Raw genomic sequence first — 72,089 nt, forward strand, 5'->3', positions numbered from 1 at the left:
GAGGAATCAGAGGTTTTTGCCCTTGTTATGGGAGTGACAGATTTTTGTGGCCCTGTTTTCCTTGCATCCCTTTGAGAGCTTGATTGTTCTTTTTCTGCCTTAGAGATTAGTTCCTAGATAAATGTTTTCCTTCCCAAATCTACATTCTTCCTTTCATTTTTACGACTTGTTTTTCCTGTGACTAATTATAGTGGGGGTAGTTTTGGTATATCTATAGTTCCTATAGTTGCACACATGGAACCTATGTGTATTAATTCACACCCTAAGTGTCTCAGTCTTCGATAGTGTTGAGCCCGCCCATGTATGTTAGAGCGATGCGCAGGTTCTTACCTCTCGTCTTACCGCCCAACAACTGAAGAGCTGAAAATACGCTAAACAAAACACCAAAATGTCATTCCCTAAGTTACCTAGTGATCACAACAGTGAGCTCACCCAGGTATGTTAGAGCGATGCACAAGTTCTTACCTCTCGTCTTACCGCCCAACGATTGTGGACTAGGAGCACTCTATCATCAAACAAACAACTTGGTTGACTGTGTTGTCAACTGCCATCCCCAGCAACAACGGTAAAATGTAGTGCTGTTTTAATCAATCCTAATTGACTGAGACTGCAACATTTAATTGTCAACCCAGGGTAGGTCTTGTTGTTTCAATGGAGTTCGCACTATTTGTGTCGATACACTACAACCAAGAATGAAAAAAATGGAAAGAACAATAAAAGATGTCGCTGAATCAAATTATTGAAATCAAATAATTCATGTAGAAATTAAAAAACACTCCAAAGAATTGAAATCACACTTCACAACTACCAAAGTAAGGGTACGCCACATAGTGACTAATATCTACTCCAGCTGGTTACTACCATTCTGTTTGATTAACCAGTGTAACAACATAATATAAATTGGGACAACAATGAATGTAATTCACAATTTGTACAACAACAACGAGAAACCATATGAAAAATAAATGAACAAGAATGTACACTACCTCTACCACTGCAATCCTTGCCAAAGAGGAGGGCCCTTCCTCCTTAGTAGGGGCACAGGAATAACATGAAATTAATTAACGAATCAACTGAAGAGCAGTAACAACATCACCGTAGTGATTAATATTAAAAATAATTCAGAGTTACAGAAGCAGAGTAACAATACTCTTCTATATGTCACCCTTGTACATAGGAAATCGAGCTTCTTTTATAGTTATTACATGCCCGAAATTAGAAATAGATCAGTCATGAGAATCTCATGATTCTCATGCTGATAAAAAATAAAAGTAGTTACAACCTATTTCTAAATACAAATATACATTAGTTAGGATTGCAACCGCTTGGTTATGTTGCTTCCAAAATAAAAAATTCCAAATGCCAACAACTGTTATGTGGAATAGTACCCACACTTTCCAGCTCCGGTGCAACTACATCCTGTGAGTGAATAGCGATTCGGGATGTAACGACAATCACTGGCGACAACACCCTTGGTGTAATGGCAGTCCTTTGTATCAACGCGTAGTGTAACAACATCCTGTAACATCATTCAATGTGTAACAACAACCTGTAACAACATATAAGGTGTAACAACAAACTGCTCTACCCTACTCTGTAATTGATCAGCGCTACCTATTTACTCCATAGCCTTGTTCCTGCGAGCAACACCTAAAAAGGAGAATAGATTCCAAAATAATCCTCCAATGCTCACCCCAATTAGCCACAAAAAGGAATAAAGTATCGTATTATTCAATAAAATACCGAAAAATAACATGACAGCTGAATAGGTTATATAAATGAGAAAAAGGGTGATTAATCATGTAAAATTCATAGGCCTGGAGGATAAGAGGATCAAAACTGGGGAAAGAAGGTGTAGAAAATAGGTAAAAAGTCACACCCAACAGAATGTCTTGACATACTTGTTTCAAAACAACAATGACCACATGAAGCTGGCACTGAAAGACAATCTCAGGAAAATCAAGATGGAGAAGGGAAACACAATACCACAGTACTTGACGAGGTTCACCCAATGTCGAGATGAGATTGGGAGTGTTGGTGTTACAGTTGTCGAAGATGATATGGTCGACCTAGCACTTGTAGGCCTTCCCAAGAGCTGGCACATCAGCGACAAACCATTTGGTTTGTTTCAAGTTTAGTCTCAACAGGTTTTAAATTCAAACTTGATAAGAAGTTGTTCATGGTGGATGTTGATTGTTGGATAATTTTTTTTTAATAAAAAAATATTAAAAATAAAAATTAACTATAAAAAAAATATGAAAAAAAACTCAACCTTGTAATTCTAAATCAAAAAATTTAATTTAAATATAATTAATTTAATATCTATATATGATTTTATGTAATTAAAAATAATTTATTACATAGATCAATTTAATATTAATTTATAAATTAACAAAAATGTTGTTATTATTATGGATATATATTATAATATGTTTTTAATGTCAAAATGTGTTTAGTTTTTGTTTCTTGGTCATATTCAACTATGAGGCATTTTGTAGTCACAATGATCTAAAAATGGGGCTAAGAAAGGCTTCTTGTGAACTTACAAGAACCTCTCCCACTTCCAAAGCTTAAATGTTCCCAAGATCTAGTGATTAACCAATGCAAAATTAATAATGTGCTTGAAAATAGGCGTATGCTGGGATTTATTTTTTATTGTTTATGTGTTGAACGCAATAATTGATTCTTAAGCATTACCATTATAGCCCACTTCTCCCCCATACTACGAGTGAAAGGGAAAATGTAAAAACTACCAATAAAGCAGCCCAAGTTATACCGATTATATCCATATGGATCATGTTCTCTAAAAAATAATGATTTCATCATCGAGATGATAAGGGAACTATTAACCATAGTGCAAAGTTGAAGTTGAAATGAATGGTCCACCTTTGCATTCTGAACATTACTGACGTTCGAGCTGATATGAGAGATCAATAAATCCATTTGTTCATTGACTAAAATTTTGTTGTTTATGCTGATATAACATACATATAATAGTAAACAACGCAGCAATAAAACAAACACATGGACAACAATATTAATTTGGAGTTCACCCAAAACTCTTGGGCTACATCTCCTTGAGCTCTAGTCAACTCGACTAGGCTCTCTGGGATTATGGTATCAGTCCTTTTACAAGCTCTTGGCTCAACTCCACTGGTTTACACAGAACACAATGGGTTTAGACACCATCTTATCCCTGGCTTTGAAGCTCTCAGGCTTTCTGGCTCTCGGCTCTGGCTCTGGCTCTTGCTCTGGCTCTTGGCTTTGGCTTGTGGCTCTGGCTCTGGCTCTTGGCTCTCGGCTCTGGCTTCTCTGAGCTCTCTCTCTCGGCCTCTGCATGCCTCTGTGATTCGCTTGACCCCCAAGAGATTCCCGGCAACCTTCCAGCAACCCTTTTTCTCAGTCCTCTTTCCCCTCCTGCAATTGTGCGCTTTGTGCTCTTTTGAGGCATTCTATTGGCTTTCCATCTTCGCCGGCCATTTCTCTGCATATCATCATCTCTCTGTGCCTCTACGGCTTCCCTGCTCCTTGTCAGTTCGACTAGCCATCTAGCTCTATGGCTCTGTGGCTTCAAAATGCATCATTGCCCATAAAAACGCTCGCTTGCAGCATGGCATGAGGATCTGGAGCGGTTACAGAGGTTTCGGGGCCTTCTCTTAGGTAAAAAACCTGAAAACGGAGAAAATATCTTTAGACAGTGATTTCTGGAAAATACACTATCAGACGTTAAACCCAGATGTGAAATTCCATTAAATCACCCCTAAAATCCCTATCGGGTCTGCCATTAGGCAGTGTCGCATCACATAAGCGTTTTGGGTAAAATTCCAAATACACGGGAAATACGTGAAAAACTCGTCAAAGCGCTTTTTATCGGACTTCAAAATTTTATCGCATCCACCTTATAATCACATCGGGTCCGCCTTTGGCCGCTATCGCAAGCCCCACCATCAATCTATGGGATCCTAGATCCAACGGTCAATATGCGATTTCGGGTGGCTTAAGGGTACAGAGGTTACTTGCCCGAAAAGGCGGTTTTCCTCTCTCCTCTGCCAGCCACACGTCGTTCATTGTATGGGATCGGGCGGAGCCGGTCCAATACCATTTACCGCTTGAGGCCCGCCTGAAATCCCACTTACAGAACTCAAATTTTATAAATCGCGCCTATAATTCCCCTTCGGGTCCGGCTTTATTGCTTCGGGCATCTTTCCTTTGTATTTCGGTTTTTACAATGAAACGCGCTTATACACAGGAAAGTCCCTTTTACCGGAACTTAAATTTTATCAGGCCGGGTTTATAAAACCCATCGACTCTCATTTTCGCTAATTGCTAGTTGCATGTATATCACCCCTTTTACATCGCTACGATGTATCACAATCACTTGTCGCATAGGCCCAAGGGTCCTTCCCTTTACTCGTGGCATCGCTGATGCCGATCCACCGATATCAGCAATCGCAATTGCATTGCCTGGGGTCCCGCCATCAAACACAGGCCTATCTCCGACCCGATATATTGGAGATTAGAGATCAGGGGTCTCTTCCCTTTCCGCTTAAGTCCGCCTCTTGGACCATTCTCCGATGTGATTTCCCTTTATAAGGGTTTTTGCCTCTTTTTCCAAAGAACAAAGGGCATCTTCTTTTTGCGATAACTTCTGCATCCTAAGTCCATTTTTGCTCATTCAAGTTGCAGTAGATTCAGAACGAAAAGATCTCTACCATGGGGCTATTTCCAAGAACTTCCTTGGACTTTCATTTTCCTCTGTGAGGAACACTTAGACTTAGAAGTCTATCCAAAATCCATTTTGGATCACAGAATGGGGTATCATTAGAGTATTATAGATATTATTCTTCATTAGCTTCTATGATATTATTCTTCATTAGCTTCTATGGATGTTTGGGTTTTACCATTTAAATTATTTGCTTGCTTCGTCTCTTTATGTTTATTAAAAGTATTATATTTATTTAATATTTTTCTTAGGAGTTCAAATATGATAAATTTATCGTTATATATTTATGCATATGCTCATGTATGCATATGTTTATGGTTTTTCATGGTATCAACACCCTTTTTCTAGATCTAAGGTTGTTATGTAGATTTAATTCCTTGGATAAAATTCATTGTATTTAATTTTTTGGCATTAAGTATATTTAATGTATCTTTTAGATATAGTATTCTAGCACCTTAGATTTAATTTTGAAGCCTTGTTTTTTACACATATGTAAAATGTTTTTGGATTAAATTCTTTATTTCTTCATTTTCTAAGCATTATTTTCATCAAATATGACATTGTGATTGTATCTAGAGCATACAAATTAGTTATGATTAACTACTTGTCAAAATTTGTTTTCATTTGTTATAGGTCTAATTAAAAGCCAATCAAAGATTAAGATAACTTCTCTACAAATATATAATCTAAAGTTTTTGGGCACAATTTTATTTTTTATGAGTTTAATGGTTGAGAAAATGTATCTTCTCCTAAGAGTTCATAGGTTCAAACCTAGAGGAGGATAGGGTATGTACACCTTTCTAGAATTAACAGTTAAATTATTGCATGGTGGGGTGCCCTTGTACCACAAACAAGGGTGTCTCGTACACCAATTTTGTGTCTCACTTCCTTGTGACCTTAAAATTAGATTATTTTTATTATTATAAAAAAATGTGAAAATCAATATTTCAAATAAAAGAGAAAATAAGCAATGCATATAATTTTTTTTATCTCCCTGCCCCTCCCATCTTAGTAGGAAGTTGTATATCGTAAGAATCCATATGAAACTATATGGATTCTCCTTCCTTAATTAGCATGATCTAACCTTTCCTTCATAAAATAATTGTATGATCCACCATTCTAGAGTCACCATGAACACCCTTATTCTCACAATCGTAAGGTGCAAAAATTGGTTGTAAAAAATTATGTTTCTAATTTTCCCTCCTCTATAAGTGTTATGCATGGATCTTTTGCAAAGCAACCTATTGATAGGTGGAAAACCCCCCCCTACAACAAGGGATCATTTCCCAATCAAGATCCTGATTAGGCCTATACTTGTTTGGTGTAGTGATGTCCATTGGTATGTGGACCCAATTGTCACCTAAAGAGATTACTCTTAAAACGAGACTTTTGTTTAATATTTCATAAATATTAACTACAATTTTATTGACTATAAATAAAACTAACTAGTATCCTATCTCAGTTGAAAGCGATGACTTTAAATGTTAATACCAATTACGAATAGTGAATTATTAAGTGAAGAAGAAATTCGTCCATTAAATAATTATTAAAGCGGATGTATGTTGAAACTTATAAAACATTGTTTCATGCACTTAGCATCTATGTGTAATGAATTGAAAAGAGATATGACAAAGAATTTAATTAACAAAAGAGATTTCAATTACAAAAAAAATATGATTAAATCATAAATGTTGAATTTTGCAACAAGAAATATTGAAAATTGCAACAACAAGAGGCTTCTAATTTAATTTTCCCTTAATTAAATTAGAAGGAAATTGTAATTCCACATCACATGACAACTTGTATGAGTTAAATAAGTCATGAAGACTTAGTTAGCTCAACCAATTCGAGTTGAGGGTCAAAGTAGAGGCACGTAGAGTCATCCCTAAGTTTTAGGGGGTCTAGTTGTGCTTTATTTTGAGTTGTAATTATTTGACTTAACTATTTGAGTTACAATTAGTTTAACTAGTTCTAACTGATGGAGGAACTAGTGAGAGGTCCAGTGAATTAAATATGATTTTATTCACATGCAGTGATCAATCAAATAACTGATAATTCACTATAAATGGCTCATGAATGTCATTTCTGAGGAAGACCCAGTTGAGATTGGAGTTAAAGGAAAGTGTACTATCAGTTGTTTAATTAGAAAATTCTATAGGTGGTGCATGGAGTCAGCAGAGGGTCTTAGATGTATTGCACAATCATTATTGGGTAATTTCCTAATTAATAGGGGCTCAATTTCCCTAGGGATCGCGCAAGAAAGGAAGGGCATCCAGAGGAAATAATTTTTTTAAGTATTGAACCAAGCTAACCTAGGATGGGGTGAGACAGACAGAGATAGTGCAAAGAGCTCCCAATCCTGAGAGAAACATTGTATTGTTTCATATTCTTTGACTTATGCAATATACAGATAGCAGGGTTTTTAGTTGAGGCTTTTCCCAGATAAATATTTGTGTTTTGAGATTGAAATTATTTCACTTCCTTGTTCATGTGATTGTGCGATCATAATTGGTTTCCGCAATTTGTAGAGTAGATTCAAGTATTTTGTTTTAGCATATTACAAGATCAGTTGATTATACATGGTATCAGAGCAGGAATCACTATAGAAGAGAATAAAACGAGTTTTTTTTTAGTAAGTGAATCGAATTCACAAATCTACTCTTTAAGACCAGTAGCAGGATCAAGATGTCTTTCTGTGGATTCAGACTCGAATATTACCTTTAGGGTAGTTCAAAATACATAGCTTGGAAGGACAGGATGGAAGTAGTGTTGGAAGACAATGGGCTAAAGGAGTTCATAGGCAATGATATTCCTAGGCCTGCAGCAACAGATGCTCAAAATCTGGATGCATGGAAGAATAATGTTGCAAAAACAAGAAGGATTATTTAAGGAGTTCGAGATCTTAGCTTTCTCATCCTTGAGATATGGTACATAACTTAATAACCATGGGAACTTGGTGACATATTCATCATCTGATAATTGCCCCATCTTGAGTTCATAGAACTTCTTTTATTTTCCATTGTAATAATGTTCAGACACATATTTCTCTATGAAGAGCTTTTCAAATTCCGTCCAAGTCAATTACCTCACAACAATCCCCATAACATTATTCAAATATTCCCACCATATATTTGCTTTTACCTTCGAGCTGTAAGTGACAACTCTAGCTTTCATATTTTCAAAATAGTTATGTATTCTGAAAAACTTCTTCATGCCCAACATCCAATCTTTTTCATCCTCTTCTTTCTTCATATGGCCATCAAATGTGGGTGGCTTGTATTTCATTCCTCAGGCATATAATATTTTTTATTTCTTTGTCGATGATGATGATGATGATGATGATGATTATGGGAGCAATGATAGTGCCTCCTAGTAGCAGAATGGGATGGTATGCCAGAATGATGCACATTAATGTTGGTTCCTTTGTCTTGGTGTGATCAATGGAGCATATCCCTTCACAGTGTCCTCACTTTTATGCCTATGCCTCTTCCAAGACCTTCCACCATATGTCCCATTAGTATACTCAGTTTATCCCCGAGGACTCCTTCTGTCTCTATCACTGGTTGTCATCTCTAGCTGCCTCTGCCTTTGAAAATTTGAAAGACTTTGCAAAATTCTTGCATTTATCTCAACATACCTCTCTTGGGCTCTTACTAGCCTCTCATTATCTACCTTGAAGCTCCTAACCTCAACCCTTAGGATTCTATGGGTATCCTTCTAATCTAGAGAGTGACTCCCTCCCCCTTGGTCGACTAATCTTTTCTCTTCATTGGCCCTGATTTCTTCACTTTCATGCTGTGATTGATTTGAATTGTACTTCACCTTGCCAATCCTCATTTATGCTTTGGCTTTATTTTATGATGATTGTAACGTGTTTTTAATCATGCAGGCTATTAGATAACACAAATAGATGAATAAATAGACACAATTATGGCCATGAATTTCATGCCCATGGAGTTGCTATGGTGATCCCTGTTGTGTTAAGACAACCAAATTAACATACTAATAATGTTTTGTATCACATACACATTGATTACAATTCAAATAATCTAAGTTTTTAGTGCATAATCATTAAAATAAACAACCAACTAGTCACAGGGTTCTAACCTTGTAGAGTTGCCATAACAATCTCCCTGCAACAAAATAACCATACTAGCATATAACTGTAGCAATTTACCATCTGAGGTTTGTAGGCCTATGCAAATTCATAATTCATTATAGTTGGAAATTTGTTTAGTCAACCCGACTATTGAACTTCCTGTTGTTCCAACAGGTCACAAAGTGAATCAATATCTAGTTGGAGCTGTTATTAATTTATTTAGACCAAATTTTAACACCTAAACATTTTACTTAGGAATTTTCTAAAATGAATCAATTGCCCATGATAAATCCCATCCAGACAGAGTTTTGAACCTAGATGTTGATCTAATATCACCTATAGCGATCCCCATCCCACCACTTCTTTGTGGGACGGGGTGTCATTGAGGATACAACTCCTCTGGTACCGTTAGAAGAATGGGATACTAAATAAAACACACACACACACATATCGATATATCCATTATTGGTGTTACGGTATTTATTTTCCCTCGTGTAAGTGACAATTTTAACATTTTGTTTTACATTTTCTTATACTTTATTATGCCTAATGAGCTTTATTATTATTTATGTTTATATACTTAATTCATAATAATTTATTTATTAATCTTAATTATATTAACCTGCCACCTAAACCTAGTGATGCTTACATCCACATCATCACCAATCGTTAGTTACACATTCGTCGATCCGATAACTCTCCTCTCTTGGCACCCCGATCTATGGTTTTCACTGTTGTGAATTGCATGTCCAATAATCCAGGTTGGGACCGACGTAGTTAGGGTTATGACTCATGGTTTCGACCCCACATTGAGCTGTCCACATCTCCTCTGCCAGAGCTTATGATCTAGGAGAACTTCAACACCCTGCCACCTTTTCAAATGACATCATGGGGAATGAGCATCTCAATGTAATTTTGGTGGGCCTTCCTCTACCCTCTCCACCTTTGATTGGTCCATGAAGGATAGTTCAAAATACTAACCAAGTAGTGAAGGTACTGATGACGAAAATGCCACACACTTCGGGCTTCGTTACCCACTAAAATAATGAAATAAAATAAAAATTTTGTTGAGGTCCCTCTCATTTATGTAAAAAACTAGAAACCTCATCAATTCCAATATTATTGGGTAGAGCAGTAACATAACAATACCAATGTCAGAGCACCCCCACAATATGCAAAGAACCTCGTTCTCCCACACATACTCCATCTTCGGCACAGTAAAATATCCACACAAGGAAACATAACAATGCTAGCGTTAGATCACCCCCGCAATATGCAAAGGGCCCTCATTTTCCATCACATACTCTTCTGCATAGTAAAAACTTCGCACAAGGAAAAATAATAATATTAATTGGAAATTTGTTCAGGTCCCATTCCCATGTTCCCCTCCCCTCCTTTGCCTATGAAAAGGACCTGCAACCACGAACCATAATAATATTAATTGGATATTTTTTCAACCCCCTTCTTCCCGGCGAGCTATGCAAAGTAAGTTCAACTGCATCATTTCTAACATCATTGGGTAGAGCACTAACATCATAGTGTTTGTATTAGAATACTCACCAATGGAATGACCACCCAGAAAATTAGTTTTATTTTTATTTTAAAATGAATTGTCAAGTACGGACAAAATAAAACACCATCCACTAAGGAATTATGTCCCATTATAGCTCTCTTTGCAAATTGAAATTTGAAATAAAGTTGGTTGAAAATTAGAAAACTATTTTTGAATTTATGAAAAACTAAAAAATATTAAACATTTTCCATAAACTTTCATTAAAATTGCAAAAGCACAGTTAAATAAAAAAAAAGTCAATGCACTTGGACATCAAAACAAATGCTATAGTCCTAACAAAAATAGAGAATAATAAAATAGTTCATTGCCCGATGCTTCGATGTTTGGTGTTGGGGGAGTTTTTAACGCTATATTCAGAGAAAAAAATCGTTTTTGAAAAAGAAAACACAAAATGAAACTAAATTGTAACTTGGAAGTTGGGTGGCATGTAACAATCGGTGGCAAAGCCGTATTCAGTGAAATCAAATCAAAAGAAAAAGGTAAGTCTTTTCAAGAAAAGTCGAAAGAAAAGGGATGATTTTTTTTAAGAAGCAAAGTGGACGCATGAAATAGAAAAACACGTGATGTGGGGCTGTGTCATTGGAATGCAGGTACCAATGAAGAAAATTCCATACACTTTTGGCTTCATTACCCACTAGAACTATGGACTATATTTAATTAAATTTTATCTAATAATTATATAAACAATAATAGACAAATTGGTAGATGTTTTGGTCACTAAATAAGTATCTAATAATTAAATAAACAATAATAGACAAATGAGTAGATGTTTTGGTCATTAAATAAGTAATAATGCCGATGAATTTGATAATGTATTGCATTTTTGTTTACTCGTTTGGAAAGTATTGAGAGATATTGTATTGTAGTTTTGTTTACTCGTTCGACGAGTGTTGAGGGATATTGCATTGCAGTTTTGTTTACCGGTTTGGCAAGTATTGAGAGATAGAGATAAAGCTATAGAGTGTCAATAGCTTGAGAAGCAACTGGTGCATTGAGGTGATTGAGTGCGCATTTCCCATATTTTATGTTCTGCATCCAATGGCATCTTCCTCCAAAGTGACATCCATCTCTACCTCATGGGGGCTTCATGGGGAAGCAATACCATACCACGTGGGTTCATATTGGAGCATATATATTCAAGAAAAAATGACACAATATATAGAGCATATAATCGGGGGTAAAGGGTTTTAATATTGGAAAGTATAAACAATGGAGCTCAAAGTTAATGAAAAAATATAAAGGGGTATAAAAAATGCTAATGAAAAATTGTAAACCTACAATATCTAGTGAAAGTAGGGATTTTTAAATTGGGAAAGTGTATTGGATTCGTATTGGTAGGGGGTTAAATAATGTGATTTTTAGAGATATTTACCAATATGTAGTCATATTAAGGGTTTTTTTAGTATGTCACGAACGCATGTGCTATGTTATAGGTTCATTGATTGAAGCCCCTGTGCTCCGCCTTACCTCTACAGTGGATGGCAGCAACTGTGACCAATACAATGTCTTCCTCAATCACAGTGGCTCTGATGCTAAAACTTTTGCCAGCTATCTTTACGATCTCCTCACGGGTCATTGATCGCAAGTCTTCCTAGACAGGGAAGAAATGAAGAACAGAGAATAATTAACTAATCAGATAAGCAGTGCTATTAGAGTTGCCTCCATTTATATAGCTATTTTTTCTCCCAATTATTGCCAATCACACTAGTGTCTAGATGAGTTGCGGCTCATGTTGGAGTGCAAACTGAAGAAGGGTTCAACTATTCTTCCCATATTATTCCATGTCAAGCCTTAAGTAGTTTGATGGATAAAGGGAGAAAAGGGGGTGTATGCTCAAGCCCTGAGCTCGCTCAAAAGGAAGAGAACATTCAATTCTTAACCACGATATGATCCTGAAATCAGTGGAAAATGGGACGGATTCCATTAGGATGTTGACTCAGTTGAAAAATTTAGCACTTAGGTATATGGACCTTAAATGGTTAAGGATAAGAGAATGGATCTCTGGATTGCCAACAACACTTGAAACATTAGAGATTAGGTGGTGCAGAGAAATGGAGGTGTTATCAGGTATCGAAATATTGAAATCATTGGAGGATTTGTAGATCTCTTCATGTCGTGGGTTGAAGCACATACAAGAGTTGGCACAATTGACAAAGCTTCAAAAACTGGACGTTTCCATGTGCTCTGAGTTAGTATGGTTTCTCAACATTGAGGGTTCCTAGTATTTGAAGGAGGTTAATGCCCTTGATTGTCCCAAACTGAAGCGGGAATATAAGAGTTCACATAGAAATTGTAAATATTAAGTTCACATAGAAATAAAATCTAATGTGTTAGGGTTATTAACAAAAGTTGTATTAGGTTCTTTCCCGTGTCATTCTTTGCACTAGAAAAATAAAGTTGTTTTCCTATCACTTTTGATGATGTTTTAATCAATTTAGTGTTTTGAGCATATATTTTTCCTCATTATTTCTAATGGAATCATACCTGGGTGCTTTATCTCTCCTTGAATCCACACCTATCCTCCTAACAAACCTCTTATATCTATTTTCACTATGAGAAAAATTTTGAATTGTGATAACATATTAGCTACAAGCCATTTCATTTGTGTCATGTTTAGTCTCAAAATCAAATTAGCAAGACAATCAATTGAATGAAACTTGCAGTCCTTAGGTGAGGAGCCCCTGAAGCTGCCACAACACTCCTTTCATTGAATAAAAAATGAAATAATACATGTCTTAAATAAATGAGTTTAGTTAGGGAGATGAAACAACCTCCTAAGAAATAGAATCTAATTCCTAATTACAACCAAAATCCAAACAACCTAACTATTCATTTCTCCATTATTTTCAAGTCTCCACCTTAATGGAGAAATGATTGATTTCAACACCTAACATATCCCTAAAAAATTCAAATTCTATCTTCCCAAGGAGCTTTGTGAAAATATCAACAACATTTTCACAAGTATTACAATATTCAAGAAAAAATTCCTTAGACTGTATCTTATCTCTAATAAAATGAAAATGAGAATTAACATGCTTTGTTCTTCCATGATACATAGGATTATTTTCCGGCTTGATTGAGCCTTGGTTGTCACATTTGATCACTATGGCCTTCTTTTTTCTTCTCCAACATCTTAAAGAACTCTCCTAAACCAAACCGCTTCACAGTTTGTTGCACACAAATATTTATACTCCGCCTCTGTGGATGACAAAGATACAATAGATTGCTTCATATTGTTCCATGAAACTATCCCAAATCCAATGCCAAAATCATAACTTGTAGTAGATTTTCTATCGTCCGGATTACTAGCCAAATCTGAATCTGAGTAACTTGTCAGCTCAACATCAAATGAATCAATATACTTAAGACCAAAATCAATTGTTTCTTTAAGATACCTGAGTACCTCTTTCACTTCTCTTCAATTAATTTCTATAGGTCTAGCCAAAAACGGACTTAACACACTAACAAAGTATGCTATGTGTTGTCGTTTCCAGAGATAGCCTTGGATTGCTTATAATCCCAGTGCCTAAGCACGTCTAGATTTTGTGTTACTCAAATTATTTTTAGGAAACAAGAGACATCACATATGTTCTATATATATTTACAAAGGAATGGCTTGGTTCATTCATCCAATGGTATAAGTTATGTATTTCTGGTACTTCTTCACATAAATATGTGCATAAAATAATGGAGGTCGAGTAATTCAAGGCCTTACTGTTTAATAAGATTTTATAGAGCAATGAGATAGGATAAGGAGAAAGAGAAACTCATCACATAGAGTCTAAAGCTTCAAGAATTCTAGATATAACACATAGAGCTTGAAACAATAATAATTTCTACACTTATTTGAGTTACAGGTTGATATAATGGACAAAAGAGAGACTGGGTGCTATGATTCATGCAACACAGTTTTAAAGATATAATTTTAGCATTTGATATAGGCACATGCATTAATAAGTCAATACAAATGAATCTGTAAAGAAGTATTAAATATTTCTAGCAGCTATGATTGCATGAATTCAGAGAAGAAACATGAACATAATGGATTTTAACAAAGGGATAACATACTGTAATACTCGAAAGGCGAATCACCACCATTTACTTCATATTCTGAAAGGTCTGTATTATAAAGTCATACAGTTTGAAAATCACATGTAGCTTTTTCTTTAGATTTTTTATCCCTTTGTAAAGTGTCGCTTCCCCCTTTTTCTCTACAGAGTAGAACATTTGAACATTCATTACACAAAATATCTTCTACTGAGTCTCAGCTGTCATATCGACTAGCTGTCTCAGCCAGGGATGGCTTTGTGGCCCAAAAACATTGCAACATATTAAATGCCTCATTAAGGGTAGTACATTACAGGAGAACAAATCAACAAAAAATCAGATGAACATGTTAAGAAAATATATTTGCGCCCATCTCTGTGATCGCCACTTCCTCAGGTTGAATTGTTCTCATGGTCTGGCCTCCTATGTTACTCATTTCACTTCCATCACTTCAGCCTTTACTGCTTGAATCATCCCTCCTTTAAAGTTGGGAGTGGGCGCTATTAGCTTCATGTCGCAGTAGTGAAGAAGAGGACCCCTGGGCAGTACCTTGTCTCCCTTTGTATGGAAGTGCCATGCTGGATAATCAAGTCCTCCTGAGCTTCTAAGTCCTTTTTTAATTCTGTCAGCATCGACCCTGGTTCCGTGTCACAAAGGGCCTTTCTCGATTACCCCATGCCAAGTTGAATGCTCCATCTCTTTTATTAAATGCCACAACTGTCAACCCATCTTGTCTTTAAGGCTCTATACTACCTAGTCGTAGAGTTCTCATGTCGGGATATCTCATTGAAAAGCCTTTATAGTACGAGACCCTTAGATCCACTCTAGCCCCCTTTTCTTCATGTGACCGAGGGCCATGATCTAGTGGTTAGTTTTCAGGCACTAGGGCCTTTGGACTTCTCTCCAAGGGTATTTTCCCTTTTTTACAGAGAATCCTACACACCAGTGACTTATAATGCTCACCTTTGATATCTCCCCTTGAACCTTGCGATTGCTAATCTACGAGATTGGGCCCACCCGTGGTATCATAATTGCAACATAGAAGAGGGCTTTCCTATCATATTCCCTAGAGCTAGTCGATTGTCCAGATACGACGGTCTATTGAATGCATCACACAAAGTATCGCATATGGGGGGGGGGAGGCGGTTCTCGTATATCGCAATCGCAAGTTGGAAGGTACATCGATAGAGGAGGGACCTTGCCTTGTGCAATCGCCAATCACCGATTTGTGATGGGTGATATCATCACTGCCATGTGTCACCTTGTGAGCGGTGACACATGTCACCTAGAGATGCCCCCTTAGGACCCTGAAAATTCCAAATCAGCGTGCCACGTGTCCTCCGTACCGCCACATCATCCTGACGTCAACTTCCATGTGGATTTATACAGACCAATGGTATTCCGCCACGTGGCCCCTTGGAGGAGAGAGAAACCCAACCTTTGTTTTTCACTGCAATCCTTTGTTAAATGGTTTTCGGCCCCTCTTGGTGATTTACACTATATCGGGGCCTTTCCATTTCGCATTATTTTTTAAACTTAGTCCTGTCTAGAATTGTTGATTTCCGATATAGCAAGACCTCCCTTCATCGATAAATCGTAACACTGTGCCTGGGACTGCCGCCACCAATAAGCTGCTAGACTAGACCCGTCAATATGCAATTTACAATATCACCGATCGACCGATCAAAAATTCCGGTGTCTTTCTCTGTCACTACTTTAGTAAACCCCAATTTGTGATTTGCGATGAGCTCGACCCTTAGCCATTTCTCCTTTTCTTTGTGGTCTTGAAAGGGTATCTTTAATATGCTCTAATGTCTGATCCAAGAGTCTGTTTTTTGACTTCCACCTATCGTTGGAAAGCTTATTTCGAATACTATTTGATGGAGAGGGTTTGATTTATCTTTGAGAGCTTCTATGGCTTAGAATATGGTTGCAAACTTCTATGTTATTTGGTACTCTTTGTACAACTAGAACTTTGTTTTAAGAAGGTGACAACATTGGCTCCACCTGGGGACAGTGCCTTGCTATCAAGGCGTTGAGAACCTGCAAACTGTGAACTTCTCCTTTGGGCACGGAGTCTCTTCTAAACAAACAATAATTTTGTGAAAGTGGAAATTTCAACATAAACTGGAAAATTCATATAACAATTACAATACACACACTAGTATTTACAATGAGTGCAAGACAAGTACCTCTAATTTGAAAATAAATTTTGAGGAACTGACTATTTACCGGCAGTTCCAACGATTCACCATCCAGGTTTTCAAACAAGTACATGTTATTTCCTCTCTCTTCCGTAATCTTGAAGGGGCCTAACCATAGCAGATCAAATTTTCCATGTTTGCCTTTATCTTCCCATTGAACGTCCCATCAGAGAACTAAATCTCCTGGATGAAGAGGTAGATCCTTGGCCTTCTTGTCAAATAGGCATTTCATCTTTTATTGGTAATTTGATAATTTGGCCCCCAACTGTTCTCTGTTTTGATGAAGCTCGACCAACTCATTTATCCTTCGTGGCAAGGCACTTGGCTCTTCCTCGGCTTCTTGTAGTAACTTCACCATTGGCACCACTAATTGGATCGGGAAGATCGTAGACTTACCATACACTAGCTCAAAAGATGATTTTCTTGTGGATCATTTAGGAGTTACTCGATTGGCCCATAGGGAAAACTTCAGTTGGCAATCTGAGTTCCTCTGATTCTCGGTGATGGTATTCTTCATCATCCTCACCAAAGTTTTTTTTTGAGGACTCTGCCAAGTCATTACCTTTAGGATAGTAGGTAGTGGAGTGCCTGGTGATGATATTGAATTTTTAGCAGAAACTGGTGAATTCTGTAGATTTGAAAACCTGAGCATTGTTAGTGATAACTTTTATTAGACAACCAAAGAAATATAATATATTCCCCACCATAAAATTAATTACCATTGAGTCTATAGCGTTTCTGGCTAGGATGGCCTCTACCCACTTGGTGAAATAGTCAGTTGCCATTAATATACACTTATGTTGGCCACTGGATGGTGGGTTTAGTTCTCCTATGAAGTCTAGTCCCCACTATCTAAAAGGTTCTTCCACATGCACTGGAATCAAGGGGCATGGGGAAAGATTTTGTCTCTCAGCAAACACTTGGTAATTCTGGCACAACTTGACCTGGGAATAAGCATTTCCAAATAGTGTAGGCCAATAGAATCCCACCTTAAGGATTTTGTGTGATGTGATATTCGAGCTGTAATGCCCTCCACAGACTCCTCCATGAAATTCCTTAATGACTTTATGGGTTTCACCCTCTACCAAACATAGCAGCAAAACTCCCACCTAGTCCTTCCAGTAGAGTTGACTGTTGGATATGATATATTTTTGCGCTTGCAATCTCAGAGTTCGGTATTTGGATTTATCCAGCCCCAGTGGGCACCTCAGGAATAAGAGATAATGAACAATATTCTTATACCATGGTGATCCCTCATATTTAGCATAGATCTTCTGCTTGGATGTTTTAATCCCATTATGTTGAACCTTTGGTCTGCTTTCCTCTGTTATCAAGTTTATTACTAAATCTTGGCAATTAGAGTCAGATAAAATCTTGGCCTTTTATGAGCTTAGTAGGCTTTATGTATAGCTCATATTCTTGTATCTTTGCTATCTACCTACCCCTTTTTCCTTTGCTGTCTCCTTGCACTAGGATGTCCTTGACCGTTGTCATTGGGACAAATGCTGTGATTTCTGATTGTAGCACATACATATGAAATGCCTTCAAAGCCTTGACTAGTGCATAGGCTTGTTTCTCCAAGATGTTATATTTCAGCTCAACATCCCTCAGGACTTGGCTGAAGAAGGCGATGGGATGTTCATAACCATCTTTATTATTCTGTAGTAGAACTGTGGCAATAATATGCGGAGAAGCAAAAGAAAAGATATAGAAAGACATTAAATAGTCGGGGTTGACTAGTACCAGGGCTTCAGCCAATTCTTCTTTAATTCTGATGAAAGAATCTTGGGGGGCAGGGCTCCACTTGACTTCATTCTCCTTCTTAAGCATGTCTGTAATACCCTTGACTATTTCTGCATTGTTGGGTATGAACCTCCTCAAGAAATTTATTCTCCCCAAAAATGCTTAGACCTCTTTCTTATTTCTAGGTAGGGGAATATGACTGATGGCTTTGACTCATTCAGGATCGATCTTCACTCCCTCCTGCACTACTATGTGTCCTAGTCGCTTCCCCTCACTCAGGGCAAACTAAGATTTCTTAGGATTCAAAGAAAGACCATACCTCCTGCATTTATCAAGGGTGACTTGCAAATGGAGGATGTGCTCTTCATCACTCTTAGAAAACACTGTGATGTCATCTAAATAAAACAACATGAATTTGTCTTTCTCCCCTATGAAATACATATCCATAGCTCTCTGAAATGTGGCCCCTACATTAATAATCCTGAAAGGCATGCAGGTATACATGAATGTTCCCCACGGGGTGGTGAAAGCAGTCCTTTTCTGATCATCGGGGTGGACTGCCACTTGGTTGTATCCAGAGAACCCATCCATCATGGACATTTTGACTGAGCCAATCACCTTCTGCAATATATTATCCATCTTAGGAAGTGGGCAGATGTCTTTCAATGATGCCCTATTTAGATTCTAAAAATCTACGCATAGCCTTATTTCTCTGTTCTTTTTCTGGACATGGACTAAGTTGGCCACCCACTCAAAGTACCTTAAAGGCACTACGATCTTTGCTTGTAGCAGCTTCGTTACTTCTTTTTCAATGGACGAGAGTAAGAGTGGATTTATCTACCTGAGTTTCTACTTGCATGGTTTTATTCTGCTCTTCAAAGGAATCTTATGTTGTATGATGTTAATATCAAATGATTTCAAATCCTCATAAGACTAAGAAAAAACATCCTTGTAGATTTTAAATAGATTTAAGTACCTTTGTTTGTATTGCAAGGGGATTCCTTTCGACAACCTGACCATCTGGGGTTCCTCCTCCAAGCCAATATTGCAATCTTCTATTTGATCGTCCATTTACAGAGCCATTGGTTTGGAGGTTGTGTCATCCTTATTAAAAATTATTTCTAGTGGGACTAGTCTGCGAGGGATGGTATTCCCTTTCAGTTGCAGAATTTTGCACCTAGCCACTGTGTCTTCCCATGAAGTGGTTTCTTGATCTGCCTCTTTTTCTTCCTCTTGATCGATGGTGGACTTAGCAAACTCCCCAACGAATTCTATGAATCGTTTCACTTTCTCATCATCCTCGAATACCTACCAATGCTTGACATTATCAGGTATATAGGGTCTGTATCTGACTTTCACCTCATACATGAGGAGCGGATTTTGAGGGGGCCTGAAACTGCTTGCTGCTATAGCAAGGGAGTCAGCCATTCTATTTCCTTCTCTAGGCATAAATTGGATATTAAAAGCCAGGAAGAAGTTCTTAATTAAATCCCACACTTCATTCTGGTAAGTCCTCAGTCTGGGGTGTTTGGCCTGGCACTGATTTCTGATATTCCTTAAGACCAACTCAGAGTCTCCATTGTCTGTTAGGCATTCAATATTCATATTATTTTCTGTCTGTAACCCAAGGAGAAATGCTTCATACTCCATCACGTTGTTGGTTTCCTCAAACTCCAACTTGAATGAGAGGGGTACTAGGCTTCCCTCAAGAGATACAAACAACACTCCTGCTCCATTTCCCTCTTTGGAATTTTCTCCATCAAAATATAATTTCCATACCTTCTTTTCATTTGCGTGCTGGTGTTCTAACTGCCTTGTTAGGTGAACTGATGTTTCTTCTAAGATAGTCTCATCCTCTTCTAGGAACGGGCAGGAGAGGTCACTTTATTTTCCATGCACTGGGGAGTTTTTTGTGCCTTTAGCTGGGGTCACAGTTTTTACAAACCTAGACTCTCTGTACAACCTCCTTTGTTCACCTCCAAACGTGGGAATAGTGGCATAAGTTAGATCTAACTTGATAGAGCCCCCGACCTTGGAACCCCAAGATCTAGATAGAAGTATGTTGAACCTAGGGGGAATATTTGCCACTACTATGTCCATTACCAAGCTCTTCACAGGGATTTGAGCTAGGTTTACCACCAGATCCTTTATCATTCCTAAACATTTGACCCTCTTAGAGTCAAATGAGTATAGGACCCGATGATATGCAAGCGAAGATGTTCCATCACTGCTAATTTCATGAGGTTGTGTGAGCCTCCAGAGTCCAACATGCAATTATGCAATAAAAGGTCATGGATTACTAGAGTCACATAGAAAGGTGCAGTAGAAGGATCAAGTTCTTCCACATGCAGCCCAAAAACAACCATTGACCTCTCTTCTTGAAGGTTTAACAATCATGGGTGGGTGCAGAGGTGGATGGATACATGAATTGAGAGCAGGAATATTTACCTTTTCAAGCTCCTTCTAAAGATTGAATGTAGGTTGGACTTTTTGTATACCTGCTAGCTCTGATTCTCCTTCCTTATCGCTGGCAATTTTTAGCAAAACTAGTGCCTCCTGTTAGGTTCCTATACCAATAGGTGTCATATTTCATGTTGACTGTTAAAATGCCAAATATGTCATCGTTTCCATGCTGCAAAGGTTCCATATTTTCAAAGAAAATCAAAAAATGAAAAAATGAAAAGAGGGTATGCCCTAAAAGAAAAATCAAAGGGCAAGGAGAATGAATTGGTCAAGGAAAAAGAAAAATGAACCCCAAAGAAAAGACCATGAAAGTGTGCCAGTTCAAATGCCACTACTGTTCCATTTTTGAAGAATTTCATTGTGTACAAACAGTTGACTTTTTGTCACCATTGATGAATGGCCAAACAGCTCAACCTTGGCCAAGTTCATAGTTAAATTTACTTGTTTTAGAATAGAGAATGAAACCTGTCCAAACTGTTTAATCTTGGCAGGAAATTAGCTAGGTAGAGAAGCAAGGGTGCTCAACAGTGAAATCTGAGCCCCTGAAAGAGATAAGGGTAGACTTAGATAGGAGGGCAACTAAAAGAAAAGAAGGGAATCAGGGTTTGCTAGCTCAAATGCACCCAATCAAGAAGAAGAAAAAATGTCAGGTATATTAGGTTGGGTAGGTAGTTTGAGGTTGCAGAAGCAGGTTTGTGAATAATTTTGTCTTCAAAAGATGATCTATCTCATGGATATCACAGGTGCCATGGCAAAGTGGCTGCAAAAAGAGTTGGAGCGTGACTAATTTCCCCTTTCATTTCCCCAAGAACACTTACTAACATCCCCTCAAAGACATTGGGATCTGCTCAATGGTCCTAGTTCATTTCATTTTATGAGAAATACTAAGTGAAACTCTCTGTTTACTTAGTCAAAACAAGCCACATTTCTTGTGTAAAAATAATCATTCCATTTTCCTTTCATTTCCCTAAAAACCTAAGTTATTACCTTATAAACTTAGCGTTGTCTATCCATAAAACCATATTAACACTCTAACTCTATTATATAGCTCCTATCTAAAGTTTTCCCTGCCCCTATTATACATAAAATATCATAAAAATCCCTAAAAATCTAAATATCCCAACCCCCGACTTAATATAGCCATACACCATAATGTTCGGGAATTATAGGTTCACTTGGAACCTTATAATAACCCTCCCCGCATACATATACCATGGGATTTAATTAACACTTGGTTGATTAAATAACCAACCCACGAAACCCAAAATCGCATTACACTGCAATACTTCGCAAAAACATTAAAAAACACTGAAATATTATAGCGGGCCCCGTACATTATTCCTCCGCCAGTTTACCATGCCGCTAGCCGTCAGATCCGATCCCTCAGATCGGACGGCCCACATGCATATCAGAAGCCCCCTGATCACCAAATGATAGCGTCTGAGGGATGGGCGGTATTGTGTCGTACCCTGGGTCGCGTGTCACCTTCCCAGTGTGATCAGAGAGCCCCCCCTCCAATACCACCTCGGCCCCAAAGGCGGTGCGGGGGAATACCACTTACGACCTCCGTACCCCTGTGATGTCACGACTACATCATGCTGACGTCTCGCCACATCACCCGCCACCGCACCTTCGCGTCATCCGCCATGTCCGCAACGTCACTACGAAGTCATCTTCCATACCCCTGCTACACGACAAAGATGACGTCATGCTGACGTCATCCGACCAAAGCGTGCCAAAAACCCGCCAAAATCAAAGTTTTTGTTAAAAAGCCGTTAAACGTCATTTTTTGTCCATTTCACTTTGTTTATTCTGCGCAAGCTCCGCATGGTTTTTAACGACCAAAACTCCATTTTCGCTGCAAAGTCCGCCACCTAGTGAAATTCACTCCACAGCACGGCCTCAGCTCGGTCTTCTACCTACATTTCGCACCAGGCACCAATTAAAACAGGTATTTACCTACAGTCGTGCCCAAACACTGCGTTTTTCAGTTTCCTCTTCTAAAATTCTTGAGAACGCTGAAATTTAAGTTAAAGCCCATCAAAACTCCTGAAAAAGGTGCACCATAACCGCAATTTTTCCAATTTTTCACCAAGAAATCCTGTAAAAACAGTCTCCCTTTGCAAAATTTCTCCCGTGGACTCAAACTCGAGTTCACTCCGTTCTGTGAACGCCGAAGGAAAAAGCCCGGAGCTGTCCATATCCATTTTCCGCTAAAGAGAACTCTGCAGACTATCTTTTTCACTATCATTTTCACCCCATGAGTTCATTCAACCGAATTTAATCTATAATTTCCACAGAAAGAGGCCCAAAGCTGCAGTTCTACTTATTTTTCCCACACAGGCCTCAGTTTCCAAATTCACACTCATTGAATTGAGCTATGGAGGCTCCAGTAGCCTTGAATGTTACTCCTCTTAATGCACCCGACAGGGAATTGGAATCGATGCCTTTAACCGACCAGGATTTTCAAGTCCAAGACTTGGTTGGGTATAAAAATCATCTACAGGCATTTTGTGAGCTCAGGAACAGTTATCTAAACAAAAATGATTTCTATGGGATATGGGAATCAAATTTACCCATGTACTACCTCCCCTCTGTTAATGTCTTCCCTGACATAATTCACTTTTGTTGTAACAACTATGAGCCAACCCAAAGGGCAGTCAAAACTCCATCTGGAACTATCCTCTTCCACATAACCCGTGAATCCATAAATCAAATGCTAAACTTCAAACCAACTCAGCCTCTCGCTCCTCTTTCTATGAAATTATTTCTTGATGAAGGTCCTAAATTGCCCAGTTCAGAGATAGCCCGCATTGCTCAAACATTTATGAAACCAAATTGCCAGCCCACTGAGCCACCTCCTTTTCACCATGCATGGTTCAATGAAGTGGGTAGATTACTTGTTGATATGATATCTTATGTTCTGGGGTTCAAGACAAGTGAATTTGTTGATGAGGCTATGTTAGTTTTATTGTCCATATTCACTCCAGGGCAGCCCCCTGCTGTCAAATACAACTATGTTAGATTTATTGCTAGCAAGATCCATGACCAGCTCTTAAATCTAGACAGGGAGGGAGTTTTCAAGTACTCATCCTATATCTACCATCTGCTCCTGTATTACCAACCAGATAGTTTTCAAATTCCCCTCAAAAAACTGGATCTCAAGGGAGAGCAAAGGTCTGTAATTTTCTGGACCTCAGTATTCCATGAAGTCCATAACTCCCCTTATACATATTGTGAGTTCATTGACCTGTTCATATACCCAGCCTCTTGCCTACTGATGAGGGCTCCTCCTCCGAGATTATCTAATGATATGCAGAAAATCTACAGCTCTCCAAAAGCTACAAAATAGGTGACTAGTACTTGTACCAGAATCACACTAAGATCCAGATATATGGCTGTGATCTATGCCCCTACAAGCTGCCAAAATATGTGCCAATGAGACTCTTTGCCTTGGAATATTACAGGCAATTTATCAATTCAGATTTGACTCATTTTCATAGTACCAAGAAAAAATCTCAACTGAAATTGAGAGACCAGCTAGGCCCCTACGTCATGAACAAAAAGAGGGATGGGAATATGCTGATCAAATATTGGGTGAAAAACTTAGATTAAAAATAAGCTTTTGGTGGGTACCCTATGACCCGCAAGGATTTATCAATGATAGAAAGACAAAATATAGGCTATCTGGCTATGAACATTGTAGAATCCCTGATATAGAACAATATGCTAACCAAGATGAATGGCTAGAAGGCACATTGGTAGAAAAGATTACTGAGGAAGAGAAAATGGAGCAGGCAATGAAAGAACTTGAAAAAATGCTTGACCTGGACTCTTTTGGACAGGTACCATTCAGGCTACCTTAGCACATAGGAGAGGGTACATCATCAGCTACAACTTCACAGCAACCAGCCATGGAAAGCACTACACCAACTGCAAGGTCATCAAAGGGTAAAGAGGTACTAGATTCAGAGCAACACACAATGGCAGAACAGCCAACATCATCAAAACAGCAAGGTCAAGGACCAAATCCCCCTATTCAAACCAAGGTACCTGAAATCCCTGTATTACAAACTCCTATAACTGAGGAAAGAGGCAAGAAAAGAGACAGGCAGGAAGAAACACCTATAAGTGGATCAACAGAATAGCAAGGGGAAAAGAGGCAAAGGTTAAATCCTTACTCTGAAGAGGAACTCTTGGAAGAAACAACAGACAACCCGAGAGGTGATAGAAGAACTGAGTAGCAGACTCCTCCAATTTCGGAAACATCAGCTAGCTCATACCAGCAAGAGCTAGAGAGGCAGCATGTTGTGGAGGTTACATCCACCAGGTCACAGAGCAAACAACAGAGCAAGCAAGGCTCGAATATCAAGAAAGAATTTACTGAAATAAAGGCTAGAAATGAGCCAATAAGGATCCAACTTTATAATCAACTGCTGAGAATGGTCCCCACAAATCAACAAAGGCTAATGGCAGCCTATGATATTCAAGAAGGGAAAATGACCCTTAGTCACTTCAGGCCCACAATGCAGCAGCCATAGTCAGTTGTTGATTATATCAGGACCAATCTAGAAGTTCTCTCTAAAGACATGCACCCAATGGACCAGATTGAATTACACAAGCAAACCGGAGAAATGGTGTACTCCACCTTGGCCGACAAAGCATTATTATCTCACAAATTGCAAAATTCATTACATAACACCTCTGCCCAATTAGATTTGGAAAAGGCTTCATCGTTAGCCAAGGATAACAGAATCAAGACCTTGGAAGAAATTATTATAGAGCTGGGACATGATCCCAAGAATGCCCAAGGAATAAAGGCTTTGATGAAGAAAAAGGAGGATGACATAGCTGCACTCAAGAAACAGCTCAAGCTGCCTATTACCATGCATCCACAAACCACAGAGGTTGTGAAAGAAAAAGAAGAGGAGGACTTGGTGGATTTAGTGATAAAAATGAATGAGAGATTGGCAGAAATAGAGAAGGCATTGGAGGAAGCACTACAAGGAAAACAGGGTGAGTTGGCCTCTCAGCCATCACAAACAGCTCCAGCTGTTACTACTGCTCCTCCTACAGTTGCAGCGGCTATCCCTCCTACTGCCCCAGCATCGACAACAGGTACATCAACTACAAATACTTAAGCAGCAGCAACAACAGTAACAGATATAAGCATGAGCATGGAAGAGCTGATGAAGTCAGTAAAAGAGCTAGAACTCCAAATGACAGAGCTTAAGGAAGCCAAAGAAAAACTGGCCAAGTTAGAGGTAAGCTATGATAAATCTAAAATAGCTGTAGCAGAAAAAACTAGAGAGGTAAAGGCCTTGGAAAACAAGATAAAATCCTTGGAGAAAGACCTCACTTTTCATAAACCTCTATCAGAAATCAGGACAATTTTATGGACTCACATTGGCAAATCCATCATTGACCAATGGCAATCAATTCAAACAATCCATGAGCAAATTGATTTGATAGAAAGAGCTCAAGTTGAGATTCAAAAGGCCAGAGCACTATTGAGAGACATGCCCGAACAAGCCAATAGACTGATTCACTTTTTGAATACTCATACCAAAGAACAACTAGCAGCTCTAAATATCAAGGATAGAACAAGCACCATTTTGATAGTTAAAAGGGTGCTGACCATGAGGAATTTTGTACAAAATATGGAGAGAAGGTGTCAAGAAATGCAGATGGAAATAAATGCTTTTTCAGAGAACTTTATAGTATTGCAACAAAAGGGTCTACCCAGTTTGTTAACCAGTAATCAGGGGCTGTTGACACATGAACAATATGCTCACAGGGTGAACACATTTGCTGCAAATCAAATCACAGCATCATCAAGCACTTCACAAGACACAACACCCCCCTCCGGGCAGAGCTTATATGACAAATTGGAAAATCTGTTCTATATTGAACATGAAATAAGGCATCTTTCTGCAGTTGAACCCAACTTCTACAGGTATACTAAAGCTGATGAAACATTAATAAAACTGCAAAGACACTAGTTGCCAACAAACCAATGGTGGAAGAGTATGCTAGAGGTTTTACCAAGGTAGTTTTAGTTCTCTTTTTTGATCATCTGCATTTAATTAAATTTAATGCGCGTGCCACATATTATAAAGATGAAAACAACATAGGAAAGAAATCAAGCTAGAACTGTAGCATATTAAAGCGGAATCAGGCACAGGTGAAAGGGTCGGGACAGCAACACAGAATAAAGAAACAGCTACCAGCCGACTTGTTGAATCAAAAAGTCAAATATATCCGACCACCTAAGGCAGCCAGTACAACGGAGGTTACTCCTGCATTCATTGCGCTCTGTTTTCAATGTCATTTACTTCTTTGAAGAAGTAGATGGATAAAGTTATTTCCTGATATTTTCACTATGAGATATTTTGTAACTCTTTTTTGTATAAATACCTCCCTGAGAGATGTATTGTTGTTGGTTGGTGAATATCATTCTGGACCTGCGCTGTAAATTTTGAGAACTCTTCTGAATAAAGATTGTTGGAATGATTTGCTGATGAGCTTTCTGGTTATGGAATTGATGGCAGAAGAACATGTTGTTGAATTCTTTAATTATATCGTGGAACAATAAGTCTTTTTGACTCTTGTTTTTATTGTTTCTGTGTTTTATATATCATTTACATATCATAATCGTAAATTGCAGGAAAAAAGAATAGCTCAGAATTTACTTTGCTGTACTGTGTGCTCAATTCCTGTCATTTTTTTATGTTTTCTGCAAGACTAACATAGGCAGGAATTCTTGATTGCTCCTGTCTCCCTGGTTTTTACACTTTCGATATAATCAAGGAATTATTAATTGCTCCCTGGTAATATTCATACACCTTCCCTCTATCACCATAATGAAATATTCTTAACTGTCTTTCATTCCTTGACTCCATTTCACCTAATTTCAACCTGAAAGTTGTTCCATAAGTAATTATCCTGCTCTGTAGTTCCTTCTTTTGCCAAAGAAACCATACCCAGAGATTTATTTTCATTGACTCCATTAACCAAATGGTCTGAACTTCTCATACTTTGCAGCCCTGTTCTATTGAATGTCACCATCCAAACATCAAACAAATCCCTGCACATCATAACTAGCCTAACATACAACAAAACAAAGTTAAATTATAAAGAGAGAGCCCTCTCTGGCTGTAGATTGGCTAGAATCTGCATCCAAAATATTGGTCTATGGTTACCTCGGCCGTATTCCCTTTGAGGAGCTTAGGGAACAACCTGAGTGATAACATCATTGGCGACTCCACTGGGGAATTGAATAAATGTTTGTTACTGCTGTCTATTTCCTAAAACTACAGATGGAGCCTGAAGTTAGCCAGGTAGCCTTTGAAACTGTTTTTGCTGTGCAATTACAGGAGTAAATAAAAGCTACTTCAGTCTATCTCCAGTCTAGTTTTTAGCTTTAAAATAGCTGTCTCAAAGACTTGATCAGTTTCCTTGTTTCAAATACATCTGAAGGAAATTCAAGCTCCTATATTTCATTAGCTTCCTTCAAAACATTGTAAACAATTCTGTTTTTTAAATACTTCCAGAAAATACCAAAAATAGATTTAGAAGCTGGCTCCAAAGAAGAAAACCCGTTATACTAGATCTAATCCGGATCCAAATCCTCCAGCCATCTTCGAAAATCCTAATTTGATACCAAAGGACCTTAGAAAACGAGAAAATCAAGAAAATTCTGCTGATTTAAACCTTGAAACAGTTCAGCAGAACCATATCCAAACTGAGCTTACTGCTACCAAAACAACAATATTTTCTGTCAATACTATAATTTCTCCTAGTTCTTCATCCACCCCTCAAAGCATCTTCTCCACTCCTCCATCCATTGCACATATTTCCACTGCTGTCCCTGCTATTCCAGCTGTCCCACTCCTTCCTGCTATCCCATTTATCCCTGTAAATATGGCTAACCGATATGCTCCCTTGCAGTTGCCTGCAAATCCAAGGGCTATGCCTCAATATTATCAAAGAAAGATCACTTATTTTGATGGTACTCGTACTTATACAACCCAACAACACACTAAGAAAATGCAAGACTATTTCGAAAACTATGAAATTGATGATGATGATGTGAGAATGAAGATCTTTGTCCAAAGTCTAACTGGTGATGTAAGGACTTGGTTTAGAGCACTTGCTGTAAATTCTATAGCTAATCCAGATGCCCTGTATCAATCATTCTTGAACAGATGGGAGAAGAAGAAGGATCCTTTACACATCCTAAGAGAGAGTCATTTGATTTTAGAGAAGGTTATGATGCAATTGTCTGCAAGGTTCATAAACAATATAAATTAAGAAGCAGAACAATAGATGTTCCTGAACCCAACAAACAGAAGGATTCCAAGCTGCCTAAAAAGGCTAAAATCAGCAACACACCTAAAAAAACTCTCCATGGACCAGCTCCCAGCCTAAACAGTCCAACCGTTGAAGATATTTCAGATAATCAGCAACCTAATAAACAATCTCCAGACCTTAATTTTCCCAAAGGAATTGTGGGAAATCCTTTTGAAATGAATCCTAAAGAAAATTCAGCTCATAACAGCACTGCTGATAGAGAAAAGAACATTGAAAACACAGCAGAAAAAGAAAAGCTTGCTGCCCAAAATGCAAAATTGCAAGTGGAAAAACCCTTCAATCTGGAAACTGAAATAGGCAAGCTAAAAATAGCAATTCCACTCTCAGAATTAGCTAAACATGAGGTTTATAGAGAACAAATCAGCAGGTCACTTCAAATTCCGGAAAACAGAGATGCAGTCAACGTTTTAGATGATCAGCTAGAACTGATTTTTGGCCCGGAAGTAAATGGTAAATCAGTAGATGGAGGAGTTCCTCCATTCTATGTAAGCCTAAACATTCATGACAAGGTCCTCCACAATGCAATGTTTGATTCGGGAGCTTCCCATAATCTAATGCCTAAGTCTGTGATGGAAAAGCTCGACCTAGACATCACAAGGCCATACAAAGACTTGTTCTCATTTGATTCTAGCCAGGTCAGGTGCCTAGGCCTAATCAAAGACCTATGTGTGTCTCTAGTCCAATACCCAGGCAAGACAATCCTAATGGATGTGGTGGTAGCTGATATTCCACCCAAATATGGAATGCTTTTGTCCAGATATTGGGGTGAAAAGTTCCAAGGTTCTCTGCAATTGGATATGTCTTATGCCACCATCTCGGTCTTTGGCCAGCCAAAGAGATTGTACCGGGAAACATTGATGAAATATGTGGTCAGCAGTCAAGAGAAACCCCAAAACTTTCCTATCTATTCCATCCATTCTGATATGGACTCTTTTATCTTGTTCAATGCTGATATGTGTTCTCCAACTGATGTCAAAGCTTTGACCATGGAGCAAAAAATTTGAATAAATGAAGAATCAGTTGCTCAAAAGCGAGAAACTATTGAAACAATTGATATGACAGACATACCAGGCAAACTACATGAAACAGAAAATTCAAATCTGCCCACTAAGCAAATGATTAAAACTCCTAATACTGACTGCAATCAGGAAATCTTATGGTATCTAGAGTTTGATGGGTCAGTAAATAAGCTAGGAGTAGGGGCAGGGATTTGGATACATAACATGCAAAACAATCATGCTCAAGGACATGCATATAGACTGAACTTTAGATGCATAAATAACATGGCTGAATACGAAGCCCTCCTACTAGGACTCAAACTGATAAAAAGACTAGGAGCAGTTAGAATATCAATCTTAGGAGACTCTGATCTGATTATTCAGCAAATGAAAGGCAACTTTGTCACAAATGATCTCAGGTTGAGAGCTTACAGAGGAGCAGCAATCGAAATACTTAATAGCTTCCTAGAATCACAGCTTACCAAAATTCCTAGGAATCACAATCTACATGCTCATAGTTTGGCAACATTTGCCAGCACTTGCAAACTGCCTTTTGAGCCCAATCACCACTTTACTGCTGAAATTAAACACAGACCTGTTGTTCCAGACAATGTAAAAAATTGGCAGGTGTTTGAAAATGATGCTCAAATCAATAACTTCCTGACTTTGAAAGAGGAATTTGTCAGCAGCAATATAGACATGGATCCTAGCTGTGAAGATGATCAAATAAACAGATCTGAAACACACATTTCAGCTGAAACAACAAATCAGATTTTGCATCCAACAAAATTTAACAGAAAAAACTTGCAAGAGCTGAAACAAATAGACTTGGATGAAGCTGAAGGAGAATTTGAAGTAATTGAGTTAAAAGATAATTTTCTGCCCACAGGTTTGACTCCATTGGAGGATATTTTTTATTCAAATGATATTCCAAGAAAGCCAAAAATGCAGCCACTAAACGCAGAGATTTAGGACTACAATATAGGCACTAAACAAAACCCCAAAATGATAAAACTATCCAAAACATTGCCACCTGATCAGAAGCTGAAATACATTGAGCTGTTTAAAGAATTTCAGGATGTCTTTGCCTGGAGTTATGAGGATCTAAAGTCCTATGACACTTCTTTCATCCAACATACAATACCCCTAAAGGAAAACCAAAAACCTTTCAAACAAAAACTTAGAAGAATCAATCATGTGCTTCTTCCTCTCATTGAAAAGGAAGTCAAAAGAATGTATGAGGCTGGAATAATTGCACCCATTAGATTCTCTGAATGGGTTTCAAACTTAGTGCCCACTAGGAAGAAAACGGGAGAGATAAGATTGTGTGTTGACTTAAGAAATCTGAATAAAGTTTCTCTCAAAGATCACTACCCCTTACCCAAGATGGATAATATTTTACAAAGGGTAGTGGGAGCTTCTAGAATTTCACTGTTAGATGGATTTTCAGGTTTCAATCAGATCCTAGTTCACCCCGATGACCAAGACAAAACAACTTTTACAACACCTTGGGGAACCTTCAAGTATGTGAAAATGCCTTTCGGTCTTAAGAATGCAGGGGCAACATTTCAGCGAGCCATGGACATAGCCTTTGCTAAGGAAATTCATGATTTCCTGGTCATATATCTAGATGACCTTACTGCATTTTCCAAATCAGATCAGGAACATTTAGAACATCTCAGACAAGTGTTTCTAATTTGCAGAAAATATGGCATATCACTAAATCCCAAGAAATCATTGTTTGGCGTAGAAGAAGGAAAACTCTTAGGTCACATAATCTCAAAAGATGGCATTAGAATTGACCCGGACAGAATCCAAGCTATTCTACAAGTGCCTCACCCTAGAAACATCAAAGAATTACAAGCTTTTCTAGGAAAAATCAATTTTCTAAGGAGATTCATACCCAACTTGGCTAAAATGATAAAATTGCTGAATAATATGCTCAAAAAGGATTCCAAAGTGAAGTGGACGGTAGAAGCTAAGCAAGCCTTTCAAGAAATCAAGATAGCATTAACTAAAACACCTGTCCTCACAAGCCCGAAATTTGACAGAGACTTTATAATCTTTTCCTTTGCATCTGAACATACTATTGTTGCTGTCCTATTACAAAAAGATGACCAGGGATGTGAAAAACCCATTGCATTTTTCAGCAAAGCACTTAGAGATGCCCCTTTAAAGTATCAAATCATGGAAAAACAAGCTTATGCATTGGTAAAATCCATCAAAGATTTCAGAGTTTATATCTTATACTCCCATGTGATAGCTTATGTACCAAACACTGTTGTAAAGGATATTTTAACTCAAGAAGGAATAGAAGGTAAAAGGGGCAAATGGATAGCTAACATCTTAGAATATGACATTGAAATTAAACCAACGCTAATAAAAGGACAAGGGTTAGCTAAACTAATGACTGAAACCAATTTTCAAGCTCTTGACATAAATGAACTGGATAGCAAACAGGAGATGGTGACTCCACAGATAAATCAAGCCTTTTTACAATCACCTTGGTATGCTGATATAGTTTATGTATTGTTAAACCTGTAGGCTCCTCCAAGGTTATCTAGAACTAAAAAGAGATTTTTGAAAATGAAAGCTTCAAAGTTTTGTATTATAGATGATGTTTTGTTTTGGAAAAATCATGAAGGGATTTTATTAAATTGTTTAACAAAGGAAGAAACTGACAAAGTGCTTAAAGAATTTCATGCAGGGGATTGTGGTGGGCATTTGTATTGGAAATCAACTGCTGATAAGATCCTAAGGGCAGGATTTTATTGGCCCACCCTCTTTGCTGATGTCAGAAAGTTTGTTGCCTCTTGCCATAAATGCCAAATCTTTGAAGGCAAGAGAAAGCTTGTACCTTTACCTCTCAAACCAGTTTCAACTGAAAGACCTTTCCAACAATGGGGTTTAGATTTCATTGGGGAAATTCACCCTCCCTCTTCTGGCCAGCATAGATTGATTTTGACAGCCACAGACTATTTTACCAAGTGGATAGAAGTTATCCCTTGTAGGCAAGCGAATGATTCAGTGATCATGCAATTTTTAGAGACCAATATCCTATCTAGATTCGGTTGTCCAGAAAATATTATCACTGATAATGCTGCTACCTTCAAATCCAAGAGAATGATCAGTTTTTGCCATAAATACCACATTACCCTAGGCCATTCCATAGCCTATTACCCTCAAGGTAATGGTTTAGCTTAATCATCCAACAAGAGCTTGATCAACATCATAAAGAAAGTGTTGGAGGAGAACAAGAAGAACTGGCATAAAAAGCTAGTCAATGCACTTTGGGCAGACAGGTTGACAACTAAAATATCCATTGGAACAAGTCCTTATCAATTGGTTTATGGTATGGAGGCAGTTTTCCCTTCATCTTTGGGAATCCCTGTGATAAAATTGCTGCAAGAAATACAGGCAGAACCCAATGACATTCAAAGAAGAATCAATCAAACAATTCACTTATAGCAGACTAGAGAGGAAGTGTATCAAAGAACTCAGATTCTACAAGAGAAACTTAAAAAGATATTTGATAAAAGGACAAAAGCTGAATATTTTTTCATAGGAGATAAAGTTTTAAAGTGGGATTCCAGGAGAGAAGATAAAGGAAAACATGGAAAATTTGATTTCCTATGGAAAGGACCTTTTGTTATTCAGGATGTACAAGGAAACAACACCTATTTTTTGAGAAGCTTGGATGCTACAGAAGCTGAAGATGGGCCTGTCAATGGTCGTATGCTTAAGCATTATTTTGATCCACTGTGTTAAGATGACAACACTGTAATTTGTACATAATAGTGTCTATTTTTCTGCAGTTTAGTACATCAATTAGATAGCAGGAATATGCAGCAAATTTTGAGAAAAGACAAGGAATTGTGCTTCCTTTTGATATTAGATTTTTAGTTTATCAGAAGAAGTGAAGAAGGAAACTTGGGAGCTGCAAATTGATGACAAACATTCAAACAAACTAGCAGAGACAAAACTGCAATTTTTTCAATCAGCCTATGAAAAGCATATATGTTACAGAGATACAGTTTAGTTTGTTTTACAGCAAAAGGAAATTTTAGATTGTAGCAAGAGTTGAATGTAAGGCCTTCTAACCTGCTATTCTTGGCTTTTCACCTGGAAAAATCATCCCCAAGTGGAGCCACTGTTAGGTTCCTATACCAATAGGTGTCATATTTCATGATTGACTGTTAAAATGCCAAATATGTCATCCTTTCCATGCTGCAAAGGTTCCATATTTTCAAAGAAAATCAAAAAATTAAAAAATGAAAAGAGGGTATGCCCTAAAAGAAAAATCAAAGGGCAAGGAGAATGAATTGGTCAAGGAAAAAGAAAAATGAACCCCAAAGAAAAGACCATGAAAGTGTGCCAGTTCAAATGCCACTACTATTCCATTTTTGAAGAATTTCATTGTGTACAAACAGTTGACTTTTTGTCACCATTGATGAATGGCCAAACAGCTCAACCTTGGCCAAGTTCATAGTTAAATTTACTTGTTTTAGAATAGAGAATGAAACCTGTCCAAACTATTTAATCTTGGCAGGTAATTAGCTAGGTAGAGAAGTAAGGGTGCTCAACAGTGAAATCTGAGCCCCTGGAAGAGATAAGGGTAGACTTAGATAGGAGGGAAACTAAAAGAAAAGAAGGGAATCAGGGTTTGCTAGCTCAAATGCACCCAATCAAGAAGAAGAAAAAATGTCAGGTATATTAGGCTGGGTAGGTATTTTGAGGTTGCAGAAGCAGGTTTGTGAATAATTTTGTCTTGAAAAGATGATCTATCTCATGGATATCATAGGTGCCATGGAAAAGTGGCTGCAAAAAGAGTTGGAGAATGACTAATTTCCCCTTTCATTTCCCCAAAAACACTTACTAACATCCCCTCAAAGACATTGGGATCTGCTCAATGGTCCTAGTTCATTTCATTTTATGAGAAATACTAAGTGAAACTCTGTGTTTACTTAGTCAAAACAAGCCACATTTCTTGTGTGAAAATAATCATTCCATTTTCCTTTAATTTCCCTAAAAACCTAAGTTATTACCTTATAAACTTAGCGTCGTCTATCCATAAAACCATATTAACACTCTAACTCTATTATATAGCTCCTATCTAAAGTTTTCCCTGCCCCTATTATACATAAAATATCATAAAAATCCCTAAAAACCTAAATATCCCAATCTCCGACTTAATATAGCCATACACCATAATGTTCGAGAATTATAGGTTCACTTGGAACCTTATAATAACCCTCCCCGTGTACATATACCATGGGATTTAATTAACACTTGGTTTATTAAATAACCAACCCACGAAACCCAAAATCGCATTACACTGTAATTCTTCGCAAAAACATTAAAAAATGCTGAAATATTATAGTGGGGCCGTACATTATTCCTCCGCCAGTTTACCATGCCGCTAGCCGTCGGATCCGATCCCTCAGATCGAACAGCCCACATGCATATTGGAAGCCCCCCGATCACCGAACAATAGCGTCTGGGGGATGGCGGTATTGTGCCGTACCCTGGGACGCGTATCACCTTCCCGGTGTGATCGGAGCCCCCCCCTCCAATACCACCCTGGCCCCAAAGGCGGTGCGGGGAAATACCACTTACCACCTCCGTACCCCTGTGACGTCATGACCACGTCATGCTGACGTCTCGCCACGTCATCGCACCTTCGTGTCATCTGCCATGTCTGCCACGTCACTGCCAAGTCATCTTCCGTACTCCCGCTACACGACAAAGATGATGTCATCCGACCAAAGCACGCCAAAAACCCGCCAAAATCAAAGTTTTTGTTAAAAATCCGTTAAACGTCGTTTTTTGTCCATTTCACTTTGTTTCTTTTGCGCAAGCTCCACATGGTTTCTAACGACCAAAACTCAATTTTCGCTGCACAGTCCGCCACCTACTGAAATTCACTCCATAGCGCGGCCTCAGCTCGGTCTTCTACCTGCATTTCACACCAGGTGCCCATTAAAATAGGTATTTACCTATAGTGATGCCCAAACCCTGTGTTTTTCAGTTTCCTCTGCTAAAATTCTTGAGAACCCCAAAATTTAAGTTAAAACCCATCAAAACTCTGGAAAAAGGTGCACCATAACCGCAATTTTTCCAATTTTTCACCAAGAAATCCTGTTAAAACAGTCTCCCTTTGCAAAATTTCTCCCATGGACTCGAACTCGAGTTCACTCCGTTCTGTGAACGCCAAAGGAAAAAGCCCGGAGTTGTCCATATCCATTTTCCGCTAAAGAGAACTCTGCAGACTATCTTTTTCACTATCATTTTCACCCCATGAGTTCATTCAGCCGAATTTAATCTATAATTTCCACAGAAAGAGGCCCAAAGCTGTTGTTCTACTTATTTTGCCCACACAGGCCTCAGTTTCCAAATTCACACTCATAGAATTGAGCTATGGAGGCTCCAGTAGCCTTGAATGTTACTCCTCTCAATGCACCCCACAGGGAATTGGAATCGCTGCCTTTAGCCGATTGGGATTTTCAAGTCCAAGACTTGGTTGGGTACAAAAATCATCTACAAGCATTTTGTGAGCTCAGGAACAGTTATCTAAACAAAAATGATTTCTATGGGATATGGGAATCAAATTTACCCATGTACTACCTCCCCTCTGTTAATGTCTTCCCTGACATAATTCACCTTTGTTGTAACAACTATGAGCCAACCCAAAGGGCAGTCAAAACTCCATCTGGAACTATCCTCTTCCACATAACCCCTGACTCCATAAATCAAATGCTAAACTTCAAACCAACTCAGCCTCTGGCTCCTCTTTCTATGAAATTCTTGCTTGATGAAGGTCCCAAATTGCCCAGTTCAGAGGTAGCTCGCATTGCTCAAACATTTATGAAACCAGACTGCCAGCCCACTGAGCCACCTCCTTTTCACCATGCATGGTTCAATGAAGTGGGTAGATTACTTGTTGATATGATATCTTATATTCTGGGGTTCAAGACAAGTGAATTTGTTGATGAGACTGTGTTAGTTTTATTGTCCATATTCACTCTAGGGCAGCCCCCTGCTGTCAAATACAACTATGCTAAATTCATTGCCAACAAGATCCATGACTAGCTCTTAAATCTAGACAGGGAGGGAGTTTTCAAGTACTCATCCTATATCTACCATCTGCTCCTGTATTACCAGCCAAATAGTTTTCAGATTCCCCTAAAAAAACTGGATCTCAAGGGAGAGCGAGGCTCTGTAATTTTCTGGACCTCAGTATTCCATGAAGTCCATAACTCCCCTTATACATATTGTGAGTTCATTGACCTGTTCATATACCCGGCCTCTTGCCTACTGATGAGGGCTCCTCCTCCGAGATTATCTAATGATATGCAGAAAATTCTACAGCTCTCCAAAAGCTACAAAATAGGTGACTAGTACTTTTACCAGAATCACACTGAGATCCGGATATATGGCTGTGAGCTGTGCCCCTACAAGCTGCCAAAATATGTGCCAATGAGACTGTTTGCCTTGGAATATTACAGGCAATTTATCAATTCAGATTTGACTCATTTTCATAGTACCAAGAAAAAAGCTCAACTGAAATTGAGAGACCAGCTAGGCCCCTACGTCATGAACAAAAAAGAGGGATGGCAAGATGCTAATCAGATATTGGGTGAAAAACTCAGATTAAAAAGAAGCTTTTGGTGGGTACCCTATGACCCGCAAGGATTTATCAATGATAGAAAGACAAAATATAGGCTATCTGGCTATGAACATTGTAGAATCCCTGATATAGAACAGTATCCTAACCAAGATGAATGGCTAGAAGGCACATTGGTAGAACAGATTACTGAGGAAGAGAAAATGGAGCAGGCAATGAAAGTACTTGAAAAAACGCTTGACCTGGAAAGCACTACACCAACTGCAAGGTCATCAAAGGGTAAAGAGGTACTAGATTCAGAGCAGCACACAATGGCAGAACACCCAGCATCATCAGAACAGCAAGGTGAAGGACCAAATCCCCTTGTTCAGACCAAGGTACCTGAAATCCCTGTATTACAAACTCCTTTAAATGAGGAAAGAGGCAAGAAAAGAGACAGGTAGGAAGAAACACCTATAAGTGGATCAGCAAAACAGTAAGGGGAAAAGAGGCAAAGGTTAAATCCTTACTCTGAAGAGGAACCCTTGGAAGAAACAACAGGCAACCCGAGAGGTGATGGAAGAACTGAACAATAGACTCATCCAATTTTGGAAACATCAGCTAGCTCATACCAGCAAGAGCTAGAGAGGCAGCATGGTGTGGAGGTTACATCCACCAGGTCACAGAGCAAACAACAGAGCAAGAAAGGCTCGGATATCAAGAAAGCATTTACTGAAATAAAGGCTAGAAATGAGCCAATAAGGATCCAACTTTATAATCAATTGCTGAGAATGGACCCCACAAATCAACAAAGGCTAATGGAAGCCTATGATATTCAAGAAGGGAAAATTACCCTTAGTCACTTCAGGCCCACAATGCAGCAGCCACAGTCAGCGGCTGATTATATCAGGACCAATCTGGAAGTTCTCTCTAAAGACATCCACCCAATGGACCAGACTGAATTACACAAGCAAATCAGAGAAATGGTGTACTCCACCTTGGCCGACAAAGCATTATTAGCTCACAAATTGAAAAATTCATTACATAACACCACTGCCCAACTAGATTTGGAAAAGGCTTCATCGTTAGCCAAGGATAACAGAATCAAGACCTTGGAAGAAATTATTATAGAGCTGGGACATGATCCCAAGAATGCCCAAGGAATAAAGGCTTTGATGAAGAAAAGGGAGGATGACATCGCTACACTTAAGAAACAGCTCAAGCTGCAAACCATAGAGGTTGTGAAAGAAAAAGAAGAGGAGGACTTGGTGGATTTAGTGATAAAAATGAATGAGAGATTGGCAGAAATAGAGAAGGCATTGGAGGAAGCACTACAAGGAAAACAGGGTGAGTTGGCCTCTCAGCCATCACAAACAGCTCCAGCTGTTACTACTACTCCTCCTACAGTTGCAGCGGAAATCCCTCCCACTGCCCCAGCATCGACAACAGGTACATCAGCTACAGATACTTCAGCAGCAGCAACAACAGTAACAGATACAAGCATGAGCATGGAAGAGCTGATGAAGTCAGTAAAAGAGCTAGAACTCCAAATGACAGAGCTTAAGGAAGCCAAAGAAAAACTGGCCAAGTTAGAGGTAAGCTATGATAAATCTAAAATAGTTGTAGCAGAAAAAACCAGAGAGGTAAAGGCCTTGGAAAACAAGATAAAATCCTTGGAGAAAGACCTCACTTTTCATAAACCTCTATCAGAAATCAGAACAATTTTGTGGACTCACATTGGCAAATCTATCACTGATCAATGGCAATCAATTCAAACAATCCATGAGCAAATTGATTTGATAGAAAGAGCTCAAGTTGAGATTCAAAAATCCAGAGCACTATTGAGAGACATGCCTGAACAGGCCAATAGACTGATTCACTTTTTGAATACTCATACCAAAGAACAACTAGCAGCTCTAAATATCAAGGACAGAACAAGCACCATTTTGACAGTTAAAAGGGTGCTAACCATGAGGAATTTTGTACAAAATCTGGAGAGAAGGTGTCAAGAAATGCAGATGGAAATAAATGCTTTTTCAGAGAACTTTATAGTATTGCAGCAAAAGGGTCTACCCAGTTTGTTAACCAGCAATCAGAGGCTGTTGACACATGAACAATATGCTCACAGGGTGAACACATTTGCTGCAAATCAAATCACAACATCATCAAGCACTTCACAAGACACAGCACCCCCCTCTGGACAGAGCTTATATGACAAATTGGAAAATCTGTTCTATATTGAACATGAAATAAGACATATTTTTGCAGTTGAGCCCAACTTCTACAGGTATACTGAAGCTGATGAAACATTAATAAAACTGCAAAGACACCAGTTGCCAATAGACCAATGGTGGCAGAGTATGCTAGAGGTTTTACCAAGGTAGTTTTAGTTCTCTTTTTTGATCATCTGCATTTAATCAAATTTAATGCGCGTGCCACATATTATAAAGATGAAAACAAAAAAGGAAAGCAATCAAGCTAGAACTGTAGCTCATTAAAGTGGAATCAGGCACAGGTGAAAGGGTCGGGACAACAACGCAGCAACGCAGAATAAAGAAACAGCTACCAGCCGACTTGTTGAATCAAAAAGTCAAATATATCAGACCACCTAAGGCAGCCAGTATAGCAGAAGTTACTCCTGCATTCATTGCGCTCTGTTTTCAATGTCATTTACTTCTTTGAAGAAGTAGATGGATAAAGTTATTGCCTGATATTTTCACTATGAGATATTTTGTAACTCTTTTTTGTATAAATACCTCCCTGAGAGATGTATTGTTGTTGGTTGGTGAATATCATTCTGGACCTGCGCTGTAAATTTTGAGAACTCTTCTGAATAAAGATTGTTGGAATGATTTGCTGATGAGCTTTCTGGTTATGGAATTGATGGCAGAAGAACATGTTGCAGAATTCTTGAATTATCTCGTGGAACAATAAGTCTTTTTAACTCTTGTTTTACTGTTTCTATGTTTTATATATCATTTACATATCATAATCTTAAATTGCAGGAAAAAAGAATAGCTCAGAATTTACTTAGCTGTACTCTGTGCTCAATTCCTGTCATTTTTTATGTTTTCTTCAAGACTAGCATAGGCAGGAATTCTTGACTGCTCCTGTCTCCCTGGTTTTTACACTTTGGATATAATCAAGGAATTCTTAATTGCTCCCTGGTAATATTCATACACCTTCCCTCTATCACCATAATGAAAGATTCTTAATTGCCTTTCATTCCTTGACTCCATTTCACCTGATTTCAACCTGAAAGTTGTTCCATGAGTAATTATCCTGCTCTGTAGTTCCTTCTTTTGCCAAAGAAACCATACCCAGAGGTTTATTTTCATTGACTCCATTAACCCAATGGTCTGAACTTTTCATATTTTGCAGCCCTGTTCTATTGAATGACACCATCCAAAAATCAAACAAATACCTGCACTTCATAACTAGCCTAACATACAACAAAACAAAGTTAAATTATAAAGAGAGAGCCCTCTCTGGCTGTAGATTGGCTAGAATCTGCATCCAAAAGATTGGTCTGTGGTTACCTCGACCGTATTCCCTTTGAGGAGCTTAGGGAACAACCTGAGTGATAACACCTCCTTTTCTACGTGTCCCTCAGAACTTTTGCTTTCCTTATTTGAGGAGACTTTTAGTTTGGAAGAGTTAGGATTCACCTTACCTTTCCCTTTATTTGGTATTGAGGGAATAGTTTGGGCAGCAGTTCCCTCTTGTTGTTCTGATTCCCTTGACCTATTTCTTGAAGATCTTAGATCATACCTTTGGTGTAGATGTGCTTGCATGAAATCCACAAATTGTTTACAATAATAATCTATATATTCCTCATTTTTTGTTGCTTCTCTATCATGACTGGCCTCCTGGTGAGCTATATTTTCATGTTCCTCTTCAGAGAAAGCAGAATACAAGTTCCCTGCATCTCATGTGTATCTGACGATTGTTCATGAGGATCATCTTCTAAATATAGAGGATGAGGGATCTGATCGAGTTGTTCCTTTCTTTCCCTTTGAAGTATCTACAATGGAGGCTTTCTATATTGTGGGTTATAACCCCGGTTGTTTCCTTGAGAACTCTATTTGGAGAAACTCTTGTTCTCAAGTTCAAGCTTTCCAACCTTATGTGATAAACTCCTGATGAGTTTATCCAGTTCATCCAACTTCAGGTTTGGTGATTCTCTAGTTTGACCAGAGGAGGACGCTTCTTCTTTCCATCTTCTATTCTCAGTAGGTTCTTGCTTTCCTCTTGACTTCATTGTTGAGGTGAAATTTTATTCCACCCCAAGAGCATCGACTTGGAGTTGATCTAAAGTGAGATATTTCACTTTTCTAAGGTAAAATCAAAGTCGAATTCAAAGGCTCCCAAAAAAGAAACACGAGCAGCAGTTGGAGGAGGCTTTATCTCAACAGGAAGGTTGTTATACTACTTATTGAACCTTCTATTAAATTATAAGATATCCTCCTTTGGCTTCTTCCTTATAGCATTAAACTATGTGAGGAGGTATTCATGATTTCTCTTTTCACCCCATTTTTTGTGAAAGAGTTTTCAAGTTCCTCCCAGGTAGTGATGGAGGCATTAGGAAGGGATTTCAACCATTTTCCGGCTTCCCATCAAGGGATTGTACAAAAAGTATCAGGACCACATCCAACTGTTCTACATTTAGGTTCTCAGCAAAAGCACAAAAGGTCTCAATGTGTCTCTGTGTAGTGTTTTCATCCTCCCCATTAAACCTAGGCAGGAACTTTAGGTAGTCCTGGGGCATAACACTTAGGGGCTGAGGGAAATCAAGAGGGGTGTATCTATTCAACAAAAAACCCAGAACAACCATTTGAATTAATGGAGGGGGATTGAGATTCGCCTGAGGAACTTGTGTCAAAACCATAGTGGATGGAGTGGCTGAACTGAAAGGAGGGTATGTCAGGGTCTTAGGAGTAAATCCTGAGTAGTGAGAAACAACGGTTTGAGAGTTGGATGAGGAAGCTTCAAAGGATGATGAGATGGTAGCATAGGTAGTGGGATTTTTCTCCTTCCATACTTTCCCGAAAATTATTTTTTCTGGGTCAAATACAAATGGGGCTTTCTGTTGAGAGGTATCTGAGTGAGTGTGAGTATTTTTAAAAGCCAGGATGAAAAATGATAATGGGGTTTGTGGAGTCGCCAAGGTGATGTGGATGCAATCAGAACATCTTTGTCCACCTACACAAAGAGTGCTCAACTTGTCATATCCTAGGCGAAAAATCCTTCAATACATTTCCTGACAATGGTGCTAGAAGATGTTCTGCTCCCAGAGACAACCTTGGATTTCTTACAAGACTAGTGCTTGGGCACATCTAGATTTTGTGTGACTCAAATTATTTTCGGGCAACAGGAGACATCACATATGTTCTACACACAAACACACACACATATAAAGGAATGGGTTGGTTCATTCATCCAAAGGTATAAGTTATGTATTTCTGGTACTTCTACACATACACATTTCACAGAAATATGTGCATAAAATAGTGGAGGTCGATTGGTTCAAGGACTTATAGTTTAATAAGCTTTTATAGAGCAATGAGAGAGGATAAGGAGAAAGAGAAACTCATCACATAGAGCCTAAAGCATCAATAATTCTATATATATCACATAGAGAGCCTAAAGCATCAAGAATTCTATATATATCACATAGAGCCTAAAGCATCAAGAATTCTATATATATCACATAGAGCCTAAAGCATCAAGAATTCTATATATAACCCTTAGAGCTTGAAACAATAAGAATTTCTACACTTATTTGAGTTACAGGTAGATATAATGGACAAAAGAGAGACTGGGTGATATGATTCATGCAACACAATTTCAAAGATATAATTTCAGCATTTGATACAGGCACATGCATTAATAAGTCAATACAAATGAATCTGTAAAGAAGTATGAAATATTTCTAGCAGTTATGATTGCGTGAATTCAGAGAAGAAACATGAATATAATGGATTTTAACAAAGGGATAACATACTATAATACTTGAAGGGGGAATCACGACCATTTACTTCATATTATGAAAGATCTGTATTATAAAGTCATATAGTCTGAAAATCACATGTAGCTTTTTCTTTAGAATTTCTAAACCTTTGTAAAGTGTTGCTTCCCCCTATTTATCTACAGAGAGGAGTGTTTGAACATTCATTACACAAAATATCTTTTGCGGAGTCTCAACTGTCAAATTGACTAGATTTCTCGTCCAGGGATGGCTCTGTGGCCCAAAAACATTGCAACATATTAAATGCCTCATTAAGGGTGGTACATTCCAGGAGAATAGATTGATAAAACATCAGATGAACACACTAAGAAAAGATCTCCACACCCATCTCTGTGATTGCCGCTGCTTCAGGTTGAAATGGGCTCACTATCTGGCCGCCTTTGTTACCCATATGACTCCTGTTCCTTAAGCCTTTACTACTTGAATCATCCCTCCTTTAAAGCTGGGACTGGGCGCTATCAATTTCATGAGCGTTTGTATGGGAGTACCATGCGGGATAATAAAGTCCTCCTGAGCTTCTACATCCTTTTTTAACTCTGTCAGTGTCGACCCTGGTTCCATGTCGCAAAGGGCCTTTCTAGATCATCCCATACCGAGTTGAATGCTCCATCTCTTTTATTAAATGCCATAGTTGCTGACCCATCTCATCTTTAAGGCTCTTCACTACCTAGTCACGGAGTTCTCATGTCAGGATTTCTCGTTGAAAAGCCTTTACAAGATGGGACCTCCAGATCCACTCTATCCAACTTTTCTTCATGTGACCGAGGGCCATGATCATGTGCTTAGTTATCGGGTGCTAGGGCCTTTGGATTGCTCTCTAGGGGTCTTTTTCCTTTGTTATAGAGAATCCCTCACATAGGTGGCTTATAATGCACGCCTTTGATATCTACCCTTGAACCTTGCGATCACTAATCTGTGGGATTGGGTCGACCCGGGGTATCACAATCACAACATAGAATAGGGCCTTCCTATCATATTCCATGGAGCTAGACAATTGTCCGTACACGACGGTCTATAGAATGCATCACATAAAGTATCACATCGTGGGGGGGTTCTCGCATATCGCAATCGCAAATCGGAAGGGACACTAGTGGAGGAGGGACCTTGCCTTGTACAATCGTCGATCACTGATTTGCGATGGGTGACATCATCACTACCACGTGTCACCTTGTGAGTGGTGACACATGTCCCTCAGAAAGGCCCCCTTAGGACCCAAAAAATGCTAGATGATTGTGCCACATGTCCTCCATACCACCATGTAATCTTGACGTCAGCAGCCATGTGGATTCATACGGACCAATGGTATTCTACCAAGTGGCCCCCTAGAGGAGAGAGAAAAGGGGCCACCTGGCCTTGGCTTTTCACAACAATCCTTTGTTAAATGGTTTGCGGTCCCTCCCGACGATTTACACTATATCGGGGCTTTTCCATTTTGCATTCTTTTTTAAACCCAGTCCCTTCTGGAATTGCTGATTGCTAATGTAGCGACACCTCCAATCGCTGATAAACAACAAGACTGTGCCTGGGACCCCCACTGTCAATAAGCCACCAGACTGGACCCACTTATATGTGATTTTTGATATAGGCAATCGAGCGATCACAAATTCTAGTGTCTTCCTCTTTATCGCTGCTTCAATAAGACCCGATTTGTGATTTGTGATGAGCCCGACCCTTAGCCATTTCTCCTTTGCTTTGTGGCCTTAAAAGGGTATCTTTAATATGCTCTAACTTCGGATCCAGGAGTCTGTTTTTGGACTTCCACCTATCGTTGGAAATATTATTCCAAACACTATCTAGTGGAGAGGGTCCGATTTAGCTTTGAGAGCTTATATAGCTTGGAAGATGGTTGCACAATTCTATGTTCTTTGGTACTCTTTGTACAACTGGAACTTTGTTTTCAGAAGGTGACAACACTATGTTAGGTTTGGTTGTGATAAGATAGTTCAAGCTTCCAACCAGTTTTCTATACAATGTACCATCCAACTCCTATGAGCCATCATCAAAATGAAGTTTCACATTCTGTTGCATTGGAACAAAAGTTGCTCTGCACTGATCCATCTTAAACATTTTAAGCAATTCTCAAACATACTTACCTTGCGTAACAAAATTTTGACCGACATCTCTCCAAATTTCAAGACCTAGATAATAATGTAACTCAACAAGATCTTTCATCTCAAATACTTGTGACATATTCTCCTTAATTTCATAAATTAGATTGACTGAATTTCATGTAATAATTAGGTCATCAACATACAAAGAAATCAATACTACATGCCCCTTTGCATCAAATTTGGTATACAGATTCAAATCACTTTGAATTCTCATAAAACCTTGTTGAAGAAAGAAGGAATGTGTCTTCTCATACGATGACCTAGGTGCTTGCTTCAGCCCATAAAAAGCTTTCTTTAATTTACAAACTAAATGTTACTGCCCTTTTTCACAAACCCTTCAGGCTGTGTTAAACACACCTGATCTTTTAAATGACCATTCAGAAAAGCAGATTTTACATCTAATTGGTGAAAATTCCAATGGTACTTTGTAGCTAACACAATTAACAATCTAATAGCATTTAATTTAGCTACAAGTGTAAATGTTTTAGCATAATAAATACCCTCTTTTTGTGAGTATCCTTTTGTGATCAATCTAGCTTAATATTTATCTATACTCCCATCTACTTTAAACGTGGGTTTGTATAACCATTTACATCCTATGGGCTCTTTTCCTTTAGTAAATTTAGTCAATTCACATTTTTTTTTTTAATTATAGGTTCATATTCTTCCTCCATTGCTTTTCTCCACTCTTCATGTTTATTGGCTTCATCAAAACTCATGGGTTCTATGACATTCAAAACACTATTCATCAAGGCATAGTCCTTATACCTTTCAGGTAGGAGAATCTACCAAGTAGATCTCGTTTGTACTTCACTGTCTTCACCCCTATTCTCTAAAGGCACTTCTCCACCTCTATGTGGGCTCTGACTGCTAGTGGTGTGCATATCATTGGATTCTTCCACACGATTTTGCTGCTCATTGTCTTCTACTCTTGCTTTTACTTTATTGTCTTCATCTTCAGGAAGTATGTGCCACCTTTTATCGCTCCTATCCTTATTTCCTTAATTGTCCTATTAATGGAAAATACATCTCTAGTCACCAATACTTTGTGAGTAGATGGATCAAACATTTTATATAATTTAAATTCTAAACAATATCCTACAAAAATACATTTGATACTTTTAGCATCAAGTTTCTTTTTATTCTCCTTCAGAATATGAGCAAAGACCTTCCACCCAAATATCCTCAAATTATGAACTATTGGTTTAGAACCATACAAGGCTTCGAATGGGATCTTGAGATCAAGATACCATGTTGGACTTCTATTCTTTAAATAAGCAGCAATACTAATGACTTATGCCCAAAAATCATTTGAGAGGTTCTTACCTTTGATCATACTCCCTGCACACTCCACCAATGTTCTATCTTTCCTTTCTGCAACATCGTTTTATTGTGGAGTGTAGGGTATTGCAAATTGACGCACTATTCCAAGATCATTGTATTACTTGACAAAATTCCCCAATTTGTATTCTCCCCATTTATCTGAACATAGGATATTTATGAACTTCCATGTTTGCTTCTCTGCCATGTTTTTGAATTCTTTGAAATACTCAAAGACATCACTCTTTTTCCTAAGGAAGTACACCCAAGTGTACCTTGTGCAATCATCAATAAACAACATAAAATAATAATAACCTCCTAGGGATCTGGTTTCCTTTGGTCCACAAACATCAGAATGCACAAGTTCTAATACATCTCTTCTTCTCCTATCAAAATTAGAGGGGAATTCATATTTGTGATTTTTTACTAATGCACAACCTTCACAAGTAGCATAATCATTCTTTAACATAGGGAGTCCTTCAACCATTCTTTGTTTATGCAATAACAACAAATCATGATAATTTATATGACCATACTTCTGGTGCCAAAGGATTTTTGTTGACAAAACTATAGAAGTCAATGCTTTATGACTCTTACCGGTGACATCAAGTTTGTACAATCCTCCAACTCTTACTCCTGAAGCAACATTTTTCAATGATCCAACAAATCTTTCATTATGTAATGTGTTTTGAAGAATTCAACCTTTAGATTCTGATCTGTAATTATGGACACATAGATCAGATTCGTATTGATCTTGGGCACATACATAACATTATGAATGCGCCTGACACTGCCATTTGGTAAAGTCACTGAAATATCACCATATCCCTTGATTTGATGTGCATGATCATTTCCAAGAAATATTTTTCCGCCATTGATTATTTTCGTTAAGTTATCATACTAGTCCTTATTGCATGTCATGTGAATAGAAGCTCTAGAGTCCACAAACCAAGCATTAACTTCATCCATTTCAGGAGACAATGCAACATTAGACATAAATAACTTAAGATTTTTAAGATAAAAGTTCAAACCTTCTCTTGCAAAATGTATTGAATGTCTTCTATGCTTATTATGCCTGGCTTCATCAGTTTTCTTCTTATAACGGTCTTTGGCAAGATTCCCACTTTTACCAAAATAAAATCATTTCATTCCAAAGTCATTTCTGACAGATGACATACCTTGATTTGGTTTTAGAAATGGCCTTTTATGAGATGGACTTCCACCTTTACTTTTTCATCCTTGTCTCCCTTTGAAGAAATTATTCTTTTCCATAAGTGCCAAGTCTGGATTATGAGGCTTCAAATTCTTGTGGCTCTCTTATTCCTGCATCAGTATACTTGTCAATTCCTCAAAATTTGGTGCTTTCTCCCTTATTGCAAGGCCTATAATAAACATTTGATAGTCCTCTAACATTCCATTTAATGTGATTGTCACAAGATCTAGGTACTGATTCTGCTATGTCTCTCAGCTTATCTTTGAAATCTTTAATTATGGAAATAAAGACACTAATAGATTCATTCTCTTCCATTATAATATATAGGAGCTTACTCTTCAAAAAGAGGGCTTGATTTGTATTTTTAGTTTCATATAGCTCCTTCAATTTATTCCAGGTTGCATTAAAGGCGTGACAATCACAAATATAAGGAATTATATTATATTTTACAGACATTCTTAATAATACCTTTGCTTTGTTCTCTTGCTTCTCCAAGTCTTGAATCGATGCAGTTTTCAAGCCCACAACAGGTTTTCTTCTTCTCTTTTTGTGATGTTCTGAGTGCCATAGTCTTCCAACAATGTTTGTAGCTTGAATTTCCAGTTAACGTAGTTGGTTCCATCCAAATTGTTAGCTTCATTTAAATGATTTTCAGCAAGAGGATTGGGCATCTTTAAAATATAAAATTGCCTTTGTATTCAACACTTCAATTGGTGCCACAATCAGCAAACTCCCCTTGTTTTGTCTTTTACTAGCACAATTAAAAAAAGAATCCGATTTTTTTTTTTTTCACATAAGGTGGAACCTTTCTTTCAAAATGGTCATCCTTATCCAAATTATCCCCTAATCCCAATTTTGTAAATTCAAGTCATATAAAGCTAATAACAAAGTTACTTCAATGATTGACTTTGTCGGTGGCTCAAATCTCTAGTGTCAGACCTGACCCTATGTATCTTGCGTTTTATGAATATATACAATCCTCTTTTCCCAAACGACCATGGATCTGACAATAAAACCTTCCTTCTAGGAGTGATCTTGCGACTCTTTTGATCAAACCGAAGGTAGTTAATCTTCCTTATCCTGTAGCTCCTGCTAGTTCTATTGAGGTATGCACATAAATTTCATGTTTCACACAATGATATTATAAAACAAATAGATTACTTAGTTAGCACCTCTTTCGATTCTCTTAGGGAGCACTGCAAAGCAAGAAATTTCAAAAACGCAAGTTTTCCCTCTATCAATGCATTTCACGCTTTCCTAGAGGGAGCGCTAAAATGCAATGCAAGGAAATTAATCTTTGCATCACTCAAACTCACAGATCATAACTCGAACTTGGAGATCATCCACTCAAGACATTGATTCACACTTAGAACGAGACTGGTTCGGCCTTCCACGAACCTGAAAACGTGTATCGACCTTGATCGGCTGTTGCTTCCACTTTTCCATGCTCAGTTAGCACATAGTGTGTTGCAAATTGGGGTCTTGGTAGATCTGGGTAGCTATCATCTTTGTACCTAAGCATGCATATCCTCTCTTCACCACATAGTGAATCGCTTTGCACACAACCTCTATTCGAAAAAACAACGTTCACATAGCACACCCATACAACAAATAACCATATAGTTCTTGAATCTTTGTGTTTTTCTATGTGTCATCCAACTCGACATTTCCACATCTCGACACATCACACAAATCAACTCTCCACCCTAATTCAACACCTCCCTTTGCTAGATTCTCCAAAGATGACAAGCCCCAATATAATACAACACCTCCCTTTGCCGGATTGCTGGAGATCACAACCAATACACAATACAATCATTAGTTTAGCCATAGAGTATTTCAATAGACCTCATCGCACACCAAATAATAGGTCGTAGGCTTAATTCTTTCTTCCAACAGATAGAATTAGTGAAAATTGTCTTCTCACAACGATCAGTCAAGGATTGCTCCACCCAAAACCAGATACACAATAGTGGACACAACTATGGTTCTCCTCAACCACTCAACGGGCTCTTATTTACGAGCAATCGATCAGATATCTCAGCCACAAACTCAACACAAAATTGACACTCTGATACCAACTCAAATTAGGAAGGCAACCAATTTAATGAAACTTGCAGTCCTTAGGTGAGGAGCCCCTGAGGCTGCCACAATGCTAACTTTCATTGAATAAAAAATCAAACAATACAAATGTGTTTAGTTAGGGAGATGAGACAACCTCCTCAAAAATAGGATCTAATTCCTAATTACAACCAAAATCCAAACAACTTAACTATTCGTTTCTCCATTATTTTCAAGTCTCAATAGGTTTTAAATACAAACTTGATAAGGAGTTGTTCACGAATATCACATATCAGTTACGAACCAATTGATTTGTTTCAAATTTGGTCGCAACCAATTTTAAATGCAAACTTGACAAAGAGTTGTTCACGGTGGGAGTTTTGTCAGATAATTTTTTATAATAAAAAATTTAAATTCAAAATTTTATTAAAAAAATAAAAATAAGAATTAATTATAAAAATAGAAATCTGAAAAGAAAAAAAAAAAAAAAACCCTAAACCTTGTAATTCTAAATAAAAATTTTAATTTTAGATATAATTAATTTAATTTACATTTGATTTTATGTAATTAAAAATAATTTATTATAAATGAATTTAATATTAATTTATAAACTAAAAAAATTATTGTTATTATTGTTAATATAAATTATAATATATTATTGTTATTATTATTGATATAAATTATAATATGTTTTTATTGTCAAAATGTGTTTAATGTTTGTTTCTTGGTCATATTCAAATATAAGCCATTTTGTATTCCTAATGAGTTATCATTAGACTATTACATATATTATTCTTCATTAGCTTCTATGGATGTTTCTTCACTTTGGGTTTTTTCCATTTAAATTCCTTACTTCCTCTTTTTATGTTTATTAAAAGTATTATATTTATTTAATATTTTTCTTAGGAGTTCAAATATGATAAATTTATGGTTATATATTTATGGTTTTTCATGGTATCAATGCCTCTTTTCTAGATTTAAGCTTGTTATTTAGATTTAATTCTTTGGATAAAATTCATTGTATTTACATTTTTTGGCATTAAGTATATTCATTGTATTCTTTAAATTTATTATTTTAACACCTTAGATTTAATTTTGAAGCCTCGCTTTTTACACATGCAAATTGGTTTTGGATTACATGCTTCATTTCTTCATTTTCTAAGCATTATTTTCACCAAATATGGCATTGTGATTGTACCTTGAGCATACAAATTAGTTGTGATTGGCTACTTGTCAAAATTGGTCTTCATTTGATCTAGGTCTAATTAAAAGCCAATCAAATATTAAGATAAATTTTCTACAAATATAACCTAAAATTTGTGGGCATAATTTTATTTTTTAGGTGGGCCTAATGGTTGAGAATATTTATCTTCTCCTAAGAGTTCATAGGTTCAAACCTAGAGGAGGATCAAGTATGTACACATTTGTAGACTTAATAGTTAAATTATTGCATGGTGGGGGGCCCCTTGTCCCACAAACAAGGATGTCTCACTTGGTTGTGACCTTAAAATTAGATTATTATTATTATTATAATAAAAGAAATGTGGAAATCAAGATTTCAAATAAAGGAGAAAGCGAGTGGTTTTCTTATAGTTTTTGTAGTGCCCTGCTCTAGTTGACTGACAGTGATATGTCATTAACATTTATTTAGCCCTAAGGCCCACACTTTATTCTTTGAGGACCTCAGGTTGAGGATCTAGACACATGGCTCTATTATTAGTTGTTGTGATGTTTATGTATGTTCTCCATTGATATTATGATGATTGTAGCATAAATGGTTATGTCTGGTCTCTATTTAATTTATGATGATGATCGCAGTAAAGGATATGTATGCTCTCTATTGATATTATGATGATGATAGCTTTGATGGATATGTAAGTTTTCTATTGATGTTACGATGTTGATTGATTTGATGGATATGTATGTTTCCATTGATGTTATGATGATGATAGCCAGGATGGATTTGTCCCTTATGTTACCTACTTATATTAGTTATGGTTCACAATGAACAATGATGCGAATGACTAGGTGATGTTGATAATGCTATTATGAGAATGACTAACACTTAGAAACCTTGTTACTAATGATTATTGAGTATGGCAGGAAACCACCTTTGGCACTCGCATATGACGATTTGGCGACACTTGGTTTGATGAACATTTATATTTTTGTCTTTGAAATTCTAAGTCAATTTTGAAACCTACTATATATGTTTATTTATATTATGATGATATGTTAGTGGTTGCAGGAACAAAGTAGTTTCTTGGCTGAATGAATCACATATGGGTGATTGGGTTGTACAATTGGATGGAACTGCATCAGAGGGGTGGGACAGTGTCCCTGATCTCACCCACTAGCACTCTCACCGTGGCTTGGGCTGGAAAGGTTGAAACACCTTTGCCTTGAAGATCACGATGTCATGGGGGTAGGTCCAAAAGTTGGGTCGCTCATGAGGATTTTACTGGGGGGCGCGCATCAAGGCAGATTCCTTGATCCCCGCCACCATTAGTCTCACTATAGCATGAAACATGAGAGATGATATTGGTCTCTGTCATTGCACCTATACTTTCCCCTCGTAGCCACCAAATGCTTGAAGGGAAAGTCGCGTGGCACCCTCGGAACATCAAGGGAATTTCTTGAAGGGCATGACCAACTTGGCGCCCTTGGCATCAAAAATAAATTGTTAGGCATGACACCCTTGGAACTTCAAAGGAAGTTCTTGAAGGGAAAGACCAAACTTGGCACCCTTGGAATCATTAAAATTAAATAAATTAATAAATATAATCAAGATATGAAAGCGAGGTAAATTCACATCAAGGGTAAATGATGTTAGAAACCGAGGTAATTGAATGAAGAATAAAACTTGGGTTAAGAGGATCATGGGAATAAATAAAATATTTTTCCTTAAAAACTCTATCCTTCCCATGTTGGAAAATATTAGGTAGATAATGTAATTTAATTAGGTGAAAAGGGGAAAGAGGGACATAAATGTAAGGATAAATATTAATCCTAAAATAGTTAAACCTAATTAAGAGAAGAGGATGGTGAATTAAAATAAGATTAATAAATTAAATTTTAGAGAAATTTAGAGAACCTCCATGTGGCAACAACCAACATAAGAATATCCATCTAAGAGATAACTTGAGTTAAATTAGGGAGTGGATAGGGTATCAAATCTTGACTTATCAATTGAGTTTAGTAATGAACACAAATTAAGGAGTAAAAAGGGGGAATCAAGAGACAACTAAGAGAAGAAATATGAATCTTGTTGAGGTGAGGAAAAATATTAGTTTTAAATTAAAATTTAAGTAAATAATTTTGGAGATCCTTGATGAGAGAGTGACACATGGGTGGGTGAATAATCAAACTATTGGATTATAAAAAATAATTAATTATGCATGAAATGCCAAGTGTCACCTATGAGGACTCCTATAAAAGAAGGGGCAGGCCATAGGGGAAGGGACTTTTTCTTTACCCTATTCTTGGATGGATGAGACTATGTCAGTGATCCGGATTTAAACAAGAATGCAGCAAATTATAGAGATAACCGTAAACACAGAGATGCAGAGGAAATAATACTTCATTTCATTAATGTAAAATACTGAAATATGCTTATAAACAGGAAAGGAAATAAACCAGCTAGGGTGATGGTAGCTTATCTCTGAGAAGAGATGTGGCAGCTACATGCCTTTGAACTGTCTTCCAATTAGGCTCAAGGGCCTTTTTATTATTGAATAATAAGAGCAAACCCTAAACAACTAAACCCCTAACCCAAAGAGATGTAACACTAAGAGTTTATGGGCCCCGTTAGGGTGAGTTGGACATCCAACTTCCCGAGGTTGCGACTTGGTCATATTATCTCCGTTTGACGCGCATGATAGCCCATTGGAAAGATCTCTCTGAGGAATACGACAAAAAAGACGATTCTAGATAGTAAATCACTGGCGGTAGATTTCCCAAAAAACGTCGTTTAGGGCCTCAAAACGGCTCCGGAAGTTTAGGACCCAAAAAACTGCTAAAAATAGTAAATTGTGCTATAATTAAGGAAACTGAGAAACTGAAAGAAGCAATGGTGGGGGTCCAAGTGGAATTAGCGAGTGGCCACCAATATCCACCTAGATCATTCCTCCCCCCTTAGGAAGCAATGGTCACCATTGCATTGAGTTCCTCCATGAGATGAGGGAACTTCTGCTGAACTTGGTCCCTGGTGAGCCACTTGCCCTGGTGAAGGAGTTGGCCTTCTTTGACAAATCTATACAGTTGGATATTATGTTGGTGAGTGTGCTTGATCTGTGTGTCCCGAACAGTTGCAGCTTGTTCCATGAAATCTGGATTTAACTCTGTGGGTGTGAGTTGTTCTGCAATGTCAGATGTGTCTAGTAATGAGGAAAGTATGGCCGAAGGCGGTCCACATTGAACACTGGGTGCAGGACAAGGAATGGGAGAATTCTGAGCTCTAATGCATTGTCTCCCACAGCCTTGGTAATGGTGTAAGGACCATATCGGAGTGGTCTGAGTTTCCGATAGGCTCCGATAAGGCATTCCTTTTGCAAATGCAACCAGACTTTGTCGCCCACCTAAAACTTGTGTGGCACTTGATGTTGATCATGTCGTTGCTTGTACTTGGCATTTGATTTCTCCAGAATGTCATGGACCTATTGGCGAATATGTTGGATGTGTTGAATGAATTTGTTTGCCTTATCTGTTTCAGACTAGACATGAGCCGAACCTGTGTGAGTAGCTACAAATGGCATGGCCACATCAATGGGACATAGTGGCTGGAATCCCAAGCTCACCTGAAAAGGGTTGTGGCCAGTTGAGCTGTGGAGAGCCCGGTTGTAGCTGTGCTGAACATAGGGGAGGCTCTCATCCCATGTGCATGGATGCTTTGAGTTGTACATGTGCAGAATGTGTACAATCAGCCTATTGACAACCTCTGTCTGGTCATCAGTTTGAGGATGGAAGGTTGTGGACTTAGTGATTTTGGTGTCCAGCATCGACCAGAGATTGGATCAAAATGTATTGAGGAAATTGCTGTCCCGATTTGAGATGATAGACTGTGGGATGCCAAAGTGTACCCACAATCGTTCAAAGAAGAGTTTAGCAGTGGCTTCTGCTGTGATATTCTTCTTGTAGGTTGCCATAATGGCCATCTTCGAGAACCTATCGACGACCACAAAAACACAGTCAATTCCATGCTTAGTGGAAGGAAGGCTTGACATGTAATCCATGGAGATGGATTCCCAAGGTCGACTAGGGGTAGGCAGCGGGGTATAGAGGCCTTGCTTCTTGATGGTCGGTTTGGCAATGGCACAGGTAGTGCATGATATGATGCACTTCTCGACATCTTGTTGAAGATTTGGCCAATAGAAATACTTCTGCAGTACTGCCACAATTTTTTCGACCCCGAAATGCCCAGCAACCCGACTGTAGTGTGCTTCCCAAATCATCTTGGCACGCTCGCTTGAGGGAACACAAAGGTGACCTAGGAGGCATAACAGGGCATCCTGGAGGTGAAAATCTGGAACATGCTGACCCTCCAAGAGTGTCTTGTATGTGTGGTCGAATTTCAGGTCGCTTTTGTAGAGCAGTGGCCAATCAGAAGTCTCGTGCCCACAAGAGTTGAGCATGGTGGTTAACACCATGATCGGTGGTCAACTGAGGCAATCTGCAACATTATTGGTGTTGCCCTTCTTATACTTGATATTCAAATGGAACTGTTGCAGGTATGTGGACCACTTCTAATGGCGATCATTCTGCAATTTCCCTTGGGTCAATATGAACTACAGGGGTCGGTGTTCTGTGTGGATGACCGTTTCCTTCCCCAAAATGTAATGCTTCCATTGTCGGTAGGACTGCATAATGGAATACATCTCTTTGTCATAAGAGGGATACTTCTGGACTGTGTCTGAAAGTGTCTCACTGTGATATGCCACTGGATGCCTGTGTTGAGTAAGGACTACCCCAATAGCATAGTTAGAGGCATCTGTCTCAACCTCAAATGGTTGTTGTAAGTCTGGTAATGCAAGGACTGGTGCTGAGCAGAGGCAATCTTTCAACTCTGTGAATGCCTTCTCTTGAGATTCGAATCAAAATAATTTTGCTTTCGCTCCTCCCTTGGTGACTTGATTCAAGGGCCAAGTGATATGAGAAAATCCCAACACGAACCTGCGGTAGAAGTTGGCAAGGCCTAGAAAGCTGCGAAGCTCTGACAGAGTGGTTGGAGATGGCCAATCCCGAATGACTTGGATCTTGGCTGGATCCACATGCACCCCCTGTTCATCAATAATGTATCCCAGATACTGAACCTAGGTCATTCCAAAAGTGTATTTCTCCATATTGGCACATAACTTGTGTTGCCGCAGTGTTTGGAGAACCTATCGGATGTGGTGGAGATGCTCTTCCCAACTCTGGCTGAAGATCAGGATGTCATCCAAGTATACCACTACAAATGAGTTGGTGAATGGCTGAAAGATGTCATCCATTAGCCTCATGAAGGTTGCGGGAGAATTCGTCAATATGAAAGGCATAACCAACCATTTGAAAAGGCCCTCCTTGGCTTTGAAGGTAGTCTTCCACACATCGGAGGGTTCGATTGGTACCTGGTGATATCCTGACTTCAAATCGATCTTGCTGAAATATTTTTCCCCCTTCAGTTGGTCTATGAGGTCATCAATCTGTGGGATTGGGTACCTATTATGGACAATTATCTTGTTCAGCGCTCGATAGTTAATATAGAGTCTCCAAGTCCCATCCTTCTTCTGTACCAACATGATCGGGCTCCCACAAGGTGATGAACTCGGATGGATGTGACCTTTTTGCAGCAGCTCCTGAATCTGCCTCTTGATTTCATCGTTCTCTAGAATGGAGCACCGATAGATTGGTACATTGGGCAGTGGCGCACTTGGGGTCAGATCAATGGAGTGCTTGACCTGAAAGTGTAGAGGAACCCTTGGGGGGAGGTGAAGATGTCCTCATACTCCTCCATGACCTTGTCCATCTGTAGTTGTCGTGCGGAGGGGCCCTGTTTGGAGGTCATGGACATCGTCTTCTTCTCTCCTTGAGGGCGTATCATCAGGAAAACAAATTTCCCGGTTTTGGAAATGAGGATACTGCATTGTTTTGCAGTAACCAAAGAGATGGTGGTAGGCGGTGCTACCTCTGGTATCTTGTACAACTTATTTCCCAAAGTAACAATAACAGCACGGGGCCTTGATTCATACACAACATGTCACTTCCACAAGTATGGTTGTCCTAATAATACATCACAAACTTCAAGGGGAGAAATGTCACACAATACCTCATCCGTGAAGGGCTTGATGTTGTATGGAAGGCGACACTGTTGGCTCACGCGAAGATCCCATCCTTGGTGAAGCCACCCGATGGTGTATGGTTGTGGATGTGCTGTGGTCGGTAAGCCCAGCCGCTTCACGACCTTTGCCGAAATGAGGTTCTTTTTGCTCCTGCTGTCGATAATGAAATATAGCGGGGAGCCCTTACCCACATCTGGGAGTGGAAGAGATGCTCCTCCTCCTCTGGATCTTCGAGTTCCTCCTTCTGGATCTTCGTGGTGGCAACGGTGGCATTAGGCTTCGCATCAATAATATTCTTCCCTTTGTCATTCCCCTTATCGGGTTCTGACTTAGAGTTGGAACATGCATCTGATTCTGAAACCTTTAGCTCGGCCACCAGTGACTGCTTGGCCCGACACTCACTTGTGTTGAGAGTGGAGCTCTTATGGAACTCACATCACTTTCCTATGTCCTTTTTCGACTTCGCAACGCTTTTCTTTGCTTGCATCTTTGGTGGGTTGTCTTGGGCTGCCCAGCCTTGGCTTTGTCCTTTGTTCTGCGGTTTGGGGGAACCTTTCCCTTTTTTCAGATTCGCAGATCCAAAGTCTCACTTCTTCTGTTTAAACTTTTGCTCGACCTTGACGGCATATCGTATGCCATGCCGAGCGAGGAGATGTTTAGGAATTATATTTCTTCCTGGATGTACTTGTGCAGGCAGCCATGGCATTTGAGTACCAAATGCTGCTCTGTATCCTTGATACCCAAATTTGTGCAAAGGGTATGGAAGATATTGGTAAACTCTGGCAAGTCTTGGTCCCTTACCTGCCGCAGCGTGGTCCACTTTATGTATTGATCCTCATAGCTTCCGACAAGGTAGTACTACTCCTTGATGGCATCCCAAAATGAATTCCAAGTGGGTGTGGCTGAAAATAGTGAGCCTGTACTTTCATCCTTCTGCTCGTAGTAGGTTTCCCACCAATCCTTGATGTGGGGGGCTACTTTGAGAAGAGCGAAAATAATCTTTTCCTGACTGGAAAAATCATGAATAGAAAAATAACCCTCTAGCACATTTAACCATTTATCGACGACATCTGCATCTATCTAACCCTCAAATATTTGGATTTCAAAATTAACTTGTACCTTAAATGGTGTGGCATTTCCAGAGTTGCTGTTGGAAGCCGATGCGTCGCCCCTGGGTAGCCGCTGAAGGATCTAGGCAAAGTTGTCCATCATTGCGTTCCTTTGTCGCTCGAGGGCTTCTTTGAGCAAGATTTTGAGAGGATCTCCTTCCCCCTCGTCTTTCTTTTCATCCGCCATGGGAGGCCGTCGGGATTTGTGAGGCTGGTCTTGCAAAGGTTCGATCAGTTCAAGCCCTAACTCCTTATATCCCGACCTCGTTGGGGACATGCAAAGAAAAACAGAGAAGAAATGCAGACCACTCTAATACCACTGATCAAGATTTAAACAGGAACGCAACAAATTATAGAGATAACTGTAAACACAGAGATGCAGGTGAAATAATACTTCATTTCATTAATGTAAAATACTGAAATATGCTTACAAACAGGAATGGAAATAAACCAGCTAGGGTGATGGTAGCTTATCTCTGAGAAGAGATGTGGTGGCTACATGCCTCTGAACTATCTTACAATGAGGCTCAAGGGCCTTTTTATTATTGAACAATAAGAGCAAACCATAAACAACTAAAACCCTAACCCGAGGAGATGTAACACCAAGAGTTTATGGGCCTCGTTGGGGTGAGTTGGACAACCAACTTCCTGGGGTCGCGATTTGGTCATATTATCTCTGTTTCACGCGCATGATAGCCCATTGGAAAGATCGCTCTGAGGACTACGACAAAAAAGACGATTTTAGTTAGAAAATCGCAGGCGGTAGATTTCCCAAAAAACATCGTTTAGGGCCTCAAAAGGGCTCCAGAAGTTTAGGACCCGAAAGACTGCTAAAAATAGTAAATTGTGCTATAATTAGGGAAACTAAAAAACTGAAAGAAGAAATGGTGGGGGTCCAAGTGGAATTAGCAGGTGGCCACCAATATCCACCTGGATCAGTCAGAGTAGTGACTACAAGCTATAGTGAGTTTGGTGAGGTAGATGACTTTAGAGAGGGGACTCTTGAGCCAAACAGTGCTCTCCTCTACCAGCGAATACATTTCCTCCATTGTACAACTCCATTGCAGCTCAGGGGTCTGCGGGGAAGGAGAGTACCCAAGGAGTAGGATGGGAGGTCAATCGGTGGGTCATTGCATTCAGATTAAGCATGTCGAGATTCACACTTGGAGGCGACTGACAACAAATGAGGGAAAATAGTGGCGAGTAAAGTTTGAATCTTATATCTTGGTGAACGATACCTATGTTGTTATAATATTTTTTTGTATGACTTCATTATGGTTTAGTTAATAACATGTAAATTAGATGATATGTTCAACGAAGTGAAATTCAGGAAATGTTTATAAAATTATTAATAATTTTTGAGTTTCCAATGCTATTTTCTTATGGTTGTATTTTTAGTATTTAAAAAAATATATATTATAGGGTTGGTCCCTACAGTTTTTTTTACCTCCCCACCCCTCCCATCTAGGTAGTTGTACACCATAGAAATCCATACGAAACTATATGGATTCTCCTTCCTCAATTAGCACGATCTAACCTTTCTTTCATAAAAGAATTGTATGATGCACCTTTCTAGAGTCATTGTGAGCACCCTTCTTCTCACAATCGTAAAGTGAAAAAATTGGTTTTACAAATTTATCTGTGTAATTTTCCCTCCTCTATAAGTGTTAGGCATGGATATTTAATGGAGAAACCTATTGACATGTGGAAAAATTCCTCCTATAATAAGGGATCATTACTCAATAAAGACCCTGATTAGGCCTATACCTGTTTGGTGTAGTGATGTCCACTGATATGTGGACCCAATTGCCACCTAAAGAGATTGCTCCTAAAAGAAGACTTTCGTTTAAGCTTTCTTGAATCTTAATGTCAATTTTATTGAATATAAATAAAACTAGTTGGTATCCTATCTGAGTTGAAAACGATGACTTTAAATGTTAATACTAATGACGATTAATGAATTATTAAGTAAAGAAGAAATTCATTCACTAAATAATTATTAAAGAAGATGTACATTGCAACTTATAAAACATTCTTTCATACACTTATCATCTATTTGTAATAAAATGAAAGTATATATGACAACAATCTAAGTAACAAAAGAGATTTCAATTACAGAAAAGAAAAAAAATGATTAAATCATAAAACATTCATAAATTATAAAAAGATAATATCTAATTACAAATATGAAAATGCCTTTTACTCATAATATATCTTAAACAAATAAAATGTTGAATCAAATAATAAAATTATAAGAAAAAGTAATAGTTCATTTTCTCAATAATTATACAATATATATGAATGAAATAAGGGTGAATGCATGAAGATGGGTTACACTTTTGGGTCAAATGCGGCGATGAAATTTCAAATTTTTTCTCAAGCCCTCAAAGTTCATATAAACATTTTGAATTTTGATTCGAAGTAAAAAAGATAATTTGTGGAGAATTATGTTATTTTCCTAATGATATTTTTTGCAAAATATTTTAGTGGCATATAATTTGTAAACTTTCCATTAAATGAAATGCTTGTCGTTGCAATTTTTTCACACCTCTTAAGAGGTATGTGTGTTTGCGTAGCATAACTTAGTCTAAAATGTGTAATTTAAAATATGTATGTGTGTGTGTGTGTGAATGATCTACATGGAAATAATAAGTTTTTCATATTAAAAAATTACTTTTCTTGCAAAATTATATATTTTTATTATTTTTGAAGTTGGCAGAGTAGTATTTCAATTGTATTTTGCAGACACATGTATTCACACTAGATTTGTTTTAGCTGTTTAAATAAATTGAAAAACAAAGAGTACTTTTGAAGAGGACTCATAAACAAAGATAGTGGTATTTTTTAAAATTTTGTCATTGTGTATATTTTATGTTATTGATTTTTATTCAACCTCTTTGAAATTGTCCAAAATAAATTCAAGCATTATGTTTAAAAGAAATTAGATGAGAAATATCATATGAATTCGAAAGTGTCAAAATAATATGCCATTAGATTCTGTTACAAATCCAACATGATCAACTCCATCACTTAAGGAAAAATTCTTCCTTAAACCCGCTAGGGTACAAAATGGTGTTGCAGAGAAATCTGCAGAAGGGGTGCTAAAAATGTGATTTTTAGGACCTTAGTAGCTCAATCGAGTGTTTAAAATGCTCGATCAAGTGTTTGAGTTCTAAATTCAAATAGTTCAATAGAGGGTTAAAGAAATCCTCGACAGATCCATGAATGTGGTTAACTAGCAACTCGATCGAGCTATGTTTAAGCACTTAAGCAACTCAATTAAGAGCTTAAAAATTGCTCGATCGAGTGCTTAAAATGACTCGCTCGAGCCTCCTTTTTTCACCAAAATGCACCCTCGTTTTGCCAAAAAGTGTAACCCAGCTCCATGTATAGACCCATAGCCTATAAAGGATTATATCAAACACTTCAACATTTAATTTTTAACTCTGTTATACCCACATTCATTAAAGAAAACAATTTCACATGAAATTGAATAAATGACTTAATTCACACTAGTGTAGTTGTCTAATCATTGACACATTTAAATAGGAGTTAGTTCAAAAGATTTCAATCTTCCAACTTTTATTTAAAAAATGTTAAAAATTATTAAATTAAACACTTCAACATCTAATTTTTAAATCTTATGTCAAGCTCAAATACATTAAAGTAATTTCACAAAAATTTGAATAAAAAAATAATGACTTAACTTACATTAATGTAGTAATATAATCATTCACACATTCAAATAAGAGTTTCTCTGAAATATTTCGATCTCCCAACTTTTATTTAAAAACTAATAAATAATAACAAGTTTTAGAATTCAAAATTTTCCAATCCTCAGGTCTTAATGGTTCATTTGTAATTGACAAAGATGCTTAGGTCTCAATTATGGGAATTCCAACCCCTCACAGGTCTTCAAAACTATCTTCAAACTAATAGAAATATCAAGTCCTCATTACAAGATTTACAGTCCCCTTGGTTCCTCTCAAGAGAATCCTTTTATAACATTCATAATTGATTTCTAGAAAAAAACATTTTTTCTTTTTCTTCAACAAACTCTCTAAATGGATATTTAGTTGCTTATTTTGTTGCATGAGAAGAGAGAGTCTTTTGCTTGTGAAGAAGGATTTATCAGTATCCTAAATGTTAAGATAATTAATCTTTTATGTGTCGTCCTCCCTTTTCTTATTCAAATCTACAATACATTTCTCACATTAATTTCTAAGACCTTGTGACATTTAAATATTTGTACAATCCACTCTATATTGTCCTTCATTACTTGACCTTGGGAGGCATTAAGAAGCATTTGCATTTTGAAAATTTAAATCATAGTGAAAATGAAACTAATAGAAACAGATGAAATCAATTATGTAATTTTCATTGATGGAGAAATTTTTATTAAATATATAACAATCTACAGGGTCACCAATTTATTACAATGCCAAGATATTAGTGTATCAACGACGTGAAGAAGGATTTATCAGTATCCTAAATGTTAAGATAAGTAATCTTTTATGTGTCGTCCTCCCTTTTCTTATTCAAATCTACAATACATTTCTCACATTAATTTCTAAGACCTTGTGACATTTAAATATTTGTACAATCCACTCTATATTGTCCTTCATTACTTGACCTTGGGAGGCATTAAGAAGCATTTGCATTTTGAAAATTTAAATCATAGTGAAAATGAAACTAATAGAAACACATGAAATCAATTATGTAATTTTCATTGATGGAGAAATTTTTATTAAATATATAACAATCTACAGGGTCACCAATTTATTACAATGCCAAGATATTAGTGTATCAACGACCACCGAGATATAGAATATTGGAAATATCAAATGGGCTTTCATACTCATCCATCTCCTTTAATTTAAATAAAAATGTCATCCATATAATATATCTAAAATTCTATTAAATTAAAAAAAAAAAATGATTTTCATACTTAATCGACTTAAATTCCATCTACACAATTTATTTTATTTTATTTTATTTTTTATTTATTTATTTTTAAATCTTACCAAACTTTAAAAGAAATTACTTTAATAATAAATCACTTATTTTTTACGATTAAATTGTCATGACACAGTAAATTTAAAATAAGGTTAAATTAAAAAATAAAATAAAATAAAAATAAAAAATAAAAAAATCATACCCAATCATCCCTTTATCTCATCCCCACAATACTTAAAAATATGTCCAGACTTGACTAGAAAAGAATACATAACAATAAGTTAAACATCTCAGTGGAATCGAAAGGAAATCTATAAAATTATAGAAAAGTCTTTCACTAGAAAGAATATGAAACATATTTCATTAGAATCGAAAGAAAATCTAGAGAATAATACAAAAGTCTATCACTAACCAAGAATATCGATAATGAAAGGTTATGACACAATAAATTTAAAATATAGCTAGATTTAAAAAAAAAAATCATACTTAATCATCTTCTTTATCTCATCCTCACAACACTTAAAAATAGGACCATACTTGACTGGAAAAGTATACATAACAATAAGTTAAAAATCTCACTGGAATTGAAATAAAATCTGATGCAGGAGCATCTAGACTTGGGCCAGCAATGTGACGGGGTGGTCACATGTTGTGGCTAATGCAAGACTTGAGGAAGACTTCGTTGTTAAATTTGTGTTAATTTCAATAAGGGTAGGTAGTTAAGAGTGGTCTAGTTTAGTTAAATGATGATAAAGATGAGTTATAATTGAATAACTAATTCTTCATGTGTGGGAAGAGGTAGTTAGGTATGACTGGTGTATAATTTCCTTTTTGGGGAGATAGAATGAGATAGAGAGGGGAGGCGAGGCTGGAACAACCAAAAAGCTTGTAAGCCTCCAGGCAATTGAAAAGGCCATGAAAGTTGAAAATCTGGTCTGGCAAAGACAAAGTTTGTAAGTAGTTTTCATTGAAGACTGTGTTTTAGAACTGCATTGATTAATTCAGAAATTGTGTATTAAATTCCTGTAATTGGGCTTGAATGGTAAATCCATGTGAACCGAATGAGAAACCAACGAGTGATGGATCATTGTTAATTTAAACCTCTGTTTGCACTAAAAGGGCGCATATCTGTTTAAAGCTCTGTCTATTTTGAATAGGACCGTTTCATGTTTCATGCTACTGAGCAGCAATATAATTCTGGTTTGAAAAGCGTAAAGTAGGAATATAGGTTTGACATTCGATGTTAGAACCATTATTGATTTACAGGCGGAGATAAGTTTACATTTTGAATGGAAGGGCATATAACGATTGCCGAGAGTTCAATTGGCAAAAGGAAATCTCCTGTTATGAATCGTAGGCATTGAGTATTGGAATGTGTTAACTTTGTTAAACATTAAACAACGTTTTATCTCTGGCTTGATAAGTTAAGTTCTGGCCTGAGATTGAACCGTTGACATGTAGAACAAGGTAATGCAGCAGCGCTGGCTTAATCGAAGTTGTCGCTGGATGTGCCATCGAATGAGGCGGTCGATAAAATAGTTGAAAATTCGTAGTGTGATAACGAAATGTCTAATTCCATGTGGGAACTGCAGTTGAGGTCGATTGTATTTATTGCCAGACGTGATGAGTGTTGGGTCCCTATAATACTAGTGATTACCCCATTACTATTGTAGTTATACCCCTTATTTATATTGTTGTGCCCCTATTACCCACATATTGTTATTTCTGTGCCCCATAGAATCCCTCTATTATTATTTTTGTGGCTTTATATTATTATTGTTAGGTCGGCTGGATTATATTGTGACTCCTTAGACTCCTATATATAGAAAGGAGGTTTTGTCATTTGTATCATCCAAGAATTGTTCATTTATGTAATGTAAAGGAGGTTGCCCCCTCGAAGAGGCTGAATTCTAAGGCATTGATCTTTCTTTTCTATCTTTTCTTGAGCTGGTTTCATAACATTTGGTATCAGAGCTTTGGATTCTAGGGTTTCGCTGCTCCAAACAGGTCATAGTGGCATTTTCGCTATAACTTTGTTTCTGTGATGTTTCAGAAGTCGCAACAAAAACCCATTTGAGAAGAAATCCCGTTGAACCTTGGGTCCAAATTTCAGAGTTTTTCGCGCGATATTTTCGGAGATATGATCTGAGTAAGTTGGTCTTTTTGCAGACTCCTGAATTACACTCAAAATAGGTGACCTGGGGAAAATCGTCATAACTTTCTTTCTGAGCATCGGATTGAAATTTCGTAAGAATTTACAGAAAGAGGATGGACTGTAGCTTTCTTTTATATATTTTTCAGAGTCAAAGGTTGAAACAGTAACACGTGGCACGTCGTACAAGTTCGCTCTACTGAACTAGTCTATAATCAAGTCACTGTGGGAGATTTTGCATAACTCTTCCTTGGAGAATCCAATGTGGGTCAGACTTGTGGCATTGGAAAGAGGAAATAGAGGGCTACTACAGGTCACAAATTCAGAACTAGATAATTAGAAAGTAAAGAGATACATCGGAGGCAATATCGAGCTCCTACAAAGTGAAAAAAGGTGTGTAGATTTTCTTTAATTTTTGCTTAAGCTTGGTTTGAAAATTTATTTTGAAGGAATTCAAAGGGCATATTAGAGAATTATTATCGGTAACTGATGCCCCGAGGAAAGAAAATGCAAACACCTAGTAAGGAGCCTGAAAGCTCTAGCATGACTCATGAAGAAGAAGAAGAAATGCTATATGATATATCAAAATTACAAGAACAAATGCAACGAGTGTCACTTGCACAAAAAGCAACAGAATCTAAAATGGATGGTTTAAGGAAAGATGTAGAAGCTAAGATGGACGGTTTAAAGAAAGGTGTAGAAGCTAAGATGGATGGCATGGAAGCTAAGGTGAATGGCATGGACGCTAAAATTGATGGCATGGATGATAAGATGGATAAGTTGCTACAAGAAATGGTCACTAAGGGTGAAAGAGTACTAAAGGAAACTCATGATGAGAACAAAAGAAATGTTAATCATGATTCCATAGACTCTAATGTTGGATCGAAGACTCACCATGTTCCAAAAATCGATATGAGGAAGTTTGATGGCAAGGATCCCGCCACATGGATATTACAGATGGAGCAATTCTTCGATCTCAATAATGTGCAAAACACACAAAAGGTACGTATGGCAACTTTATATTTGGAACCAAATCAGTTTGTATGGTATCAATGGCTTTGTTCTCGTAAACAATTTATCACTTGGGCAATTTTTACGGAAGAATTGATAGCACATTATGAGGATACAAAAAGCAACACTTTTTTTAGCCAATTGATAAGTCTCAAACAAAAGGGTTCAATAATGGAGCACATTGAGGAGTTCCAAAAATTGAACATAAGGGTAAAAGATATTCCAGAGGAGCATAGGATTGATGTGTTCATAGGGTCTTTAAAGGATAATATCCAACATGATGTGCGCCTTTGGGAACCTGATTCATTAGAGAAGGCATTCAGGTTAGCAAGAAAAATGGAAAGCAAAATTATGGCAACTAGGAAGCATACCATTCACAACTATAAAGACGGAAGTGTTGTTGCCCATAGTCTTCCACAACCTACAAGGTTGACACCACAACAATTGGAAGAAAAAAGAGCAAAAGGGCTTTGTTACAATTGTGATAGCAAATACACAAAAGGTCATAAGTGTGCTGAGAAGAAATTATTCTACATAGATTGTGAAGAGGAAGAAGAAAAGGAGCAAGAAAGGTCAAAAGAAGAGGATATATTCCAGGAACAAAGCCTAGATGAAGAACAAATAAATCCGACCATATCTTGTAATGCATTGGCGAGAATTACCACTCCTCAAACCATCAAGATAGAAGGACAAATCAAGAAAAAAAAGGTAATAGTGTTGATTGATTCAGGAAGCACCCACAATTTTATTCATTGTAGGGTAGCAAAAGAATTGAATTGCTTCCTATATCCAGCACCAGAGTGTCAAGTGATGATTGCAAATGGAGGAACAATAAATTGTTCTGGAAAGTGCCATAATATCAAGCTATCCATGGGAGAATATGTATTGACTAGCCCAATGCTTTCCATTCCAATGGGAGGTGCTGATGTTGTACTAGGAGTCCAATGGCTACAATCCTTGGGTACAATAGCTTTTAATTTTCAAGAACTTTTCATGAAATTTTCTGTGGAAGGAAAGGAAGTTGAATTAAGGGGTATTGCAGGGAAACCAGGAAAGATAATCAGCTCTAATGGCATGACAAAGCTTCTAAAAAAGGAGCAAAGAGGTGTAATTGCACAATTATGTTCGCTAGATGTTTCCACATTGGAATCATCTATTTCTCCAGATCTCCAAAAAGTCCTGGACAATCATTCCAAGGTATTTGAGACTCCCAAAGGTCTCCCACCTATGCGTGATCATGATCATGCTATTCATCTGATTCCAGGAAGTGTTCCTCCAAACATCAGGCCGTACAGATATCCATATGTCCAAAAAAGTGAAATTGAACGTATGGTTGCAGAAATGCTAGAGGCTGGTATAATTCAACCGAGTCAAAGTTCTTTCTCAACTCCAGTAGTATTGGTGCACAAGAAGGATGGATCATGGCGCATGTGTCCAGATTATAGGGAGCTCAACAAGCTCACTATTAAAGATAAGTTCCCCATTCCTGTCATTGATGAATTACTGGATGAATTGCATGGATCAATTTACTTCACCAAGTTGGATCTTTGTTCGGGATATCATCAAATCAGAATGAAGATTGAAGACATTCCGAAAATGGCATTTAGAACTCATGAGGGTCATTATGAATTTTTGGTCATGCCTTTTGGCCTTACCAATGCACCTTCAACATTTCAAGGTTTGATGAATTCAATTTTCAAACCATTCCTTAGAAAATTTGTGTTAGTATTTTTTGATGATATACTAATCTACAGCAAGTCTTGGAAGGATCATGTTGAACATGTTGACAAGGTGCTACAACTATTGGAGGAGAAACAATTATATGCAAAAAGATCCAAATGTTTCTTTGGAGTCCAGGAGGTGGAATATTTGGGTCATATTGTATCTCATGAAGGAGTTAAGGTAGACCCTAGCAAAATTAAAGCCATTAAGGAATGGAAAATCCCCACATCCATAAAGCATCTGCGAGGATTTCTTGGGTTGACAGGGTATTATCGCAAGTTTGTTAAGAATTATGGGAGAATAGCAGCACCTCTAACAACATTATTGAAGAAAGATTCATTTTCATGGACTCCGGAAGCAACAAAGGCCTTTAAACATCTTAAGGAGGCAATGTGCCAAGCACCAGTCTTAGCTACGCCGGACTTCACAAAAACCTTTATTGTGGAATGTGATGCTTCAGGAAATGGAATTGGTGCTGTTCTAATGCAAGATGAAAGACCCATTGCTTTTGAAAGTCGTCCAATCAAGGGAAAGTTTTTAAGCAAAGCTATTTATGAGAAGGAAATGTTGGCAATACTCCATGCACTTAAGAAATGGCGACCCTACTGTTGTTGGGAAAAGTATCCAATACGGAATGACCCTATCCCACTCTAAGGGTGATAGTACCTCAGCAACAATCAAAGCAAAGCTATTCGAGATTACTTCTTTATGAGATGTAAGAGAGGGGAGAAAAAGATCCACTAACCGTTGTCTTCCACTAATGATTGATCCAATCTTCTCTCTTTGTTGCTTGCTCCCAGCTCCTTGCTCTTTCACTAGCCCAGCTACACCAAGATCCTGCAAAATGGCAAGAGAGGGAAACTACAAGAAGCATACATTCATAATTGATTCAAGGATTAGAATAAATCAAATACACAAGTATAGCAATACATCATTGAGACACATGTATATAGAAGAACCTCAAATGCTTTATTAATGGAAGAAGTAAAGTTCAGGAAGTAATACAACCATAAAAGGCCCAATCCAGCATCACCTCCCAGCAGAAAGAAATCTCCTCTTCACCTCCTTCAAGAAAATCACCCAATAGTTCTATACTCAAACCAACAGCACTTCCTTACATTCACAAGATTCCAGCCTCCATAGACCTCATGAGAGAGCTCTATATATAGGAGATTTGGAGAAAGGATGAGTCAGCTTGAGCTTGGCATGGAGCTGACTAGTGTCCTCTCCCACTTCAGTTATTCTTCAGTTCTTGAGTCAACTTGGAGTTTCTTGCTTCCACTTGGAGATCTAGATCCTCTTACTCATCACAAGGTGAATTCCCTGATCCAAGTGTCATTTTGGAAGCTTCCTGGGCATTGACACCTTGAGGAATGACTGTGCCACTTGGCCAAACTCGCCCAGCGCAGGTAGCCTTCATTACTGTTGACATTCAGCGCAGGTACAGAGTGGAGCAGTTGACATTCAGCGCAGATGCTCAGTGGAGCAGTTGACATGATCCAGAATTTGCTTGTTTTTGAGTGTTTTCAGGTGGAGAACTGATATTTAGTGCTGTGGTTTGCTGACCTTGTTCCTCTAGGGGTAGGAACAACATGTTTAGGGACTTTGGATCCCTTAGATTATTGACATTTCATGCTTCATGCTGTAAGGCACAAAAATGTCTATAACAGTTGCCCCCTAAAGTATGAGGTCGTTTATCGGGTGAAATGCTTTATCAGGAGGATCCGAAGTTCATTCAATCGCTGAGAGGTGACCTGTAATAAAATACAATACAATACATTATTTTTCATTCTGCTTTCATGATCTAGCTGAGGCGGGCATTCCCATGCTCAGCTTTATAAATTCATTTTGGTACATAGAACAGACGATCGTCTGATGGTAGACTGATAATTCTCTGCTGAAATTATCATCCTTTGAGTAGGATGATCATCTGCTGTAATAATGTACATGTCGAATGCCTTTATATTTCCTGAATATATATCGCAGCCCGGATGGATGAAACTAGATCCGGGGTCTTCAAACTCATTCGATCTTCACTCTAAGTACAATTCGATCCATGTGAGAATTGCGCTGAAGTCGAACATGGAAAGACATCACTTGATTACCGGTCAATAATGTAAACCGTTAACAAGCGCGAGAGGAATCACCGATAATGATGATGACCCTCAAGGTACTGCAGTACAATTCACGTGGTGTGAATAAAGGACTTGGCGTCGAACACCACGCAAAATCTTCTGGTCGAAGGTCATTGATGTATACCTGTCGCCGGAAGTGAGAAACTTGCCATTGAGGCATGCAAGCTTCAAAGTACTGAGGGGGGTGTTCCTAGATCAACTTCTTGGATAATGAGCTGAAGTCGACAAGAAGCGATCCATCAAAGGAGGGCCTTAATGAATCCCACATCAGTGACACGGAACGGAGCTAATGATTTTAGTGGAGGCGAAAACAATCTGTGACATATGATTCAGGGTGGCGATCATGGGTGGATGAAGGATAATGTATGGCAGTGGATGGGACACGGTTGACTCTTTCTGAACAACATCTCTTGAACATATAACGACACTGATGCGATGGATCGGTAGCATTACCCCAAATGTGGATGGTTTGGCGAAGACCATGGTGATGAGACCGGTGAATGAAACAACCCAACCCGATGTGATACGGAGGAAAAGTGTCATGTTCAAGAGTGACTTGCTACCATTAAAGCTTTGAGGTTCTCCCAATTTTTCCCCAGTCATTTCTGACCAGTACCTCTTTATTTTTGTCAAGCTTGAGGAGGATAACATATGCTTGTTCTATAACCTGCCCTTTGGGCAAGCCCATCGCTATGTTTTAACGAGCCTAGCGATAGGGAAACTCGTTCTCGTCTAAAGACAAGTTTGTCGCTATTTAATCATTTTAACAAGTCTAACGACAAGGAAAACTCAGTCCTTTTCATTTTTAGAGAGTCTGAAAAGGTACAGAAAGTTAACTCCAAAATTCCTTTTTCGTCATCTAATCCCTTAAGTCCGAAAAAGTATAAAACACTACAGAAGGGATGAGTTTTCGATAACTTTAACGAGCCGAATAAAACAAGCGCTCGACCTTTTTGTGTAATAATCCCTCAGGTCCAAAAAGATTAAAATCTAGAGGAGGGATAGCTCTTCCGGTCATTTTAACGAGCTGGAAGGCCAAAACTCGGCAAACTTTTCATATTTTACGAGTCAGATGAAAAGAGCTCAAAGAAGACTCATCTTTTGAGGAACGAGTGATAAACAGGGATAGCAG

Source organism: Pinus tabuliformis, chromosome 1_2, assembly GCF_031772625.1.
Source record: "Pinus tabuliformis cultivar Carrire ecotype Pingquan chromosome 1_2, CPIR1, whole genome shotgun sequence".
Classification (NCBI taxonomy): Eukaryota; Viridiplantae; Streptophyta; class Pinopsida; order Pinales; family Pinaceae; genus Pinus; species Pinus tabuliformis.